This window comes from Mesoplodon bidens (assembly GCF_964165515.1).
Source record: "Mesoplodon bidens genome assembly, chromosome: 11".
NCBI classification, from domain to species: Eukaryota; Metazoa; Chordata; class Mammalia; order Artiodactyla; family Ziphiidae; genus Mesoplodon; species Mesoplodon bidens.
Window position 1 is genome coordinate 100,209,311 of NC_138167.1, and position 72,089 is coordinate 100,281,399.

General features: G+C 40.0%; 2 protein-coding genes across 2 annotated transcripts; one reads left to right on the plus strand and one right to left on the minus strand.

Moving 5' to 3' along the window:
* Window positions 1-20,407: 20,407 nt before the first annotated feature.
* On the plus strand, window positions 20,408-40,322 carry KRR1 (KRR1 small subunit processome component homolog). Its single transcript, XM_081248294.1, has 10 exons — window positions 20,408-20,509; window positions 30,220-30,392; window positions 31,776-31,910; window positions 32,105-32,230; window positions 32,318-32,401; window positions 33,716-33,772; window positions 35,444-35,614; window positions 37,682-37,759; window positions 37,867-37,960; window positions 39,458-40,322. The coding sequence occupies exons 1-10, from the start codon at window positions 20,431-20,433 to the stop codon at window positions 39,595-39,597; spliced, it is 1,137 nt and encodes a 378-aa protein (XP_081104420.1). The 5' UTR covers window positions 20,408-20,430; the 3' UTR covers window positions 39,598-40,322.
* Window positions 40,323-40,474: 152 nt separating this feature from the next.
* On the minus strand, window positions 40,475-58,271 carry GLIPR1 (GLI pathogenesis related 1). The gene is made up of 6 exons (XM_081248295.1): window positions 57,977-58,271; window positions 56,927-57,172; window positions 48,304-48,416; window positions 43,706-43,791; window positions 40,814-40,840; window positions 40,475-40,714 (listed from the first exon to the last, which is right to left on the minus strand). Exons 1-6 carry the CDS (start codon window positions 58,148-58,150, stop codon window positions 40,560-40,562), a joined length of 801 nt encoding a protein of 266 aa, XP_081104421.1. The 5' UTR covers window positions 58,151-58,271; the 3' UTR covers window positions 40,475-40,559.
* Window positions 58,272-72,089: the final 13,818 nt, after the last annotated feature.

Genomic DNA, 72,089 nt, shown 5'->3' on the forward strand with positions numbered 1-72,089 from the left:
GCCTGTATGTGGAATTTTGATTTATGACAGAGGAGGCATTGCAAAGCCACAGGAAAGGATAGTGTAATCAGTAGTCTTAGGACAAATGGTTTTCCATTTGGAAATAATACAATTTGATTCCCACTTTACATCACACAGAAAAATCAATTCAAGGTGAATTAAGACCAAAATGTAAAAATAAAACCCTGAAAGCTATAGGAGAAAAAAATGAGAATATTTTATAATCATATTATATGGAGAGAAAATTTTTAAACAAGACACAAAAATTGCAAATCATAAAGGAAGAGTGTTACAAATTAGATTGTATTAAAATTTAAATGTCTGTTCATCAAAGGATGCCACAAAAAAGTGAAAAGAAAAGCTGTATACTGGGAGAAGTTGTTTGCAACGCAATGTAATACTATTTTGTGACTATCTGATTGGTAAAATGTTGATGAGGATGCATATTGAGAAAAAAAGCATACTGTAAATATGTTCAGTACAATACTTATGTTCATTAAAATTGCACTAAACAGTACTGTATGATATTATGGGTGTATTTATATGTTATAAAAGTGTAAAGATATGCATGGAGAAGACACTTGCTAACCTTAGGACAGTGATAATCATTGGGCCTGAAGGATTAGGAATTCCGAAAACCAATATGACAAAATGTTATTCTAGGTAGTGGCTAGTAGGTGACAGTTTTATTTTTTTCTGTACTTTTCTGTGTGTCTAAAATATTTCATAATTAAAATCTAAACAGACATTGACTTTTAAATGAAATATATTTATACACATGTATGCATATATTTGATTAATCAGAGGAGGTTTAAAACTGTGTGATATTTCTATTCAACATTATATTGGATTTTTTTAAAGAAAGCATGGAAAAAATTATTCTTATAAAAGAGTCTTATGCCTTATTCTGGACATATTACATACATTACCCAAGAGTTAAAGCTATATTTGGTAAAGAGCTTTGATCAGTAGAAGAATGAGCAAACCACGTTTTCAGCCTGGGTGCACGTCTGTGTCCCTGTGTAATGCTGTCTCTGAAGATGATGAGGGTATGGAAAATGGTCAGAATGGAATTGAAAATTGGAGGTAGATAAGTCTAGTCTCCTAATAAATTGAATTACTGAAAATGTCAAAGGACACATACAACTTATTGATATTAGCAAATTCAGCGTAAAGCAGAGAGTTATGAATGGCTGAGTTGGATTTATGTTTGGGGAGTTTTCAGTTTACATTCTCCTTTTAAATGAGGATGCAGACGAGGGCATGAAGAACAGGGCTATTTCAGTATTTTTGTCTCTCTCGGTCACACCCTGCTGCTTCTTGTTTGGCAGTGAGGCTCCAGCCTTGCATGCTTGCTAAAGAGATGTTTGGCTGCTAAGCAAGCACTGATGGGCTTTTCCTATTCACTCCCCATAAGCCAGATTTAGGAATTCTTTCTTTGGGGGTGGCTGAACTGCCTCAAAGGTGCTGGTGGCAAAGCTGATTAAAGACGTGATCTGGCTGAATACAAATTATGGCTGCAAGGTGCTCCGCCATTTGGCCCAAGACGCTCAAGCTCTGCCAGATCCCCTTCTCTGCAGCCCTTGTCTCTCTCCTATCACCTGGCAAAGAAAGCCACAAGCCCCTCTGGATTCCCCTACCAACCACCCCCCAATCTGTGTTTACTTCTGGGATAGCCCTTGCCACTTGGAACATAGCATGTGACTTTGGAATTCTATGTTTATGATTTGGAGCTCCTTTAGGGCCAGTACTACATCTTAAAAAATATGCAGGTGACTTGCTCATTGCAGACCTAGGTTGTTTGAGGGCAAATATATCTGTTGAATGGATACAATAAAAAAGAAATTGTAGGATCATATATAAAAAAAATGTCTTTGTCTATTCCAATTTAGTGGTCCAGGAACACACACACACACACGCGCGCGCGTGTGTGTGTATGTCTGAACATATTTTTGAACCTGCTTTCTTTTTATATTAATGTCTCTGTTACATCTTCCCTAAATTGATATAGTATTCTATATTACTTTTTAAAAATATTCTAAATTGTGACAAAGTTTTGTTATTTCAGGGTGAATGTGAGTTTTGGAATTAGCTAAGAGCCACATAGAGTTCATTGGAATCAAAACATAGCAAAACCATCACATGGGATCTCCCTGATCTGCCAAAATTCTATTTAAAATACACGAGTTTCTCCCTAGCCTTGGAGATAAATGTTTATGAAGAATATCCACTCCAATTGAAGACTGCTTCACTCTGGACCCCTTTACATGAAAGAGAAATTAACTATCTAGTTTAAGCTGTGACTATTTGGGGTTAATTTAAAACTTGTAACCAAACAAAATTAATGCAATGAAAAATGTATATAGAGTACCTAAGAATATGTCCTATGTCAACAAAGTGGCAGACATCAACTTTTTATCTAACCTTAAGTTCAGAAAATTGTAATTCAGTATCTTCAGGAATTTCTTTATTCTTCCTGTTCTGTAGTGACAGAATCTGAAATCATTTTATTGTCTCTTTGCAAAAGTTTCTGGCTAACCCCTGCATACCTAGGGTAATCAGGGTCAACAGTTGAACTCACTCCTCTTAGTTTATATTTTCATCTACAATTTTAGATTGTGTTCATGAACAATGAATACCAACAAGTATAGCCTAAAATTTCATAGAAGGCCTGTGGCTAACCAAATAATTTTTCATGATTTTTGTTTAATTTTACCTTCAAGAGTTTCTGTTTAGGTTATTCTTATCTAAAGTATTAATCTATTGTTAATTAGGTGCCTAGGTTCTATGTGTGGTGTCAGCAGAAACCCAAAAATAGCTTACTGAGAGTCGATGAAATTTGTTTCTTGTTTTGTGTTTCTGTTCTTCCCTGCATGAGAACATTAGATTTTAATGAATAATTCAGTGGCTTAAAGTTAATTCCCACACCACTGCTATCCCACTTGAACAAACCAAACAATGCTAATAAATAAATAACAAAGAGAACCCAGGCAATTTGAGGTCTTTTCATAATGCTAATAATACTGTAGCTGAAAACAAGTTCTGGGAACTCAGAAATGAGTACACAGAGACATTGCAGGCTTGATGCTTTAATGATAGCTCTTGTATTTGGCCCTTCAAAAATGTAATGTGATAAAAAGTTGCCCATGGGAATTCCTCTTACCTTCTTTCCTAGCATTCATTCAGTTGATTATTTAACAGATGTTTGTTACATGCCTACTATGTGCCAGACACTATGTTTGACACTGGACCAAAATATTTTTTGCCTCCAAGGAGTTCCAATGACTTCAACAAGTGTAGTGGGCTTATATTTCATCTATTAAAAATATAACTGATGACCACATAAAGACTGATATACCTTAAACACACACAAAGAAATTTTATATCAACTAAAATGAAATATAAACAAACCTTCAAAGTAAAGCTTCTATCCTGACAATTATAATAATAGATAACACTTGGAAATTTACCTGCATACAATATGGCTTTGCAAGTTTGTGCTGCTATAACAAACTACCATAGACTGGGTGGCTCAGAAACAACAGGAATTTATTTATTGACGTTCTGGAAGCTGGAAGACCAAGAACAGGATGCCAACATGGGTGAGGTTCTGGTGAGGACCCTCTTCTAGGCTGCAGATGGCCATCTTCTTGTTGTATCCTCATTTGATGGAAAGAGGGTTGAGAGAGCTCTCTGGGGTCCCTTTTATGAGGGCACTAATCCTACTCCTGAGGGCTTCACCCTAATGACCCAATTACCTCCCAAAGACCCACCTCCTAATACCATCACATTTAGGAGTGGGATTTCAACATATGAATTTTGGAGGGACACAAACATTCAGTTCACTGCACAATGTATACAATCTTAGGAGGTAATTGCTGTTATTACTCTTTTATCCAAATGAGGAAACTGAGCATTGCTGAAGTTCCATTACTTGTCCACAATCACACCACCAGTAAGAATTTAAGCAAGGATTTGAGCCAGGTAGTCTGACTCTAGAGCCTAGAGTGGAGATATTAATATTTTCAAAACACATTTTGTATAATAAGGCACAAGGAACTGCTCATATTCCTCAAATGTTTAAAGACCTGAGAAATGTCTTCTCCAGAGTGGAAACTTGTATTTAATATGTCCCATAATATGCAACTTGTGGCAGCCTTGCATTTTTAAAAACACATATTTCAAGCTCAGACTCTTCCTCAAAATGGGGCACAACACCTCACCATTGAATTCAGCATGGTCACCACTCTGAGCTTCTCAAAATTGAAAGTATTTTTATCTTCTTGTTGAGATAGGTTGGTGCTGGTAGCTTTGTTTCCATTCAGTTCAAATATTCCAATGTTTATGGATTAAAATCTCATACTTAAAAGATAAAGTGCTATGAAAGAACCAAGATGATTTTACACCGCCCAAACACATGCAAGCATGTTCTGATCAATTTCAGGCTCTTGCTAAGTACACCAGGCCACTCTGAAGTTTCTATATATGACCCTTCTGTATATAATCAGCATTATTAGTAGATGTTGGTAAGTTAGGATGATATTAATCTCTGAGAAACAGAACCCAAAAGACATTTAAAACATCAGGTTTAGTGTAGACTGTCCAAGGCTGAGGCAGCGTCTCTAAATGTCAGCAAAGAACTAAATTTGTTCTCTTTCTGCTCCATCAACCTTAGTGATGACTTTCATCTTCATGGTTTCATGATGGCTGCTATACTTCCAGCCATCACAGGCATGTTTCGAGCAGGAAAAATAGGGGAAAGTAAAGCAACAAGAAGCCCTCAGTCCCCAGGGACTTCCGTCTACATCGCATAAGCCAGAATTGAGCTACATAGCTACTCTTAGGTGAGAGAAAGGTTGAGAGTTGAACATTTTTGTTTTCTAGCCTCAACAGTGGAGAAAACAAGAGAGAAGGGTTGGAAAAGGTATTGGAAGAGCCGATGGTGTTGACTACAGAAGTCATTTGCATGTTTACCTCAGAAACTATGGAGAGCGTAGGGATGTTTCTTTGCCTCTGTTTGTGTGTATGACTCATCACATATTTTGGTAAATGAAAGGTTTAAGACGATAATTTGGGTTCTTGCTAATCCATTTGGTTACTTCAGGGAGAAAATGATAGGGTGCAACCTTTTGAGGTGGCACCTTTGGGGCATGTGACAACTCACTATGAACCAGAAGAGAGTAGTGTCCCCACCCAGCTTGGTACATGCAAAGAAAAGGGGTCCTTTGGGAAACAGAAAGTAAAACCGTATGGGGTACCACAGGGACCTTATTCCCGGGACATTTCCACAGGAGGTTGTTGAGTATCTCAGGATTCTGAACTGGAGCTTCACAGCCGCCACACTAGGGATGACCAAAGACATAACTATTGTCTGTCCTTAGTCCCCAAGAAGTTCTCAAATTATCCTTTAAGAGAAAGACCTTGAGTATGCCATTGGGACTGAAGAGATTTGAATAGAATTCTAGCACCTTTTCACTGGAAGGAACCTTTAGAATTCATTTAGTCCAAGCCCTCTTACTTTCATCTGAGGAAACTGATTGAATCCCATGAAATTATTTGCACCAGGATACCCAGACGAGGGTAACTTTGGTGTCCTTTTCTACTCTACCCGTTGGAAGAAGTGGGAACACTTCCACAGCGTATATGCAACACTTAACTGCAAACATCTGTTTAGCACCCTTCACCTCTACACTGTAAACTCTCGTGCAGGCACAGACTATGTCCATCTTATTAAATGCAGTATTTTTCTAGGGGCTGGTACAACTTTGGGGATAAAGTAAATACTTGATGTATTTTTATGGAGTCAGTAAATGGAAGACTAGATGGTCTGAAGGGGCTAAGCAACACCTGATAGAGGTTGAAATCATTTTTTTCCCAAACACCAGTATTTTCAAGGACATTGTGATTCAGATCATCAGCAGAAATTGGGTAAAGAGCCAATACAGCGTTAGACTAGGGAAGATTTTTCTACCTATTCCATTCCTGACCTTCCTCATCACCCACTTTCCCAGGACTGAGGAGCATTTAAGTACCCCCTGTTTGTGAATCTGTGAGTGAAGGGAAATAGAGAGATCTTCAGTAAAATGTTCCATTCTCTGAGAAGGTACTAGTTACCTGACAATGACACAGACCCAGGAATTCTGGGTAAAAATTGAGCCAAACATATACTTTTAAGTGCAGAGTTAAAGAGATTATAATAATGTCTGTCATGGTAAATCCTAAGGGATCGTCATTGATCTGTCTGGTGTGAACGCATAACCAGTTCACGAACTCTTCTAGCTTATACCCTGTATCCAGCTGGAGCCCAGTGACAAAAACCTCATTTTATTTTTGCCATATTCTTGGGGTCTGTTGTTTATCTTATGTTTTTAACGGCTTGCTTTTGGAAGATGGCGAAGTGTTTTTAAGGTTACAGAGGTAATCGTTCTAATTTCATCCCAAACAGAGATGCCATCTAGAATACTGAGAGCCAGAGAAAACTCTCAGAGTGCAGATTGCTTAGTCAGCAAGGCACGCGAGTCGTTGGAAATCTTTCAGTCATTTGTTACCCAAGTAAGAATGCGTTATAGGAAGACAAATCACTTGTTGCGATCTCTCTTTTTTTTAGCTTACATTTATTTAAAATTTTTATTTTATATTGGAGTATAGTTGATTAACAGTGTGTTAGTTTCAGATGTACAGCATAGTGATTCAGTTATACATATACATGTGTCTATTTTTCTTCAGATTCTTTTCCCATTTAGGTTATTACAGAATATTGGGCAGAGTTCCTTTGCTATACAGTAGGTCCTTATTGGTTATTTATTTATTTATTTATTTATTGGCCACGCCATGTGGCTTGCAGGATCTTAGTTCCTTGACCAGGGATTGAACCTGTGCCCTCAGCAGTGGGCAGTGAAAGCATGGAGTCCTAACCACTGGACCGCCAGGGAATTCCCTGTTTACCTATTTTAAATATAGCAGTGTGTATATGTCAATCCCCAAATCCCAATCTATCCCTGCCCCCGACCCTTCCCCCCTGGTAACCGTAAGTTCATTCTCTAAGGCTGTGAGTCTATTTCTATTTTGTAAATAAGTTCATTTATATCATTTTCTTTTTAGATTCCACATATAAGCAATATCATGGGATGTTTGTCTTTGTCTGACTTACTTCACTTAGTATGATAATCTCCAGGTCCATCCATGTTGCTGCAAATGGCATTATTTCATTCTTTTTTAATGGCTGAGTAATATTCCACTTTATATATATATATATATATATATATATATATATATGTATGTGTGTGTGTATATATATATATATATATATATATATATATATATATATACCACATCTTATTTATCCACTCATCTGTCGCTGGACATTTAGGTTGCTTCCATGTCTTGGCTATTGTAAATAGCGCTGCTATGAACATTGGGGTGCATGTATCCTTTTGAACCATGTTTTTCTCTGGATATATACCCAGGAGTGGGATTGCTGAATCATATGGTAGCTCTGTTTTTAGTTTTTTATCTCTAAATCTATTTACAAACCTTTATGTTCATGCAGGATGAAGCACCATGGAATTAGCAATCATACAGATTTTGAAAGATCAGAATGCTTATTTCAGTAATTCCTGAGAACAGATAAGTCTTTCCCTAGTAGTTAGAGAAGAAAAGGTTTGAATCTTCTTAAAAGCTATAGTTTCTACCACTTAAAGAGATTATGCTATAAATTGAATATCATCATTTTGTTTCCTGTTAAGTTACACTCTAAAACAAGTGGCTTTTAATGTTAAGCTGATTATCCTAGTCATAATTTTTTCTCATTATCATTCATTTTAAAATACTGGTGAATCTCAGCTCTTGTATGTTCTCACCTTGCCAAATAAAGCTTATTATTTAAAAATTATAATAATCACCTCATTTGAATTTTTCAAATTTTGTATCAATAATTCCATTTTCACTTATTCCACAAATATGAGATAAACAAAAAAGTGACAAAAACTATTTATTTGTGTCATTTTTTCTCTTTAGGTAATAGCCTTTAATTGAAGACACATTTTTCCAAAATATCTACCTGGGTGTCTTTTTGGCAAGGATATACTGCTTATCCCACTAACATCATGGGACTTTACAATGAGTTTCCTATGAACAGACATTTCAAGATTAGCTCTTCTGGTGTTAGACTATAGTTTGTAAAAGGAGTCAAGTTTGCTGCTTTGTTTTTCTGTCCTTCCAACTCTTTTGCCTTAGCAAACTTTGATTACTACATGGTCGATTTAAAGCTTAATATTATTGTTTCCAAAATAGTGACTTGATAAATTATAATAGATACTCATATATTGCAAGTAATAGCGGCCAAATAAGAAATTTATCTTAGGTGAAATCAGAGTTTGAAAAGTCACCATTTAAAAAAAAAACTCAAATTGAATTCTAGCAATAGTGATCCTTCTAGTCCATTTGGGCTGCCATAACAATATACCATAGACCTAATGGTTCATAACAACAGTAATTGATTTCTCACAGTTGCAGACGTTGGGAGATTCAAGATCAAGGCGCTTGCAGATTCAGTGTATGGCGAGAGCCGGCTTTTTTGGTTCAAAGACAGATGTCTTTTTGCTGTGTCCTCACATGGCAGAAGGGGACAGGGGAGCTTTCTCTGGCCTCTTTTCGAAGAGCACTAATCCCATCCACCTGGTTAGACCTAATCACCTCCCAAAGGCCTCACCTCTAATACCATCAACTTGGGGGTTAGGATTCAACGTATAAATTTGGGGGGTGGGGAACAGAAACATTCAGATCATAGCAGTGATCTCCACTTTTCCCAGATTTTATCTAAAGGCAAATACCCTCTTTGGGGAGTAACTACATTTAATTAGCTTCAACCACATGTAACCTCTGCATTAACTGCATTATGTATGTATTATATGTATGTGAGTAGTTAATTTTTATTACAACCAATCATGTGAAATATTATGTTTCCTACTTTACAATTGAGAAAAATGAAATATAGAAAAATTAAGTAACTCAACCAAAGTCACACAGCTAGTACGTTGCAGAGCTAGGATTCAAATGCAAATACTAGTCTCTTTATCCAATATCTGCTCATTCAGCAAATATTTATAAAGCATGTGCTATGGGAGGGATATTGTGTGCAAGGCTGAAGAAGCAAAGAAAGTCAGTCAGAATCACTGCTTTCGAAGGAGTCACTGCTAATTTTACAAGAATAAGGACGTGCCTGAGAGCAGACTGACAGGATAGCAGAGAGACCCGTGTTGTGTCTGAAGGAAGAGTGGGTTTTCCACTTGGATTCTCTCATGAAAAATACCCTTCCTTTCGAAGAAAGTCAGTAAGTTGAGCCTTCCAGAAATTTAGGACTATCAAGTATCTAGCTCCTTGTTTCTTTCCCAATTCAAACTTATTTTCTGTGAGCACAGAAGTGGCCATGGCTCAGATTGTGTTAAGAGACCCGCCCTGGGCTTCACAGCACCTATTCCTTCAATGTTAGTACATCCCACCTTCACCTCCCGCAGAGTAATAAGGTAGCAGACAAAAACCTTCCTTATCAGATCTAGTTCAGTGTTAGCAAAGCTACAGACGTGAAGTCTAAACGGGGAAGGCCCGGGCTTCCCTGGTGGCGCAGTGGTTGAGAGCCCGCCTGCCGATGCCGGGGACGCGGGTTCGTGCCCCGGTCCGGGAGGATCCCACATGCCGCGGAGCGGCTGGGCTTGCGCGTCCGGAGCCTGTGTGCCGCAACGGGAGAGGCCACAACGGTGAGAGGCCCGCGTACCGCAAAAAAAAAAAAAAAAAAAAAAAAGGGAAGGTCCTAAATTGTGAGTGTGTACCCACACCAAGAAACTGCTAATTAGCTGCAGAGAATTAAAGTGTATTACGAGCCTGGGGGGAGCTCCTTCTTTATTTCTGTTTATTGCAGATACGTGAGGAAGTGACCCTTGGAAAGGGTATGATAAGGCTATCACATTACCCCCTCAGGCGCATATCAGTGGCTGCAGTAACCCTATTTCGGAGTTGTTGTTTGTCTTCTCCAGTTAGGGTGTCAGCACTGTATGTGTCTCATTCAGCACTATGTACTCCATGCCCAGAACTGTACCACATATACAGCAGACGATAAATTTATTCAACAAATATTTATGGAGTGAATGAATGCAGAAAGGAATAAATGCTCTATTATAACAGAACTTTTATGAGGCTAAAAACTATCCTCTAAAAAGGAATTACTCCCCTCCATTTTACCCAACTGAAACTTTTCTCATTTCATTTCTCTGAAGGAATATTCTATTTCCTTTAGCAAAGAGCGTGTCAAGAGGTACATAACTCTAGTTTAAATGGTGATAGGTGTTTCAAATATCTATCGCCAGGTAACAAACATCCTGAAAACAAAATGGCTTCCCAGTACCAAATATGTATTTTTCTAAATTAATTAATTAATTAATTAATTTTTGGCTATGTTGGGTCTTCGTTTCTGTGGTTCTCAACCACTGCGCCACCAGGGAAGCCCTGTATATGTATATATATGTATGTATGTATATATATATATATTTTAGGTCCCTCTCAGCTTTATTTATTTATTTAAATTTATTTATTTATTTATTTATTTATTGGCTGCGTTGGGTCTTTGTTGCTGTGCGCGGGCTTTCTCTAGTTGCGGCGAGCAGGGGCTACTCTTTGTTGTGGTGTGCAGGCTTCTCACTGCGGTGGCTTCTCTTGGTTGTGGAGCACAGGCTCTAGGCACGCGGGCTGCAGTACTTGTGGCGCACTGGCTTAGTTGCTCCGCGGCATGTGGGATCTTCCTGAACCAGGGCTCGAACCCGTGTCCCCTGCATTGGCAGGCGGGTTCTTAACCACTGCGCCACCAGGGAAGTCCCTATTTATTTATTTTGAAATTTTATTTATTTATTTTTGGCTGCATTGGGTCTTGTTGTTGCGTGCGGGCTTTCTCTAGTTGTGGTGAGCGGGGGGCTACTCTTTGTTGCGGTCCACGGGCTTCTCATTACGGTGGCTTCTCTTGTTGCAGAGCACGGGCTCTAGGTGCGTGGGCTTCGGTAGTTGTGGCACACAGGCTCAGTAGCTGTGGCTCACGGGCTCTAGAGTGCAGGCTCAGTAGTTGTGGCACACAGGCTTAGTTGTTCCACGGCATGTGGGATCTTCCCAGACCAGGGATCGAACTCGTGTTCCCTGCATTGGCAAGCAGATTCTTAACCACTGCGCCACCAGGGAAGTCCCCAAATATGTATTAATTCTCCTGTTTCTGCAGTCTGGGCTAGAGAGTTCTTTGGCTTCACATGGTGTCTACTGGAGCTGAAATGTTTAAGATTGCTTCTTCACTCCTCATGTGCATAAAGTCAGATGTGATGTCTAGAACATCTGAGAGCTGGTTGGCACGTCTCTGTCTCTGTCTCTCCACTTGGCTAGCTTGGGCTTCCTCCTAGTGACTCCTTGCACTGCAGCTCTCTTCCAAGACGGAGGAAGCAGAAGCTGCCAGCCTCCTGAAGGCTTGACCTGGAATAAGCAGTCATAGCCAGAGCAACCTACTGGTCTAAGTCAGTCCAGATTCAAGGGGAGGAGAAATAGGCTCAATCTCTTGGTGTGACATGCATATACGAGGAGTGGTGTGCATAAACAAGGAGAGAAGGCATCAATGGTGGCTCTCCTTGGAGACTATATATCACAGTAATAAGGTGGTTCTTCCAGGGTTGCCTGCATGCCTGCCTGCCTTGGGACTGTTGTGACTGTGCACCAGTATGTGCCAGGCAGGGATGGTGATCAAAGCAGTGTGTGGGTTGGGCAGATATTGCACTCTTTTTGTTCCTAACTTGATGCAGTCAACACGTTGACAGTGCTGTATTGCTTTGGTGTGGTGACAGCTCCAGCCAGGTCACTGCTGCCAGACACCTGCCCATATGTCCTAAAATATGACTGATGACCATTATAATGATTCATCAGCTTTATTAAACACCTGTCTTCAGCAAAATCAAATGAGATTCGTAAAGACTTCCTCATTAATCATCACAGCATCCCTGCTGAAAGTCTGAAGGAGGTGGATGTATTCTCATTTTGGAAATGAAGGGGGTGCAACAGAATGAAGCTCCAGGAAGGTTAACGAAGATCACACAGCTGGTCAGATAGAAAGAAGGGAAGAGGCAAGGGGGGAGAGAGAGAGAGAGAGAGAGAAAGAGTGTGTCCTCGGGGAAACAATGAAGGAGAGTCATCAAAATTGTTCTTTTCTTTCCTCTTTAATGCTATATGGCAACCACCTAAGTATCTTAACGTACTAAAAGATTTCCAGAAGCAACAAACTTCTGGTATAATCAAAGATTGAGTTGTCCCCTCACCCCTGCAAAATTATTGTAGTGAGATTTAACTTGTACCAGATTCAAATTTGTTTTCCTTCTTTCTAGCTATATATTCTTGGAAAATACTGTCCCTCATGCATTGATAAGTATAAGTTTCAAAGCTTTGTTGTGCAGATTAAATGAGAAGACGTATAGTACGTAAGGTCTGGTAAGTGGCTCATAATAGGCACCCAATTATACATTTTTTGGTCTTAGGAATATTAATAGGTTAAATGAAATACAGAGGATGTTAAAAAGCCTTCTCTCTCTATTCTGTACCTAGCGATTAAAAAAAAAACAGAATTGATGAACAGTTACCTGGTCTACGTGTTATTATATGCAGCTGAGTTTGTACATTTAGACCTAAGTCTGTGTGACCTCGAACCAGTCAGTTTATATCTCTGGGCATTAGAATCCTCATCTGTGACATCACAGACTGGACCAGATGATCTGTAAGGTTTTTTCCTGTGTCTCTGACATCTGTAGTTCCGTGGAAAGAGAAAAAGCCTTTCAACTCTTTCCTCAAGCCATCACTTGTGACTATTTTGCCCTCTAGTGGTAAGAATCAGAATTATTCCTCCTGAGAAAAAGTTTCACGTCTGCACTCCATCAAAATGTGGTGTTTTGATGAATGCTTACTTGCTTCAATATCGTTCTAGTTGTGTCATGTAAAAATCCAACCCCCCACCAAATTAGCAGCTGGAAACAATATTTATATGGTTTCTTTGAGGGTCAGGAATTCGTGAGCAGCTTAGCTGGGTGCTTCTGGCTCAGGGTCTCTCAGGAGGCTGCAGACACTGGAGAGCTTGCCTACACTACAAGATGTGCTTCCAGTGCCTTTCAGGAGGCTGATGGCTGGAGGCATCAGCTCCTTACCATGTGGGTCTGTCCACGAGGCTGCTGAAGATACAGCAGCTGGCTTTCCCAGGGGGAGCACGAGAGAGAGAGAGAGAGAGAGAGAGAGAGAGAGAGAGAGAGAGAGAGAAAGCCAGAAGCTGCAATGTCTTTTACAGATTAATTTCAAATGTAACATACCATGGGTGAATGTACTAGAATTACATAGCTTCAACATAAGTAAATCTCAAAACAAACTATTCCACTAAAAAAGCAAGTTGTACAAATACATACAGCATTTATATGTTTAGAACTTTGTATATGTATAGTAAATACTTTATATACCTATAAATAATATAAAATACTTATATGATTATATAATTAAATATAAATTTATTAATGTATAATATATAAATGTCATATATAAAATACTTAGTCTACTTTATCTTGATTAAAAATTGTGTGTGTGTGTATGTGTATGTGTAGTAGCAGTAGTAGCCATAGAAACAAAACTAGTCATGGAAGCGATAAACACCAAACTCAGCATAGTGGTCACCTCTGGTGGAAAGGGGGAGGAATGGGATTAGGGAAGTGTACACACAGGGGCCTCAACTGGCAATATTTGATGTCTTAAGTTTAATTATGACTACAAAGCATCTGTTGTATTAGTCTATCTGCTTTTTTTAAGTCTGAAATAGTTTCTTAAAAAATCAAATTATATAGTTATTGCTTCTAGAAGATAGAGAAATAGGACTGTGGAGAGTGACTTCATTTTGCATTTATGTAAGATTTTATTGTATAAACATTTATGTAAATCTGGAGCAAAAATGACAAAATACTAACATTTATTAATTATAGGTAGAGGGGTCTTGGATGACAACTGCATTGTTCCTTGCATTTTCCTTTTTTATTCTTTTTTTCAAAATTAAAAGAAAAAAATATAGTCATTTACCATAGGGAAATATGCTACATGGGAGAATAATCCTTTTGAAGAAGTTTACACCAAGTCACCACAACTTCAGGAGATCACCCTTTCAGTATCACCACATGTACCTGGAGAAATATTAATCAACTTATTAGACCAATCAATGCATTTTTAAAACCTCACAGCAAATATAGAGAATTATTATCCTCCTCCCCCAATAAAATTTTAGCAAATAATTCCTCCATCTATATTGTGACTAAGTCTAAGTCATTTTCTTTAAGTGTGTGGCTTATTTTAATGAAATGGTGACATGAGAATGAGGGAAGATGATGGATAAAGCCTGACATTTTATTAATCCCTTGGTAACTTGCTCTCCATATGGTAGTACACATTGTGTGTTTGCCCCTCTGGCCAGCATCCATTCCCCTTCCTTTAGCAGCAGCTCTCAATGTCCCCTTAGCGATCATTCCTTCCTGTTCCCAGCCCACATGGCTTATGATCCACTGCTGGCTGCAGCATGTGATCTGGGACTGGTAACTGAGAGTCTTCCTGGGACTTTTTATGGAACTCTTAGAAAGAAAGAAACTCCTCTTTGGTTAAGAATTTAATCCTGGAGCTGCTGGTAGCCATTTTTTGCGTCAGAATAAAGATAACAGAGAGGAAGCAGAACCAAAAGATAAGGGAGGGAAGGAGGGAGGGAGGGAGGGAGGGAGGGAGGGAGAGAGAGGTCTCAAGATCATGATTGAGAAAAAGCATGAATGTCTCCATGACATTGTTGAAGTCCTAGATCCAGTTTCCAGGTATGTAGGGCAATAAATCCTCTTTTTCACTTGTTACTTTGAGTTTCTATGACCTGCAGTCAAAGGAAACTTGCACATACCTATAGGCAAGTACTAAAGCATCCTAAAATTCTAACTGTAGAAGGTATGTGCCTACTTAAGGTAAAGGAGCCCCTCCAACCCCCTGCTTCTCCTGGGGAGCTCTAAGAGCAGGGAACTGGAGAGCTCATAAGATCTGATCCAGGCTTCTGAGACACTCCTCCCATGCTGCTTTAAGGCAAGGGTCCTTAGCCCAATAACCTGATCCTCTGGGGGTTCTATGAAGAATATGTGAACATCCCATCAAATTGTGGGTGAAATGTTATGTGTACCCAAATATATGTGCTTTCTGGGGAAAGGGTTTATAGATTTCATCACATTAGTAAAGGGACTGGTAAACCAAAAGAGGTTATATCTCTGATAGATGATCAAAGGCAAAATATAGTGTTAAAGTCTGAGTTTCCATGACTCTAAGTGTGTCAGGTAGCTAGACTTTTTAATTAGAGAATTTGAAACAATGAAGAAGCAATGTCACCATCTTATGAACACCATGAAATTACTTGTTTAAATAAAAACCCATTAAATGTTTAAAATACTTCATCTAAAAGTTCATTTCATTGTGGGCCATCTGTGGTTTCCACTATCTGAAGGATGAAAGAGGCATATAGATTTAACAAATGACTAGAAAGTGCATCCTAGAAAAGTTCAAATATCCCCCCAGTGTCATGTAAACAAATAAAAGATTGTTGTTTGCTTGTTCTATCTGCATAGAATAATAATTCTCAGCAGCATCAATACATTCACATGCCACTGATTAGATCTTGAATATTCATGCATGCATTAAAAAGCCTTCTGTTGCTTTGGTGGAACCTCATATCATGAAATGTGTTCCAGCTTTCCTTTAGGGAGAAGAATATTATAACTGAACATTAAATCAAAAGCTGTTGCTTATCAACAAGAACAATCTGGAAGAGAAAGAAGGAAGATTGCCCTGGAAACAGTTGGAGAGGCTAGATTAGATTCCCAGTGAAATATTGATGTTTTGTGGGGCTGGGGCCTGGAGAGACTAATACTCAAGCAGTAATGAGTGGTTTAGACCCCAATCATCTACTGTATGTACAAGTCCCATTGTTCATTTGGGTAATAAGACAACAGAATTCCAGAAGGACGGGGCAGAGTTGAGGGAAGTGGAGCAGGATTGTCTACCGAGGATCCCAGCATAATAATGAACAGCCATCTGGAAACTCTGGCTTTTGATACCAGGCAAACTCTGCCCTAGGTAGGTAAAAAGAGTGGAAAATAACTTGGTTTCCATTGTGTGCCTGATTAGGAGAGTAAAACCCTAACTGGCCCTTTGAGGGAGAATCATAGAAGTTAAGAACACCTGTAGACCTGAGTGTTTCAACCTTAGCCTTATTGACATTTGGGGGTTGTGTAATTGTTGTCAGGGCTGCAAATTCTTGGACCTGATGAACTATAAACTTGGAGTGGGGTCACCCCTCCATGTAATTCTGATGTTGGCTAAGGTTTGAGAAACAGTAATCTAACTCAACTCCTTCATTTCACAACTGAAGAAACAGAGGTTGAGTGAGTGCCTACTCAAGATCCAACAGCTAGTTAGCAGCCCAGGCAGTACACCACAACTCCTTATGCAGACAGTTTGCTAAGCAAGCCCTTGCAGGAAGAGGTGGAAATCCTGCAGCTATTTCCCAGCACCCTGACACATGAAACATTCTGCTGCACAGCAGAAAACATTCCAAGACTGGATGAATATGTTTCTCTAACTTGGTCTCTCTCCTGGATTCCCAGGTTTCCTAGGTTTTCATGCAGAATACTTCACTTTTATTGACATTACTTTTTAAAAGATAAGGTAATAACATGATTAGTTTACAGCTGGGCTGCTTTATTGTGTTTTTTCTTTTCAACTGTTATCATGAGGTCCCTTTTTAATATGCAATCACTTGGAGTTAGAAGAGGCCTTATTTTACAGCCACAGTTATTAAATTACTGTTATTCATGTTGATTGAAGATTTTAAACCTGTCTGTGAGGTTGTCTGGAATAGAAAGCAGCTTATCCGTGTTAGAAAATAAAAATGTGTCAAAGCTTTGTATTTGAGAAACCCTCTCTTGATGGCTTATTTTTTAAAAATTAGCAAAAAAATACCCCACAATAGATTACTGTGAAAAAATATTTTTATCTCTGATAAGTGAGTATAGAAATGTTAAATGGAAAACAAATCACACTTATTTGCCTACTTTTTTTTGCTTTTTAAAGTAAGAAATAAATGCACACCCCTGACATTAAGCCATACATCCTGACTTCTCTGCCCATTACCCTCTGGGTTAATTTTGTGGGAATTAAGGTCTCTAATTCCAAAGGAGAATTGTGAGGCCAATTTGCTTTTCATGGGAAAATGAATAAGCAGGGTAAGAACTGGTGAAAGGTATCATCTATAGGAGGATGGCTGCACGTGGGTCTAGGTTGCTTAACAGGCCAAGGAGGGGAGAAGTCAAAACCAAAACGGGTCTGCCTGCCAGAGAGACCGTCCGAGCCTGATTTGTGCCAAGAAACCCTAGAGACAGCGATTTTGCTTTCCCCTTTTAGTGTTGTTTGTGCAATTTCTGGAAATAACCTTGCAGATCTGAGTACATATTTATATTCAGATTTCCAAGGAAGTTAAAATAAAATGATGTAAATTGTGACTGATTTACATTGGACTGCTATTTAAATTGCCATCCTTTGAAATGTCTCTATATGGAGAGGTAACGTAGTCAACATTTTGGTGACCGTTTTTTCATAGACTTCCTTATGAGCACACAGGAGCACACACACATATGGACAGTTTTACATAAATAGAAACATATGCCTGCTGTTTTACCATGGACGTCTAGTTTTTTTAGTCTTTTTGCCTAGTTCCTTTTTCTTTTCTAATCATCTTCATCCTTAAGGTAGCCTTGAAAGCTTAATGAGTATCCTTGCAAATCTTTGTTCATTGTATAATCACATACACACATATAATTATTATTATGTGCAGAACATAGAACAGAACCAAGTATTTAAAACAGTGTCTGCAGCATTATAGATGCTCAATAAATATTTGTTAAATGAATGAATGGTTTGCTTCATAAAAGTGGGATAATTATATACATGTATATATAATTATTATAATTATTCTTTCTATATATATATATAATTATCCCATCTTTCTGTATTTGGCTTTTATCCCTCAATTCCTCTAGGTAATCTCTCCATATAGATTAATTAATTCTTATGAATGGCTGCATAATATCTCACAGTTATGAAGGCAACACCAATTTATTTAACTATATCCCTAATTGATAGTCAAGATGATTTTACTTTTTTGCCACAGTAAAGAAATAATAGCTAACACCTACTGAGTGTGAACCACATGCAAAGCATTTTTTTGTAAGCACTTTACGTGTATAAAGTCACTGAATTAAGGTTATTCTCTCCATTGCAGGAAACTGAACAGGAGTGGATAAGAAACTTGCCCAAGGCTGTATAGCTAGTAGATGGCAAACTAGTCAGTATGGCTCCAAAGTACCTTTCACAGAACTAGTTCTATACAAGGCAGTAATCAACACCATTGTACATACATCCTAATGGAATGGTGCTTTATTTCTAGTTGACAGTTTCCGAGGAGTGGAATTACTGTGGAACATTACCTGTATACTTTATATTGATAGTTGCTTTGCAAAAAGGCAGTAACAGTTTACCTTTCTACCAACAGTATATGAGAGTCCTCTTTCCTTCAGCAGATTATCATTTTAAAAATATTATATATATATATATATGTTTTTTTTACCAATGTAGTGGGTGAGAAGTGATATTTTATTGTTATGTCTCTGTGCTTTTCTGACAGTGTGGTAGAGTGTCATGTTCATCAGCCGTTTGGATTTGCTCTACTATAAATTGCTATATTTGTCAGGGTTCTCCAGAGACACAGAATATATAATTACTTAGGTGATTATGGAGGCATGAACAGTCCAAAATGTGGGCTTTTGGCAGGGTGGGCCAGCAGGGTGGAGACCCAGGGGAGTCGATACTGCAGCTTAAGTCCAAAAGCTATGAGGCAGAAAACCGAGCCCTCCTGCCAACATATTTGCAACAACTAATCCTTTTGGTATAGTAGCCTTTCTGGAGCTATTAAAGGTCAGACTGCTTGGACCTGAAGTCTAGCTCTCCACTTACTAGTGACTGAGTTCCTTAAAATAAGGATACCAAAAACTTGCCTCATAGGGTTTCTGGGAACACTGAAGCTGTTGCTTCTCACTTTATCACTTTCACCTGCTGTTATTTGTTCTATTTTAGGTTTTTGTCCTTTAAAAAAATTTTTTTTTAATTTTATCAAATTGCTAAGAATATAGGGATGAAATCACTGCCTGTCATTTAGAAGACACACAGGATAAAAGCAAAGCCCTTTACATAATTATGTCTTGTGATTTTCTGTCCCTAAGTAATTGTCTATTTTACTCATGTATCTTATAAAAGAAAATCTTTTATAGAAGATACAAGAGGGTGATTTTCAGATAAAAGCGCCCCATTTCACTAATGCAAGAAATTCAACCTATCAAACACTTTCCCTATTTGTGCTGCAGAAAAATTTAAAAACGGCAAGCAATAAGACCATTCTACAAAAGAAGTCTTACCTTTATCGTGTGTAAGAACTTTTAGGTTCCGAGAAGTATAAAGATTTGTAGTAGAGATGAACCTCACATCTTGACGTCAGCTATATATGCAGTGTTGGGTTACACAGGAGTTAGTCATTTGGGGAAATGTTAGGCTAGGTGAAAAACTTCAGAAGGGTCGCTTAGTTACTACACCTCTGGCTTACAAAGAGAAATGCCACGATCCTAGAAAGTAACCATCAGAAGCAATGACTTTGAAAGCTTACTTTCCAAAAAAAAAAAAAAAAAATCAACCTGAGAGAGGTTTTAACTTTGTTTTCGTTTTAGGGATTAGAAATAATGTAAATAAAGTGCCCGGCACAAAGTAGTCTCACAATAAATGGTAGCTATTACCGTCGCTTCTTGCCGTCATGGACCGTATATTCTCATATCTGTACCCCTTCCCAACGCCTAGCACATATGGTCGATCATATAAATATTTATCGAATGAGTGAACGAGTGACATCAGTAAGAGTCAGGTTGCACTCTGGCTAAATGCGTTCCGCGTTAGACCCTGAGGCCATGAGAAGACGATAGATAAAACCGTCTCCGGCTCACCCGCCCCCCCCACCAGTGCTAAACTACAATTCCCAGCATGCTGTGAAACTCCGTAGTTTCAGTGCGTCCGGGAAGAGAAGTCTCCGTCTCGCCATTGGCTCCGCGGGAGAAGCGTAGTAGTTTATGCAAATACGAGGGCTCTAGCATACGCACGCACGGAGACTGCGCAGATCTCGTCTGAGTTCTGCGGAACTCATTTTGAGCGCGGGGATTTTAGCCGGTAGGATTTAAGGAAGGGTTCACTTCCGGTAGCACCGGAAGCAGTTTGAAGATGGCGTCCTCCAAGCAGGACGGGCAAGCTACAGCGTCTAGGAAAAGTGAATTTCGTAGCCAGAAGCCGGAGAGCCGAGGTGAGGTTGTTTGAAAACCAAAGACTGGGGTTTGGGGGTTTTGAGTTGGGTTTTTTCTCCTTTCGCTGGCTGGGAACGTGTAACGCCGCCTTGAAGTTAAGTACCTGTAATTGCTGAAGGTTGGGGTTGTTGGCCGGACTCGCAGGGTGGGCCAGCAGGGTGGAGACCCAGGGGAGTCGATACTGCAGCTCAAGTCCACCTGTATGGTGCCGGCCGCGTGTTCCTAACTAATCGCTTTTGCTGGAAGCCCCCAAAGTAGGGGTCTTGCTGGATGCGTCTTCTGTAAAAGGATGAGGAAGGCCCTTCGGGACCTTAAACTCGCGGCGGTGTCTGGAAATCGTTGGCAGAGTGAGGGATGGGATGAGGTGGGAGTAGGAGGTCGTTATGCATATGAGTGAACGAGTGATAGAGTGATAATGAAGGACTGAGACGGACATAGTGATAGGAGATACCAGGGGTGTCTTTAGCGCTAGTTTGTCATCCAGTGAAGAAATTTTGGAACGTTTATTATTGTTCGTGTTTATCGGGTATTAGCCAACACAATTCCTGTTCTTTCAACTGCGTTAATTGCTCTCTTGCTTTGCAATCTTGTTTTATCCATTAACTTCTGTATGATTGACAGAAAGGCCGGAGAAATAGCCCGGGGCCTGCTCAGCCAGACTTATTGGAAGTGTTAAAAACCTTGAACTCTCATTCTGTAGGCATAAGGGAGATATTAAACGTGATTCGTTGTTGTTTTAATTAAGTGTATGGCAGAGAGGACAGTATATATGCAGCTTAAAGAATAAAACCAACAGGTGAAAAGGAGCACTCAGACCATTATGTAGAATAGAGCATTACCATACCCCCAAAGCCCACTACGTGCCCTAAAGTAACCATTCTGAATCGTGTTGATTATTCTGTTTCCTTTCTTCATGATCTTTACCACCTATGCACAAAATGTTTTAATTTCGTCAGTTTTTGAATTTTATATGAATGAGAAAGGATTGTAGATATTCTGTGTCTTGCTTCTTAGGCTAAACTTTGTTGTTATTATTCAGTCAGGGCAATACTTGTAGCTGGTGGTTTATTCTTTTTCCTACTGTATGATGTTCCCTTGTATGAATACAGGCTAATTTATGTTTTCATTTTCTTTTTCTATCACACCCCCATCCCCACCCCCCCCGCCACTTTCCCCCATTGGTGTCCATATGTTTGTTCTCTACATCTGTGTCTCAATTTCTGCCCTGCAAAGCAGTTAATCTGTACCATTTTTCTAGGTTCCACATATATACGTTAATATACGATATTTATTTTTCTCTTTCTGACTTACTTCACTCTGTATGATAGTCTCTAGATGCATCCACGTCTCAACAAATGACCCAATTTCATTCCTTTTTATGGCTGAGTAATATTCCATTGTATATATGTACTACATCTTCTTTATCCATTCGTCTGTTGATGGGCATTTTGGCTGCTTCCATGACCTGGCTATTGTAAATAGTGCTGCAATGAACATTGGGTGCATGTGTCTTTTTTTTTTTTTACATTCTATTTTTATACTAAATATATTATAATATACAATTATAAACCCACTTTAAATCCACAAAAGCAATACAATTTAAACAACAACGTTTACAGTCTCTTTTTTTTCTTCTTCAAACAGAAAGTCACAAAAATTATAGTCATCCTCATCAGTTCACTCAGTCCCATGTAATTAATTTTTTTTCATCTTGATCTTTTGTTAGCACTTTTATGAATTCATCAGTTTTCCATTAGAGTTCTGAAAATGCTTATTCCTTCAGTTCAGCAGTATAGTCAGTTACCAGAAACCTGTAATTGTCAGAGTCTTTTCCATGAATTCCTTGAAGATGAAACCCTCTTATAGGAACATTTTTGCAGAAGCATCAGAGTACACCCAGAACTGTCTGTAGATGACAAAAGACTTAAAAAATGACCACAGTTAAAGATTTGATGAAAGTTCATAATAATGCAATTGACAGGGAAATTTAGTTATTTCTGAGATATACATTTTAAAATGATAACTAGAATTATGACCTATAACATTATACCAGAACATGTAAGATTTTTAGGAATTTCATGTAATGTCTGAAACATTTATATTAACACATTTCCATACAAATAACCCAAAGTAAGTTTAGTATTCGTTTTTTTCATTTTTGAATTTTATTTTATTTATTTTTTTATACAGCAGGTTCTTATTAGTAATCAGTTTTATACACATCTATACATGTCAATCCCAGTTGCCCAATTCATCACACTAACATCCCCAACCCCCGCGGCTTTCCCCCCTTGGTGTCCATACGTTTGTTCTCTACATCTGTGTCTCAACTTCTGCCCTGCAAACCGGTTCATCTGTACCATTTTTCTAGGTTCCACATACATGCGTTAATATACAATATTTGTTTTTCTCTTTCTGACTTACTTCACTCTGTATGACAGTCTCTAGATCCATCCACGTCTCAACAAATGACCCAATTTCATTCCTTTTTATGGCTGAGTAATATTCCATTGAATATATGTACCACAACTTCTTTATCCATTTGTCGATGGGCATTTAGGTTGCTTCCATGACCTGGCTATTGTAAATAGTGCTGCAGTGAACATTGGGGTGCATGTGTCTTTTTGAATTATGGTTTTCTCTGGGTATATGCCCAGTAGTGGGATTGCTGGATCATAGGGTAATTCTATTTTTAGTTTTTTAAGGAACCTCCATACTATTCTCCATAGTGACTGTATCAATTTACATTCCCACCAACAGTGCAAGAGGGTTCTCTTTTCTCCACACCCTCTCCAGCATTTGTTGTTTGTAGATTTTCTGATGATGCCCATTCTAACTGGTGTGAGGTGATACCTCATTGTAGTTTTGATTTGCATTTCTCTAATAATTAGTGATGTTGAGCAGCCTTTCATGTGCTTCTTGGCCATCTGTATGTCTTCTTTGCAGAAAGGTCTATTTAGGTCTTCTGCCCATTTTTGGATTGGGTTGTTTGTTTCTTTAATATTGAGCTGCATGAGCTCTTTATATATTTTGGAGATTAATCCTTTGTCCGTTGATTCGTTTGTAAATATTTACTCCCATTCTGGGGGTTGTCTTTTCATCTTGTTTATGGTTTCCTTTGCTGTGCAAAAGCTTTGAAGTTTCATTAGGTCCCATTTATTTTTGTTTTTATTTCCATTACTCTAGGAGGTGGATCAAAAAAGATCTTGCTGTGATTTATGTCAAAGAGTGTTCTTTCTATGTTTTCCTCTAAGAGTTTTATAGTGTCCGGTCTTACATTTAGGTCTCTAATCCATTTTGAGTTTACTTTTGTGTATGGTGTTAGGGAGTGTTCTAATTTCCTTCTTTTACATGTAGCTGTCCAGTTTTCCCAGCACCACTTATTGAAGAGTCTGTCTTTTCTCCATTATATATCCTTGCCTCCTTTGTCATAGATTAGTTGACCATAGGTGTGTGGGTTTAACTCTGAGCTTTCTATCTTGTTCCATTGATCTATGTTTCTGTTTTTGTGCCAGTACTGTATTATCTTGATTACTGTAGCTTTGTGGTATAGTCTGAAGTCAGGGAGTCTGATTCCTCCAGCTCCGTTTTTTTCCCTCAAGACTGCTTTGGCTATTCGGGATCTTTTGTGTCTCCATTACAAATTTTAAGATTTTTTGTTCTAGTTCCATAAAAAATGCCATTGGCAATTTGACAGGGATTGCATTGAATCTGTAGATTGCTTTGGGTACTATAGTCATTTTCACAATATTGATTCTTCCAATCCAAGAACATGGTATATCTCTCCATCTGTTGGTATCATCTTTAATTTCTTTCATCAGTGTCTTATAGTTTTCTGCATACAGGTCTTTTGTCTCCCTAGGTAGGTTTATTCCTAGGTATTTTGTTCTTTTTGTTGCAGTGGTAAATGGGAGGGTTTTTTTAATTTCTCTTTCATATTTTCCATCATTAGTGTATAGGAATGCAAGAGATTTCTGTGCATTAATTTTCTGTTTGAATAAAAAAATATCCCACAAGGACTCAGAGGCAAAAAATATACAAATCAATTTTCACTGCAAAGTAAAGGACCTGTTACAGTGGAGGATTACTGGACTGAATGTCAATATTATGACATAGTATGAGTGTGTTTCGTGTTTGGTAATTGCAGTCATTGTTGCTTTTGTTGTGGTCATCCATTTACAATGCTTGGTGTCAGTTTATTTTTCTCTTGTAAAAGTAAAATACAGAATGTGTGTGAAAAAAAAAGAATATGTACAGGTGGCAAACACATGAATAGATGTTTGCCATCATTAGCTATTAGGGAAATGCAAATGTAAGCTTCAAAGAGATATCATTGCATACCTATTGAAATGACTAAAATTACAAAAAAAATGACAACAGCAAATGCTGGAGAATATGTGGAGAAACTGGATCATTCATACATTGCTAATAGGACCTTAACAATGATACAACCACTCTGGGAAAGCGTCTGGCAAATTCTTATAAAACTAAATGTGCAATTACCATATGACCCAGCAATTGCATTCTTGGACATTTATCCCAGACAGATGAAACTTATATTTCACACAGCAACCTGTATGTGATGTGAATGTTCACAGAAGCTTTACTTGTAATAGCCTAGAACTAGAAACAACCCAAATGTCCTTCAGTGGGTAAATTGTTAAACAAACTGGTTCATCCATATCATGGAATATTACTCAGCAATAAAAAGGAACAAGCTATTGGTACTTGCAACAACTTGGATGTATCTTCAGAAAATTATGCAGACTGAGAAAAGCCAATCCCCAAAGACTATATATTATATGATTCCATTTATATAACATTTCTGAAATGCCAAAATTATACAGATGAAGAACAGATTAGTGGTTGCCAGGTGTTAGGAACGAGGGTAGTTGAAGGAGATAGATGTAGTTATAAAGGGGCAGCACAAGAGATGCTTGCGACAATGAAACTGCTTTTTGTCATGACTGTGGTGGTGATTACATGCATGAAACTAGTGATATCTGAATAATATCAAAGGATTGTGTCAATGTCAATATCCTGTACTATAGTTATGTGAGATTTTACCATTGGGGAGAACAGGGTGAACAATACAGGACTCCTCTGTATTTCTTAACTTCATGTGAATCTACAATGATCTTAAATGAAAATTTAATTTAAAAAGTAAACGGGGTCGAAATAAAAAATAAAACAAGAAAAAAAATTTTGTATCCTGCAACTTTACCAAATTCATTGATTAACTCTAGTAGTTTTCTGGTGGCATTTTTAGGATTCTTTATGTATAGTATCATGTCATCTGCAAACAGTGACAGTTTTCCTACTTCTTTTCCAATTTGTATTCCTTTTATTTCTTTTTCTTTTCTGATTACTGTGGCTAGGACTTCCAAAACTATGTTGAATAACAGTGGTGAGAGTGGACATCCTTGTCTTATTCCTGATCTTAGAGGAAATGCTTTCAGTTTTTCACCATTGAGAATGATGTTTGCTGTGGGTTTGTTGTATATGGCCTTTATTATGTTGAGGTAGGTTCCCTCTGTGCCCACTCTCTGGAGAGTTTTTATCATAAATGGGTTTTGAATTTTGTCAAAAGCTTTTTCTGCATCTATTGAGGTGATCCTATAGTTTTTATTCTTCAGTTTGTTAATATGGTGTATCACATTGATTGAGTTGCGTGTATTGAAGAATCCTTGCATCCCTGGGATAAATCCCACTTGATCATGGTGTATGATCCTTTCAATGTGTTGTTGGATTCTGTTTGCTAGTATTTGGTTGAGGATTTTTGCATCTATATTCATTACTGATATTGGTCTGTAATTTTCTTTTTTTGTAGTATCTTTGTCTGGTTTTGGTATCAGGGTGATGGTGGCCTCATAGAATGAGTCTGGGACTGTTCCTTCCTCTGCAATTTTTTGGAAGAGTTTGAGAAGGATGAGTGTTAGCTCTTCTCTAAATGTGTGATAGAATTCACCTGTGATGAAGCCATTTGGTCCTGGACTTCTGTTTGTTGGAAGATTTTTAATCACAGTTTCAATTTCATTACTTGTGATTGGTCTGTTTATATTTTCTATTTCTTCCTGGTTCAGTCTTGGAAGGTTATACCTTTCTAAGAATTTGTCCATTTCTTACAGATTGTCCATTTTATTGGCATAGAGTTGCTTGTAGTAGTCTCTTAGGATGCCTTGTATTTCTGTGGTGTCTGTTGTAACTTCTCCTTTTTCCTTTCTAATTTTGTTGATTTGAGTCCTCTCTCTCTTTTTCTTGATGAATCTGGCTAATGGTTTATCAATTTTGTTTATTTTTTCAAAGAACCAGTTTTTAGTTTTATTGATCTTGGCTATTGTTTTCTTTGTTTCTATTTCATTTATTTCTGCTGTGATCTTTATGATTTCTTAACTTCTGCTAACTTTGGGTTTTGTTTGTTCTTCTTTCTCTAGTTCCTTTAGGTGTAACGTTAGATTGTTTGAGATTTTTCTTGTTTCTTGAGGTAGGCTTGTATAGCTATAAACTTCCCTCTTAGAACTGCTTTTGCTACATCCCATAGGTTTTGGATCGTCGTGTTTTCATTGTCATTTGTCTCTAGGTATTTTTTGATTTCCTCTTTGATTTCTTCAGTGATCTCTTGGTTATTTAGTAATGTATTGTTTTGCCTCCATGTGTTTGTGTTTTTTACAGTTTTTTCCCTGTAATTCATTTCTAATCTCATAGCGTTGTGGTCAGAAAAGATGCTTGATATGATTTCAATTTTCTTAAATTTACTGAGGCTTGATTTGTGACCCAAGATGTGATCTATCCTGGAGAATGTTCCATGCTCACTTGAGAAGAAAGTGTAATCTGCTGTTTTTGGATGGAATGTCCTATAAATATCAATTAAATCTATCTGGTCTATTGTGTCATTTAAAGCTTCTCTTTGTTTATTTTCATTTTTGATGGTCTGTCCATTGGTGTAAGTGAGGTGTTCAAGTCCCCCAATCTCATTGTGTTACTGTCGATTTCCTCTTTTATAGCTGTTAGCAGTTGCCTTATGTATTGCGGTGCTCCTATGTTGGGTGCATATATATTTATAAATGTTATATCTTCTTCTTGGATTCATTCTCCGATCGTTATGTAGTGTCCTTCCTTGCCTCTTGTAACATTCTTTATTTTAAGGTCTATTTTATCTGATATGAGTATTGCTACTCCAGCTTTGTTTTGATTTCCATTTGTATGCGATATCTTTTTCCATCCCCTCACTTTCAGTCTGTATGTGTCCCTAGGTCTGAAGTGGGTCTTTTGTAGACATATATATGGGTAGGCATATATATGGGTCTTGTTTTTGTATCCATTTAGCAAGCCTTTGTCTTTTGGTTGGAGCATTTAATCCATTCATGTTTGAGGTAATTATCGATATGTATGTTCCTATGACCATTTTTTTAATTGTTTCTGGTTCGTTTTTGTAGGTCCTTTTCTTCTCTTGTGTTTCCCACTTGGAGAAGTTCCTTTAGCATTTGTTGTAGAGCTGGTTTGGTGGTGCTGAATTCTCTTAGCTTTTCCTTTTCTGTAAAGCTTTTGATTTCTCTGTCGAATCTGAATGAGATCCCTGCTGGGTAGAGTAATCTTGGTTGTAGGTTCTTTCCTTTCATCACTTTAAGTATATCATGCCACTCCCTTCGGGCTTGTAGAGTTCCTGCTGAGAAATCAGCTGTTAACCTTATGGGAGTTCCCTTATATGTTATTTGTTGTTTTTCGCTTGCTGCTTTCAATAGTTTTTCTTTGTCTTTAATTTTTGCCAATTTGATTACTGTGTCTTGCCGTGTTTCTCCTTGGGTTTATCCTCTATGGGACTCACTGCACTTCCTGGACTTGGGTGTCTATTTCATTTCCTATGTTAGGGAAGTTTTCGACCATAATCTCTTCAAATATTTTCTCTGGTCCTTTCTCTCTCTCTTCTCCTTCTGGGACCCTTATAATGTGAATATCATTGCATTTATTGTTGTCCCAGAGGTCTCTTAGGCTGTCTTCATTTCTTTTCATTCTTTTTTCTTTATTCTGTTCCACAGCAGTGAGTTCCACCGTTCTGTCTTCCAGGTCACTTATCTGTTCTTCTGCCTCAGTTATTCTGCTATTGATTCCTTCTAGTGTATTTTTCATTTCAGTTATTGTATTGTTCATCTCTGTTTGTTTGATCTTTAATTCTTCTAGGTCTTTGTTAAACATTTCTTGCATCTTCTTGATCTTTGCCTCCAATCGTTTTCCGAGGTCCTGGATCATCTTCACTATCATTATTCTGAATTCTTTTTCTGGAAGGTTGCCCATCTCCACTTCATTTAGTTGTTTTTCTGGGGTTTTATCTTGTTCCTTCATCTGGTACATAGCTCTCTGCCTTTTCATCTTGTCTATCTTTCTGTGAATGTGGTTTTTGTTCCACAGGCTGCAGGATTGTAGTTCTTCTTGCTTCTGCTGTCTGCCCTCCGGTGGATGAGGCTATCTCTATATTTTCATTTTAATGTTGCTGGACATATGGATTGTTCCCATTGTTTGTTATTATAAACAATGTGTTATAAACATCTGTGTACATACCTCCTGGTTGACATGTTAGAGAGTTTCTCTGGTTATGTACCTTACATGGGATTGGAATCCTTGAATTGTAGGGTAGGGGATGTGCAAATAATGCTACATCTTCCCAAAGGAGTTGTGCCACTTTACACTCCCACTATCGGTAGATGAGCACTAACACTTGCTGTTATCTGAATTTTTCATTTCTGTCACTTTGTTAAGTGTGAAATCATATCTGATTTTGGTTTTAAATCAGACTTTCCTGATTACTAATGAGGTTACACATCTTTACATGTTTTGGGGCTATTTGTACTTCCTCTATTGTGAAACTCTTGTTGATTTCCTTAGCCATTGGGGTTTTTTTTTCTTTGTTTTTTTAAATTCATAACCATTGAAGTGTTTAAATTGGGTAGGATCTTGGTCAGATATGCATTTTAAGTAATCACTATTGTAGAATTTGAGGGTTTTGGGGGGGATATTGAGAAGTGAACAATAAATAAAGACTAGCTAATTCTCTGTGATTTGAACCAGAAGTAACAAAGTGGATGTGAGTATAAGAAACAGAAAGCAAGTTTACCGGACTGGAGTGGATAACATGAACTGTAAGACCTGCTTCTTAAACTTTAGTATGCATAGGAATCTCCTCATGAGACTGTGAAGAAAGATTCCTGGGCTTCATCCCAGAGATTCACATTTAGTAGGTCTGGATGGAGCCCAAGAACTGCATTTCTAACAAACTCTCAGTTTATGCTGGTGCTTCAGGCCTGTGGATCTTATCTTTGAGTAGTACTGAATTAAAGTACAGCTGTTGGATTTAAGAGGTTCTTAAAATCCAGGACCAGGAGTTTTGGATCTTCAACTCTAAGATAGTGTGGTGCAGTAGAAGTTTGTAAGTATTGACTATGTACCAGGTGTATGCCAATAAGTGTGGATCGAAGAAGAGTCCCTGCCCTTAAGGAACTTTGTCTTCTGAGGCGACTGAAATACATACAATTTTAATACAGTATTTTGGTGATAATGACAGAGACATGTTCTTGGACTGTTGAATAATATAAAAAGCAGGGGAAAAGGAAATGCGAGGAGAGTATTGGGAAGCTTGTGAATGTATGCATACAAGTGTTCAAAAAGGGTCCAAAAGAAGTTATATCTGATGTATAGATTTCTTCCCCCTTTGTAGATGAATCAGAACTCCTCACTGTTCCTGATGGTTGGAAGGAGCCAGCTTTTTCCAAAGAGGACAATCCCAGAGGACTCTTGGAGGAGAGCAGTTTTGCAACTTTGTTTCCAAAATATAGAGAGGCTTACTTGAAAGAGTGCTGGCCATTGGTACAGAAAGCCTTGAGTGAACATGTATGCATATCTTATGTATTTCTTTGAGATTTTGGTTTTGCTTATATCTTTTAAGTAACTGAATGTGTGCTGATGGATTTTTTTTAAAGGTGCTACCATAGCTGGTTAATTTGATTCCTTTGATATTTTAAACAGACTAGCTAAGCTTTATCTTTACAGTTCATTTGTTTTTAGTTTTGTGAATAATAGATTACTTGGAAAAATTCACATGCCTTTAAATATTTAGGGGATTCACAGATGGTCTGAAACTCACTTGTGAACTCCAAATTTCAGAATGTCTACTCTCTACTATAATGGTTGCCATGAACCTGTACAGTTTGAGCTGAGGCATACTCCTGGCATTGTTTAACTTTCATTGTAAATGAAAGATGTGGATGTGACCAACTTTCCTCTGCCGTGCCCCTAGAGCAGTGTGTTTGATTTTATTTTTCAAACTGGATTGAGACCCCTTAGTGAATCAAGAAGTCAATTTAGTGGATACAATGAGCCTTCAGAAAAAAATACATCAATGTGTGGTACAAGTGGTAAGGATAAGTATCATTTAATGAAGCTTTTGGTTCACCTGTGTGTGTGTATACACTAGATTGATAGAAAATGTATTTCTCAGCTGTGGCACTGCTCTAGAGTCATTTGTGTGCATTAGGTATGAGGGTGGTTTAGCAAACTGCAGGCGTGTTTTACAGCTGTCTACATCGGAGATTAGATTCAATTTTGGGTTTTTTTTTGTAAACTCATAGACACCTAACCTTAGGTTTAATTGTTCGTCATTCACTATATTGAAATATTCATTATGCTCACAAGTTAGAAAACAGCATTTTTATTTGCTTTGTTGAAATCTGATTCTTCCATTTGAAAGTTAGTGCGTAGTTTTAATCACTGTAGTAATCATAATCACTGCTTTTATTTTTAAACCTATGATAATTTGTTTTTACTTTGTATTTAGCTAATACAAACCAGCTAGAAAAAAGTTTGAAAGGGAAAGTCCATTCTTACTCTAGGGAGCAGATTAGAGATTAGAGCTGGATCCAGCCAGGGTAGAGAAATTATATAGCTTTACATTTTTACCTTAATTTTTAAATGTAGCCTCATTTTGATTGATATATATTTTTTAAACTAGACATAATCTTTATTCCAATAAGTATAAATTATTCTAAAGCCAATTATAAATGTTTTCAATTGCCTGAGTTTTTTATATCCTTTGAAGTCTAAAAGTAATCAAGCATTATTTACATTAACTTTCTAGTTTCTTCAAGGAGAGAGTTAATGAATTTTGAGATAGCTTAATGGCACAGAGATTATTAATTTGGTTAGGATCGGCTCTGTAATTATCTAAAATTGAATTCATTTTTAGACAACTGCTTGTTTGCTCTTTTTGTATTGTAGCATGTTAATGCAACCCTGGACCTGATTGAGGGCAGCATGACTGTCTGTACAACAAAGAAGACATTTGATCCATATATCATCATTAGGGCCAGAGACCTAATAAAACTGTTAGCAAGGAGTGTTTCATTTGAACAGGTAAATTTAGAATTACAGAGACTTTGCTTTATTTGCACCAGCATTAGAGACAGCATATAACACTGCGTCTCCTCCTGCAACATAAAGTTTTCATTTTTGTGCCTAAATGTCATTTTGTGCTTAAATTTCTTGGCTTGGAGAAGATATGTACTTGTCAAGAATATTGATGGAGTACTTTTTTATTTTCCCAAAAGGCAGTACGAATTCTTCAGGATGATGTTGCATGTGACATCATTAAAATAGGTTCTTTAGTTAGAAATAAAGAAAGATTTGTAAAAAGAAGACAACGGCTTATTGGTCCCAAAGGATCTACGTTGAAGGTACTTTTTATTAGTGAAAAAGTATGTCTTCCTCTTTTGTTAGTTTTTAAGTGTACTGAACTTCAACTTATTGCTCTTTTGATATAGGCGTTGGAACTCTTAACAAACTGTTACATTATGGTACAGGGAAACACGGTTTCAGCCATTGGACCTTTTAGTGGCTTAAAAGAGGTGAGAACTATTCGCTTCAGTTAATTTTCCACAGAGAATAAATGAAATAATATAATAGTTCATTGGATAATATATTGTTTTATATATATATTTTTAGAATATGCTTTGTTTGATTTTCCATTAGTAAATTCTTCATGTATTTTGAGGGAATTCATGTAATTTCCTGGACCTTAACATATTATGGCCAACCTTTGGTAACTGAAGAGAGATCCATTTATGAATTAGGAGGTCTGCACATCATTACTCCCTCCACTCGAATTTTAAGTGGGCATTTAAGGTCTCAGTCTGTAGCAAACATAAGAAACACGAAGTAATTACGTGCTTTTTTTTTTTTTTTTTTTTTGTGGTACGCAGGCCTCTCACTGCTGTGGCCTCTCCCCTTGCGGAGCACAGGCTCCAGACGTGCAGGCTCAGTGGCCATGGCTCACGGGCCCAGCTGCTCTGCGGCATGTGGGATCTTCCCGGACCAGGGCACGAACCCGTGTCCCCTGCATCAGCAGGTGGACTCTCAACCACTGCGCCACCAGGGAAGCCCCTACGTGCACTTTAATGACTAGAGAATTGAACAGATCTTGTTCTTTGCAGTAATGTATTCAGCCAGTAGAGGTCAGGCTCAGAAAACTTCCTTTAAGATATATTTTCTTTGAATGTTAATGTTTTTATGAACATCTTTAGCTTGTCAAATGTTATGAGAAAATCTGTGGAGCAGATACTGTTTCTATTAACTCCTTTTGAGGCTTTTGTTGTCTGTATCTGGCAGTGAGGTCTTACTTGCTTTCCAGGGCCTTTAACCTTAATTCTATTGGACCTCTTTCTCATAAGTTATCTGGTTTTTTCTCATGGGGCAATAATAACTTAAATATTTTGAATATTTCACAGTTTTCTAGAGTCTAAGTATATTATTTAGTTCTTATGACAGATCCTTAAGGTAGTTTTATTTCCATATTACAATGAAAAAGCTGGAATAGGAAAATTAAGTGCCTTTGCCGTATGAAGTGGCAGTCCCACTACTTGAGTGCATGTTTTCTAACTCTAAATCCAGCCTTCTTCCCCCTAAATTTTACAGCTCCAGAGTGTTGTGTTAATTCTGTGTATAGCTTTTTATCAGTAAAGTTGAGAGACTTCACTGTATCCAAGGCAGGTTGACTATTATGAAAGATCTAGAAGCCACTCAGAACAGTTGAAGGGACTACAGTATCCAATTTGGTAGTCATTGCCTGGTTCATAGGCTATTTTGTGATACATTAATCCTCGTCTACCTAGTTCACTAAAATCTTTATACATGACTGATTCATTTTTCTTTGCAAATTTCAGGTTCGAAAAGTAGTCCTAGACACTATGAAGAATATTCATCCAATTTATAACATTAAAGTGAGTGTTCACTATATACTCCTACAAAGTGGTTATCAAATTGTCTTTAGCTACAGAAACCTTTTTGAAAGTAAATCTTTTATGAAAGCCTAATATACAAAACAGATAAAGCAGAGCTATTTTGGGTAAATTGGGATAGAGTTCAGCCCACTCAACTCTATCCCAGTCCTGTAGTTACTTCTTTGGAAGTTTAGGTCTCTGGAGTACAGTTTGAAAGCTATTGAAGGGGACAGTGTAATGTAGTGATTCACTTCCAATACAAATAAAATAAGCTTCATAGGATTTGTAGTAGATGGTACCAATCCAGTTTTCTTAGGGTATGAGCCCACATATTATATTTAAAGATGTGATCTTTTACAGTTCTGCCTTTTTTTTTAATTAATTAATTTATTTTAAAAGATTTTTTTTGGCTGTGTTGGGTCTTTGTTGCGGTACACAGGATCTTTCATTGTAGCACACAGGATCCTTTATTGCAGCACACGGGCTTCTCTGTGGTTGTGGCGTGTGGGTTTTCTATCTAGTGGCACGCCAGCTCCAGGGTGCATGGGCTCTGTAGTTGAGGCGCCCGGGCTTAGTTGCCCAGTGACATATGGGATCTTCCCTGACCAGGGATCGAACCCGTGTCCCCTGCATTGGAAGGTGAATTCTCTACCACTGGATCACCGGGGAAGTCCTGAATTCTGCCTTTTTCTATAAGTAAAGTCTGGAATATTTGAGATTGCATTAAAACCTATTTTGGAATTTAACACTCAAATTATAGGCTCTTCGAGAGAGATCTGTTGTATCCCTGTATGCATAAAGTTCATGATTGTTCTCGGAAATGTAACCATGGTATAATGAGTTGTTTTATGATGGAGATTTGTTAAACAGTCCTTGAATTTAATGAAGTTAAGTTGAAAAGTCACTCTTAGATTGGGGTGAAAAAACGATTTTGAGTTACATTGGGACATTAAAGATAAAGAGAGCTTGTCTTGCATCTGATACCTAGTTTGCATCCTCTGATGTTTCAGTGTCTATAAAATTCAGATGGAGTAGGGGAAGTATGAAAACATTCGTTTTGTTGATCATGAGAAACTTTTTTCTTTCCCTGTGATATTTCAGGTGCTACTGAAAGCTTCCTGCTTGTAGGAAACATCACTAATTAAGAACTCTCCCTGCTATTGTTAGGTTGAATTTTAAAGGTTTTAATGAAATAATGGTTGAAAAATTGAGTCTTATTTTCATTTCAGTTTAACAATTCTAAATTTCTAATGGTTTTCTGATGCTTGGTTAATTATGCATGTTTGAGATTATATATTTTTTCTTTCCGGAATTGGTTTAATCCTACTGAAGAGACTAAGAATTGTTCCTTTTAATTTTATTATTTATAGGAACAATGTTGATAATGTCTTAGGTTGAGAAACATATGACTGCTGAAATTAAAAATGTTTGGGACTTCCCTGGCAGTCCAGTGGTTAAGACTTCGCCTTCCAGTGCAGGGGGTGCAGGTTCGATCCCTGGTCGGGGAGCTAAGCTCTCACATGCCTCACGGCCAAAAAACCAAAAAGCATAAAACAGAAGCAATATTGTAACAAATTCAATAAAGACTTTAAAAATGGTCCACATCAAAAAAAAATCTTAAAGAAAGTTAAATTAAAAGTTTACTTTGTTCATATATTGCCATGGTTGAAGACCTTAATGATTAAACGAGAGTTGGCGAAAGATTCTGAGTTAAGATCACAGAGTTGGGAAAGATTTTTGCCACAGTTCAAGCACAAAAATGTGAATAAACGCAAGGAACCAAAGAAGAAAACTGTTAAGAAGGAGTATACACCATTCCCACCACCACAGCCAGAAAGTCAGGTCAGTATTAAATGTTGAATTTCTTTACATGAGGGGGAAACCATTTTAATCTATTTTTGTCAGAAACTTTGAGGGTATTTTGGGTGGAATTTCTGTGTATGTACGTTTGGATGTGTAGAGATATAAGAAACTGAAGGTAAGTGTGAATAGGCTTATTTTGAACTAATTGTATGGGGGTGGGGAATGGAAGCTTTATACTTTGAGTGTAAACTCTGTCAAGGTGGGTGGTGTCAGTTGTGTATCTGTAGCCACTATAAATGTTCCATGGTGAAAAAAAATTCAACGATTTAGTCCACAATGCTTTCTACTCTGCTTTAGCATCATTCATGTGACCATGTACTATAGGATTGCTCTGGATTTGAAATCTTAAGTCTAATATCTATCCTTTTTTTAAGACATGAATGCCTCTAATTTTGTCAACTCTCCTCTGGCATCATTCCCGTTCTAAAATTTCCTTTTCTCTCTAAAATTTCCTTTTCTCTCTTGCCTATCACTGTTTTCTTTCATACTCCCTTTTCTTCTATCACACCTGCCCAACAAAACTAAAACTTGGATCAGTCCTAAAACTTGACTTCTTTCCTATAACGTGGCTACTGAACATAGCTGAAGAAAGTCATATCTTTGGATTATATCCCTTAAAAATTCACGTTTCCAACCTCAGATAGGTCTTCAGTATTCCCTGGCAGCTCTGTGTCCTCTTAATTCTTTAGCCACCCTCCCACTGCAGTAAAGTAAAGTGCAATGTCATCTACTAGAAGTATTTGAGACTACGAGGCAAGAACTATTTCAACTTCCTCTTATCTCACAATTTTTTTTTCCATCTGCATCAATCCTTTTTTTGCCTGTTCTTTGAATTCTGTCTTCACCTGTCTTCTGAGGTGTCTTGCTTCATTATTCCCTTCCTTGGCTGTATGTTAAAGTCTTCCCTTTTTACAAGTTCTTTGTGCTTAGCGTGTAAACCCCATCTCTTTCTGTGTACTATATCTTGTCTTCCCCACAGCCCGGTGTTTGTAGTTTTCCAGGAAGGTTTGATGAAAGGTTAAAGGTAAAAAAGGAATGATGATCATCATAGGAAAAAACAAACAAACAGTGGAAGTGTTGGATCTTGAGGACTACTTTGGAAAACAAAGAAAGTGAAGCCAGAAGGAAAGTGTTAGTTGGGGGAAAGTGGAGTGATCCAGTTACTAAACCGTGCTTCTGTAACACCCGATGTATTTTGTATAGCCCTGCACTGTAGTTAGTAGTTGTCGTTTTACCTTTTCTTTTCTATGACTGTAAAGCTTCTCGAATCAGCGATGTCTCATTTGACTTATTCTGCCACTTACTTGCTGTGTAATTATGGGCATCATTTATTTAACCCATCCATGCCTCAGTTTCTTTGTACAGAAAATAGGAATAATGATCATACCTGTCTCAAGGAATTGTTAATGAGGATTAAGTGAGTTAGTCATTGTAGAGAGCTTAGTATTAGAGTTTAGTAGAACATTGCCTTAGGTAGACCAATTAATTATATGTTGACTATCCACTTAATGAATTTGCTATTGCTTGCTCTAATTAGTACTTAATTAGTCTCCACATCCTGACAACTCTTGCTTTTCATTTTGTATGCTGCAACCTTTTTTTTAAAAAACAGGCTTTTCTCTCTTCTCCTTTCTTCTGTACCTTTTATAAAGTGCTACTTTGCTCTCTTCACTCTTCTCAGGAACCTTCAGTCGTTTCTAAGTCATTTCCCACCTCCCTTACCTGTCATTCATGTTTCTTCATGCTTCCCCCAAACTGTCTTTCCAGTTTCCTCTCACACTTTTCTGAATCATTGACCTTCCTCCCCACCTCAAGCAGTCTGTTGTGTATTCCATGAACACATCACCTACTCTCCTACCTACATGCTTTTGTGCACATATATTCCCCTCAGCTTAGACGACATTTCCTTCTTTTTATGTTGCTACCTTTATAGAGTAATCATAGTTTTGACCCCACTGTCTTTACCTCAAGGTCATTGTGAAGTTCTTAGGAATTGACTTCTCATCTACATTATTTATGATGTATTGTAAATACTGATTTCAACAGATTGATAAAGAATTGGCTACTGGTGAATACTTTCTGAAGGCAAGTCAAAAGAGGAGACAGAAAATGGAAGCAATAAAGGTAAGCTATGTCTAGCTTACAACACTAATTGCAAAGTTTATAGATACTTGAATTCTTATTTAACTACAAAAGCGTTTTTTAATGTAGTTTTTTTATTAATGATGTAGGCTAAACAAGCAGAAGCTCTTAGTAGGAGGCAAGAGGAAAGAAACAAAGCGTTTATTCCACCTAAAGAAAAACCAGTTGTGAAACCTAAGGAAGGTAATGCTTGTTTTCCAACTCTTGTTATGCTGTAAAAGTCTGTTTGTTAGAGGAAAAGTAAACCCATAGTGGATTTGTCTGAAGCTCTTTGAGTGTTATTCTCTTAGCATTTCATTAATCACAAATCCTAGGGAAAAGCTGTTACTGAGATAATTTATAATTTAGTAGCAGCTAATGCCTATTTAAGAGTATCCCAGATTGACAGTCCCTTCCTGACCTCTGTGCTGAGGAAGGACTCTGTTGTGAAAGATATAAACCAGGGCAGTGAATCTTCTGTAAAAATAAAACAGTAAGATCCCTGAGCTCTGCTATCAATCATGCCCTTTAAAAAGAGCTTATCAAAAGTTGTACTTTCTTTACTTGTGTGATCTGTGGCTTAAAATTTGATTTCTGTACGGTTAGCGTGGATTTCTCATCACTTGGGCTAAAAGACACCAACAAAATAGCAGGACGATCTTTCTTACTCAGGGGCTTTTAAAAAGACAGAAAACACGCTGATGCCTTTTCTTCTCATTCCTAGCCTCATTTTGATCTATCTTCTCCTCTTTCGCATTTTCTTTTCCACTAGTAACATGTGTACTCCTCTGTAAGGTGACTCTCCCAAGTGGTCAGTGGCACAGTGAGGGGAGGGAGGTCACCCAGCAGCCTTGCACATGACCTGCTGGTCAAAGCCACATGTAACAGTACTGGTTTGTTCATTTATATCAGTGTTAACAGCTTTAAAAGTATTGTATTCTATTTAGATCCTTGGTTATATAAAAGTTAAAAATATCATAAGCATTATAATTTCTAGTTTGTACAATCTGTCAGTTATGTACTCTGAAGGTATTCAATAGCTAGTTTAATCTCGGTTTATTACTGCTTAAAGTGTAGCTATTACACTCTAGTGGAGGCTTTAAGTCTGCTCTCAAGTTGCTGGGTTGCTTGATGACATTTTATCTTGTGGTTCTTTTATGTCCTGAGTGCTGTTCTTTAAATAATAAGAAAAAGTTTTATTCTTTTCACTGCTTTTCTGTTTTGTTCACACTTTTTGTGTTAAATACATGGGGTTGGGTTCTGTTAGGAGGACCTCCAGATACTCTCAGCTTATTGTCTTTATTACCAAAATCTTGTTAAATGAAATATTACTAGTCATTAATTGAATATTCAGAAAACTAAGTTTTTTAAGGAATACTCTAAAGTTCCAAAATATGGAAAAGAATAAAAATAATCTTATCACCAACAATTTAAGGGAAAAAATGTAATTTTAATATAGTTGAATCCAGTAATTGGTTCAAATAGTTAAAGTGTAATGCCATTTTCGTGTATATTTTCACTAATGTATTTTTAAAGTACTTTGTTTTCTCCTAGTTAGAAGAAATTTCTAACTTTCCTTTAAGCAAGTGTTTTATATTTTATAACATGATCTTTCAATTGCAACAGTACTCTGAAATTATTCTTATATATGTATTCTTTATTGGTATAATCTAAAGAAATACATGTATTGTTTTTATTTAGCTTCTACTGAAACTAAAATTGATGTGGCCGCCATCAAGGAAAAGGTTAAGAAAGCAAAGAGTAAGAAACTGGGAGCTCTTACAGCTGAAGAAGTTAAGCTTAAAATGGAAGCAGATGAAAAGAAAAAGAAAAAAAAGTAACATACAAAAAACAAAAACAAAAAACCCTGAGCTAGAATTTATTAAGCTATCTCCTTTTGTAAAGGATTTTGAGATACTAGGGCATTAGTTGCCTTATCCGTGAGAAGTAATACTCTGATCACTTTTTTCTGAGTTTGTTTTGTTCTTTATGTAAACAGCAGTTCTTTCTAAATTACTGTATTCTCCATGTTTTTTGAAAAATTTTATACTAGAAGGTGGTATATATGTGTTTATATGCATTGCACCTAATCTATTCCAGGCACGTTTTGTCTAGGCATGGTATTAGGGGTACTTCTTAAGGTTGTTTATGTAAAGATTTTTGCAATGTGGCTACTGTTGTTATCCATCAAATCCAATGTCTGAGGCCATTGGTTAGTCTTTAAATATAATCATGTCCCAGCATTTGGTTTTGAGGAAAATAGATTTTTCAGTGCTCTAATGGCAACAAGTAAACATTTAGGTTTATCCCTTTTTGTAATCTCATTTTACATTTTGTTCCAAGATTAATCCATAATCCAAAAGTGCAAGGCCTTTTAAATTAATTCCCTTAATTACTATTCCAATATGAGTCTGAGGAAATAGTAAACCAGAAAGACATCAAATTTGCAAGAGAACAGGGGAAACCAGATATTTGGAGTTGAAGCAGCATGCAACAGGTTATATAGAAATGCTTTTACTGATGAGGGCCAGGACTCACCTAAATCTAGCTCACTGATTTTACATATTTAGAAGCTAAGGCATACAGGGGATAGGTTACTCACTGAAAGTCACAGCTGTGGCAGCCTGAAAACAATGCTTCTTCATAAAAAGTGGAAAGTAAAGATGAGTTTATCTTCTAATGTTAGGAAATTGATCCATTTCTTCTTTTGAGTAAGGGTTTGCTGCAAATTAGAAATACACCCAATTTTTATTTATTTTTTAAAGCCATGTATGATTGAGGCTTTCCCCCCCCCCGGATTGTATTAGTTCAGAAGAGCTAAATGAGGGTATTTGTGCTTGACCAAACTGATAATTATAACACTCAGTATTAGGATTGGTGGAGTAACAATGAGGAAAAGAGACATGTTTCTGTTACGTGGAAATATTGGCCAGTCTGGAAACACAACAGAGTAGTAACCTGTGAAACAAACATAAAATATCCTCTTAAATGTTATTCCTCATAATGCAGTAACATAGCTCAGATAGATCTTATACAATTTAAGGTTTATATACATACGTGTCACTTTGTCTCGTTGTGGGTTAGCTATAAAATCAGAAGAAAGAAAAAAATTAAAAGAATAGATATTGGTGAGGCTTTGTTATGTTTTCTTTTTAAAAGCCAAGTCTCTTAATTATAACCATTGACTGTTGCAATCAACTTGTTTATATAACCTTTATATGTAAACTTTTTATATACCACTACTATAAATGGAAAATCATTTTACATAATGTAACTGGCAGATAAATGCAATTAAAATAAAACAGAATCAAAAGTAAGTATTAGTAATAATCAGTGTGAGCAATTTATTAAAACATTTTCCTGAAAATAAGTTTCTCCTGAGAAGAATGCTACTATCTACGGTCAGTCAGTAATGAAGAGACAGCGGCCTCTCGTGCGTCCCAGTCTGTCATTAGTATATCAGGGCATTTGGATATCAAGGTCACATTTACTCCTTTCCTTCCACTGAGCTTTATTAAGATGTTGACATTCAGAGCACTGGGAAGAGAATTCCACATCTGCCATAGCCTTACACTTTTTAAATGGTCAGACACCTCTTTTACACTGGTTCTATGCCAGCTGCTGTTGCATTCCTGTGGTGGAATCCATCAAGCAGCTGACCCTCTGGTACTCGTGAGCATCCCTGGTCATCATACCTGTGACTGACTGGGCTTTGTCTGTGGTGAATTGCCACGAAGCTTCTGCTTCTTTAACTTTGCTTGGCAGTTATATCCATGAAATCAAGGTATGATATGCTTGCTAGTTATATTTTTTCTTACATATATATTTTTAAAATGTTAAACATTCAACTTTTGAATGTTGACACAAATGTCATCCATGCACTAGCTAAAATCAGCTTGTGTACCATTGGTGTGCCCAGCACATTTTGCAAAACCATCCTGATTTGGCCTCCATTGGTATTTATTGAACCTACCAGTATCTAGAAGACCACAAAGGGATTTTTTTCCTCCAGTGTTTGCCACAACTTGTCAGAGATGAAATCTGATAGATAAAAGTTTTTATCCTCTAACCCTTACCCCCCTGCAAATTAGCATGCGTTTTCCTTTGTCTCTCTTAAGAGCCCAGGGGCTTTTCATTATTGGACTACAGCCTTAATTTTCTGAATTTTATCCCACAAGGTTAGAGACCATTTCAAGCTAGATCTCTAAGATCAAAAGCTAAAACTCCAGCAGTTTTCTTCTTGTTATCATTGTGCTGGTGGTGGTGTTACTGTCTAGATTTTTATAGAGAATGATCTTTTTTAGGAAATATGCAAATTAGCCATTATTTGCCTTCCAGACTAGGCACTTTGGTTACAAAGTTGAATTAGATAGGCATAATTCCTGCCTGTTTGGAATTCAGAGTCTAGTGGGAAAGACAGCTAACCGGTGGCAACAGTTAAATTACTTTTTACATAATTTAAAATTATTGTCTCAGTTTTCATCACAGATTCTGAAGAAGCATGAGTCTTGTTCATGAGCATAAAAACATATCATCTAAAACTTTGGGCATAAAGAAGACACCAAAATACCAAGAGTAAACTCAAGATCTGAGATTATGGGAAGGATGAATTTGGGGATAATAGACAATATTTATTGAGTGATACTGTATGCCAGGCACTTGTTCTAGATATAATTTTTTTTCATTCATTTCACTAAACCTGTGAAGAGGTACCACCGTCTACATTTCATTAATGAGGAAACAGGTCCAGACACTTGCCCAGCGTCACAGTGGTGGAACTGGAAATTGAACTCAGAAATATTGTTGCTAAAATCTGTGGTTTTAGCTCTTATGTCATACTGCCTAACTTGGAAAAAAAAAAAGACATGCTTTTGTAGTGTTGGAGTAACATGGAAAATTCAGTTAACATATTGGTGCTCTGAGAAGGGATTTGTTGCACTATGGCTACATGTTAGTGAGTTCTCTAAACAAAACTAATTATGAGGGAAAGAATGGTTGAACTGGAGAGAAATGACTGGCTCAGAAAGCCGGTAGAAAAAGCGTCTCTGTAGCTGGAGTAAAAGTGACAACTCAGTGTTTACAAATCAGGAGGAAGGGAAAAGCAGTTGAAAAGAATTCTATAATTTTAAACCCGGAAGGGACCTTAGGAAACGTGTAAGCAATGCAACACTTTGGCCAAACAAAAATTTATGCAATTAAACTCAGTCCACTCTACCCTCCTGCTCCTAGCACCCCGCTCCAGCCCTGCAGCCCTGAGGGGTTCAGTTGGTTACAGATCTGGACACAAAAGTCCTATAGAGGATTTGCACAACTGCAGTAGCTTGATTGAGGTTTTCCTTCACACCATGGCAAAAAGTAAAAAAAAAAAAAAAAAAAAAAACATACTGAGATGGAAAGGAATGTGTCTGGGACAGGAACCATAAATAGACTCTTGGCCAGTTGTGTATTAATATTTCAAAGTTATGTAAAACATCCTTGGAAATGTAGCTTCATTGGCCTCCACTGTTCCTCATTAAATGCTGTCTAACTAGTAAAAAGTGCCATGTTGCAGCTTTATTTCATTTATCTGATTCTGCAGATGAAAATGCAAGTCTTGAGTGCTTGGACAGGTAGTATCACACAATTTAGAATTCTTTTGGTTAACTTTGTTATACAAATTTTTGATCTTGCTGCAATTAGCAAATCTTGGGTCTACAGTTTCCCAGCATCAGAGTCGTTTGTTGTTTTTCTGATTAGCGGTAACTAAAGAATATTATTTGCTTCTTTAAATTTCTCTTGAACCATATATTCATTCCCAGGACAGTAAGCCACTGGTTTGATTGCTACCTGATGCCACTTTCCCTGAAAATAGCTGTTAGGATAAAACAAATGTTTGCATTCTTAGCTCTGTAGAAAGTTACAAGAGTTTTGAACACATTGTATTACTGGTAGATTGCTCCTTTTACTCACCGCAGAGATTGTCCAGACAGTTGTCGTTACTGGGGCAGGCACTGCATGTGGATCCTTTTTTATATGGCCAGGTCGGGTAATTGCCTCTGTGAAGTAGAGGAAAACTGTCCATTAGGAGAGTTTTGGGTTTCTGTCTTTTTTTTTTTTTTTTCAGCTGCAATTTATTATGGTCCTTGGCTAAATCCTAGGATGGAAGTCAGCAGATTCAGAGGGTTGGTAAGAGAAGAGGAGAGGGGGAAGCAGAAATGGAAGCCTGCTAATATTTGCAGAGTTCATTCTAGGTGCCTGTGTTTAGGAACCTATGTCTTAATCATCTCAGTTAATTCTTAAGACAACTCGGGGAGGAAGTTATTTTTATTTCTATTTTACAGATAAGGAAACTAAACCTCTAAAAAATAAAGTAGGGGGCTCCCCTGGTGGCGCAGTGGTTGAGAGTTCGCCTGCCGATGCAGGGGACGCGGGTTCGTGCCCCGGTCCGGGAAGATCCCACATGCTGAGGAGCGGCTGGGCCCGTGAGCCATGGCCGCTGAGCCTGCGCGTCCGGAGCCTGTGCTCCGCAACGGGAGAGGCCACAACAGTGAGAGGCTCGCGTACCACTAAAAATAAAAAAAATAAAGTAACTTGCCAAAAATCACAAGGTACAGATGTCAGAGTCAGAACGAAACCTAGATTTGTCTGATTTCAGAGTAGTACTCCCTCTACTTTCTGGCCTATGTGATCACTGCCATCCAAAAAACTGTCCGTCTTAGAAAAGCTACCATGACCCACATTTTTTTCTCCTCAGTCTAGCAAACCTCCATAGTTTTTATTGGATAGGAGCCATTTGGCTGGGGAAAGAGCTTTCTAAAAGAATATAACAAGAAATATGGGGGAGTTTCTATAATGCAATTTGTTTTCACATAAAAGATGTGATATGAATAATAGATAATTACTGAATACTCTTCGTGTACTAGGCACTGTTCTAGGCATCCTCGAATGAATCAATCTTCACAATAACCCTATGAGGAAGATACTATAATTTTTTTAATCCCCATAGCTAGAGGCTGAGGCACAGAGTGTAAGTAATTGACCAAGATCACAGATTAGAAAATGAAATAATAACCAAACATTTTATGTCCCCATGAATATCTCTGGAGTAGCAATGGTGAAAGGCTGTACATTTATTTCAGTGAGCCTGCCACTGCTCTCATCTTTTTTGGAACTCTGCTTTTGGAAAGGGGTTCTTCACTTTTTCGTGTCCTGTGCCCTCTGGCAGCCTGGTGGAGCATGCGGGCTCTTTCTCAAAATAGTTTAAAAACACCTAAAATAAAGTTCATAGGATTATAAAGGAAACAAATTAAGTTGAAATAGTTATTAACCTGTTAAAAATATTTGTGATCTACTAATATGTACTTCTCTATTAAGTATTAGGTAAGAGCTAGCAGGGAGTCTAATAATTACAGTAATTTCAAGGTAGTGATAAAAAGTATTTTGAGGGGGATGCAGCGACTAGAAAGTGACATGAACGTGTGTGTGATAAAGATACAGGTAGTGCAGTACAGTCATAGCTGCTGCTGAGAATGAGTGGAGTGTTACCTTCATAAAGAAGTGTTACTTTCAGTAGAAGTTAGTGAAAAAGATGTAACTGTTTTCTAATCCAAGTTCATGGATTCCTCTCTCTTAATACTATACATGAGTCTTCAGAGTTGAGACATTACTTTTTATGAACACCTCATTTCCAGCTAAAAAGATATGTTCAAATCTCATTTGGCTCCAAATTAATTTAGGTTGTCTCAAATTTACTCATGCTTATGCTACCCTGTGGAAAATAGTCAAAGGAATATAGTAGAGATTCTGATAATTATAAAAGATATCCAAAAGGGACATTAATCATTGGAGTATCTTTCATTGTTAAAAAGCACAGTACTCATTGAGTAGTTAAATTCTAGAATGTTTTTAATGCAGTCATTTATGCTACTTCATACTTTAATTGTGCATTTCATACTATAAAGACGAGGGGAGAATTGCTACTTCAAAAACAAGCTAAAAACAAGGCAGCTGTGACTTCTAGGGAAATAGAATTCATCTTGGGAGAAACATGCTACTGGAAAGGCCTGACTTTAGATGGGAATGATTAGGACAAAGATACCTACAGTCTCCCAAGGTAACAGAAATAAAAGCAAAAATAAACAGATGAGACCTATCAAACTTACAAGCTTTTGCGCAGCAAAGGAAATCATAGACAAACGAAAAACCAAACTATGGACTAGGAGAAAATATTTGCAAATGATGCAACCGATGAAGGGAAGTTCATACAACTCAATAACAGCAACAACAACAAAAAACCCCCCAAAATGGGCAGAAGATCTAAATTGACATTTCTCCAAAGAACACATGGAGATGGCCAATAGGCCCATGAAAAGCTGCTCAAGATCACTAATGATTAGAGAAATGCAAACCAAAACTACAATGAGGTACCACCTCACACCGGTCAGAATGGCCATCATTAAAAAGTCTACAAATAATAAATGCTGGACAGGGTGTGGAGGAAGGGGAACCCTCCAACAGTGAGGGTTTACATTCCCTCACTGGGAATGTAAATTGGTGCAGCCACTATGGAAAACAGTATGGAGGGTCCTCAAAAAAGTAAAAACAGAGTCGCTATATTATCCAGTGATCCCACTCCTGGGCATATATCTGGACAAAACTATAATTCTAAAAGACACGTGCACCCCAGTGTTCATTGCAGCACCATTTACAATAGCCAGGCCATGGAAACAACCTAAGTGTCCATCTACGATGAATGGATAAAGAAGATGGAAGATGTGGTGTGTGTGTATATATATATATATATATATATATATATGGAATACTTCTCAGCCATAAAAGAATGAAATAATGCCATTTGCAGCAACATGGAGGGACCTAGAGATTATCAAAGTAAGTCAAGTAAGTCAGAAAGAGAAAGGCAAATACCATATACTATCACTTGTATTTGGAATCTAAAATATGACACAAACTTACCTACAAAACAGAAACAGACTCAGAGAGAACAGACTTGTGGTTGCCAAGAGCCCGTGGGGACGTCAGGGAGGGATGGAGTGGGAGTTTGGGATTAGCAGATGCAAACTATTACATACGTGTATATCTGAATCACTTTGCTGTACACCAGAAACTAATAAAAAACTGTAAATCAACTAGACTTCAATAAAATAAAAACACAGAAAGACAAAGGAACCTAAAGTATTCTGCCCAATAAGGAAGTAGGAAGGTTTAGTTTCCTTGGTTGCCTGTCAGGGCCTCAGTTGTCTTATCTGCAAAACAGGGGTAATAGTAGAACTTACAGGCTTTTTATGAAGATTAAATAAGTTTAATATATGAGAAGCACTTAGAACTGTACTTAGTACATAGTAAGCTTTATACAAACGTTATGGCATTGTTTTTAATTATTGTAATCATGTTTAAAACCAGTGCCATGGAAAATGCTCATATGTAATTTTAAGTAAAAAATAGAAAACGTGTATTTTCATCATTTCAGTTTTCTAAGTATGTGTACAATGCATAAGCACACATATATAAGTTTAAAGGAAGTTGGAGGAGAATGTCATATGTCTTCCCATTTTCCAAAGGGAGAAAAATGATGTCTGTTTCAAGAACAAAACTGTCAAAAGTAAATGAAATAAGTTATATGAATTGAGAAATTCAATTCAGAGTGGGTTTTTGTTCTGGTTTGAAAAGTTTTTAATAAGTTAATAAATATAATGGAATATTAATCTTCCCATCTTGTGGTGTTATTACAAAATCCAATTAATCTAGGTCCCTGAAAACATTTTAGTTCTCCTACTCTTATTCTTTTTTTTTTTTTTTTTGCGGTACACGGGCCTCTCACTGTTGTGGCCTCTCCCGTTGCGGAGCACAGGCTCTGGACGCGCAGGCTCAGCGGCCATGGCTCACGGGCCCATCTGCTCCGCGGCATGTGGGATCCTCCCAGACCGGGGCTCGAACCCGTGTCCCCTGCATCGCAGGCGGACTCTCAACCACTGCGCCACCAGGGAAGCCCCTCTCCTACTCTTAAAAATGTGTTCGGGGCTTCCCTGGTGGCGCAGTGGTTGAGAATCTGCCTGCTAATGCAGGGGACACAGGTTCGAGTCCTGGTCTGGGAAGATCCCACATGCCACGGAGCAACTAGGCCCGTGAGCCACAACTACCGAGCCTGCGCGTCTGGAGCCTGTGCTCCGCAACAAGAGAGGCCGCGATAGTGAGAGGCCCGCGCACCGCGATGAAGAGTGGCCCCTGCTTGCCACAACTAGAGAAAGCCCTCACACAGAAACGAAGACCCAACACAGCAAAAATAAATAAATTAAAAATGTGTTCGCGTGTGTGTGTGTTTATGTAGTGTTTATAAAGGTGTGTACACACAGACACACACAAACACAAACACACATACAAAGAAAAAGGTATCAATGTAAATGGAGTAGATCTCTGGGCAGAGAAATTAAGGGTAACGTTAATTTTCTCTTTTACACTTTCTTTATAACCCAGATTTATTTTCTGTAATGAAGGTAAATACTTTTAAAATAGTTTTTTTCCCCCAGAAAGAGGTTAATTTGGGCACTTACGCTGGTCCATAGTTGCATATAAAATGTGCTCCATTGCGAAGACTTTCAAAGCCAGAAACTCGAGAACAAAACTGTACTGCACAGCCAACTTTATAACTATCTGCCCAAACAATCTGAAAGAAAATACGGATTGTTAAGAAGAGAGAGATACTAAAATGAACACTTGAGTATGATTAGGCCTTCGTAAACACAGTGAGGCATATTAACTCTACTTAGGTAAAGCAGTTACCACCAGGGAAGTTTTAGGTAGTCAGAATTTGGTTGGAAGTTGTGTGTGTGTGTGTACAGTGTGTGTGTGTACAAGGTGTGTGTGTGTGAAATGAACAGAAATAATAACTAAGCAAATTTTGACAGCTAGTGCAATGAAGAAATAGGCTAACAGGATAGAGAGTGACTGCTGGGGAGGAAGAGGGCTGCTTTCACTTGGGTGTGCAGGGAAGGCGTCTCGAGTGTGGAGGCGGCGTTTGAGGTGAGGCCTGAATGATGAGGAGGCAGCGCTCAAAACGTGCAGGAGGCCAACTGGTGGAGGAAGAGCATCCGTGCAGAGGGAGCCCTTGGGGCAAAGGCCCTGGCGTGGAGTCTGCGTGCAAGAGTGGCAGAAAGAAGGCAAGCAGTGGGGCTTCCCTGCTGGTGCAGTGGTTAAGGATCCTCCTGCCAATGCAGAAGACCCGGGTTCAAGCCCTGGTCCGGGAAGATCCCACATGCCGTGGAGCAACTAAGCCGGTGCACCACAACTACTGAGCCTGCACGCTAGAGCCTGCGAGCCACAACTATGGAGCCCGTGCACCTAGAGCCCGTGAGCCACAACTACTGAGCCCACGTGCCACAACTACTGAAGCCCGCATGCCTAGAGCCCGTGAGCCACAACTACTGAAGCCCGCATGCCTAGAGCCCGTGCTCCGCAACAAGAGAAGCCACCGCAATGAGAAGCCCATGCACCACAACAAAGAGTAGCTCCCGCTCACTGCAACTGGAGAAAGCCTGCGCACACCAACGAAGACCCAACACAGCCAAAAATAAATAAATAAAGGCAAGCGGAGCTGGGATCCAGGAGTGGGGGAGAAGCACAGGCAATGAGGTCACAGAGAGAGGAGCAGCTCATGGGAATCTTGCAGTGGAGGGAGGGAGAGTCCCTTTTCCAGGTCTTGGGAAGGTCACTTTGGTTGTTAAACCAGATGGACTAAGAACAAGGGTGAAAAGAGGGAGGGAACCGGGGAGAGTGCTTCACTGGTCCTGGAAAGAGCAGATGGTGACTCTCCCTGTGGTGGTGGCAGGGGCTTCCCTAGAATTGACCAGGTCCGTGGTTCAGCTTAGGGGTGAAGCTGAAAGGGTTTGCTTTGGGTTTGAGGGTGGGGTAAGAGCGAAAGAGAAAAATCAGGTCAGTGTTTGGGTCTGAACAACATTTGCTGAGACGGGGAAATGAGGGAAGGAGGAAGTGGGTGGGAACGCAGACAAGGGGTTCAGTTCAGTTCCTGCTACTCTTCAGACGACCGTCTGCAGGTCAGAGGGCAGAGCATGGCTCGAGACACAAACCTGGAAGACGTGGGAATGGATTAGATCTTGTAAGCAAAGGTAATAAACACCTAACTGAGAGCATGGGATAAAGAAAAAAACAGCCAGCAAAACATTGAAACGGAGTGGCTGGTGGCACAGGAGGGAAAGCGAGAACAGGGCCAGCTTCCGGGAGAGGGCGCGCTGTCCCACTGGACCCCGTGAGCGAAGGGCCCGCACTTGGTGTAGTTCAGTGCCGTCAGGCATTCGAGCACTTCCAGGGGCACTTTTCCCATGAGTTTTGAACAAGGGGCTCCACGTTTTCATTTTGCATTAGGCCACACAAAGTACACAGCTCAGCCTAACTGAGACTGTTTGCTGTAATAGAAGGCGGAAGAAAAAAGTATTTAAAGTATTTAAAAAATCTAGTATGTGGGTTTAAGCCAGCAATTAAATGCACTCCTTTTTACAGTTATACGAAATTGAATTTTACATTATTTTTACATATATATATATATATATATATATATATATATATTTAGCAACTTTGTGACTAGTTGTACCAAATACAGGGAGATGAATGAGCTGGAGCCAGCGGGTGCCTTCACAAAATGCAGAGAAAAGCAGTCAAGAAACCGTTAGGCTAGGGTTTTGAGCTCTGTGAAGGGGAGGCGGAGGGCGCGCAGGGGGTTTACAGCAGGGATCCTGCTCTGAGTTAGTGAGGCCGATGCGGAAAGTGAGCTGGTCCGGGAGGCCAGAGAAGATTCCCAGCAGAGGGCACACCTGTGTGAGCCAGCCCCAAGGTGGGAAAGACGCACAGAACTGAGGCAAGGCCGGTGTGTCTGCTGAAAAAGGTCAAATTTACTCAAAAAAAAAAATCAATTAAGGACAGCTCTCTGGGGAGAGAGTGTAGCGTTGGGGAAGGGGATTAGGATGGAGGCAGCTCCTCCGAGGCTCGTGGACGGAGTAGGAGGTGGGGGAGGGCTGGGCAGTGCCGGGGGCGCCAGGACGCTCTGCAATCTGTCCACCTCCTTATGTGACAGCTGGGGAGGACCCGGGGAGGCAGGTGCTGGTCTCCCACAGAGGATCAGCGGTCTCCTTTGGGGAAGGACGGCCCTCCCTGGTTGAGGTGGGGTGTCTCCCTTCCCATCTCACACCCTGGAATCCCCTGCAGGGAACGCCAGGTAACCAAGTAAATCAGGCCTCTATCTCCCCAAGAGCACCTAGTTTTATGGCCATTCATTCTCAGGTTTGATGCTTGTACTTTAATTTCCCAATCATTTTTGTATTTATTTTTAAATTTCTTCATTTCTATTCACTGCACCTCAAAGTGACTTCCTCTGGGGTGCTTTGCTTAAAATGCAGATTTCTGGGCCCACCTCAGTCCTACTGCATGAGAGTCACTGAAATTGTCCTTGAAATCTGTATTTTTTTTAAATTGAGATATAACTGACATACAAAATTATATTAGTTGCAGGTGTACAGTGTAATCAGTGATTCAGTATTTGTATATATTGCAAAATGGTCACCACAATATCTAGTTAACACCTATCACTACACATGGTTACAAGTTTTTTCTTGTGATGAGAACTTTTAAGATATACTCTTAGCAACTTTCAAATACATAATACAGTATTGTTAACTCTAGTCACCATGCTGTACATTACATCCCCAGGACTTATTTATCTTATAACTGGAAGTTTGTACCTTTTGACCACGTTCACCCATTTCACTCATCCCCCACCTCTGGCAACCACCAATCTGTTTTCTAAGAGTTTGTTTTATTTTTTTAAGATTCCACACATAAATGAGATCATACGGTATCTGTCTCTCTGTCTGACTTACTTCACTTAGCATAATACCTGTAGATCTATCCATGCTAATGACAGGATTTCCTTAAGGAAAATGTAGTATATTTATATACACACGCATACACACAGGTACACACACACACATATTGGAACATTATTCAGCCAAAAAGTTTCTCTATTTTAACAAGTTCCTCAGGTGATTCTTATGCATGCTAATGGGCCATGTTGGGAGTACAATCGCCTGAGTCAATCATTTTATATTTTGATCCTTTGGTCTTTGAGCACTTTCGTCCAGTGTTGTATCTCAAGTCTCAAGTGCTCTTAATCTTTGGGTTCCTCCCACACACATTTAATGCTTTATGCTATTTCTTTTATTCTACTTTCTTTTACATTTCTGATCTCTTTTTTCCAAGACAGTGCAAATGTTAGTTACCATTCATCTTGTGTTTTAGTTGGGCTCTCTTTAAATCAGGTTGTAATTAACATAGAGGCCATCCTTTTTAGGTTATGAATTTTGACAAAAGCATGTAGTTGTGCAGCCGCCACCATATTCAATATCTAGAACATTTCCCCCAAAGCTCCCTTGTGCCCCTTTGTGGTCAGCTCCCACCCCCAGCCCCTGGCAATCACTAATCTATTTTCTGTCCTTGTGGTTTCGCTTTTTCCAGAATGTTATATAAATGGAATCAGTTTAAATGTAGCTTTTTCAATCTGGCTTCTTTCACTGAGCGTAAGCATTTGAGATTCACTCACGTTGTTGGATTCATTACTAGTCACTCTCCTTTTCATTGCCAAGTAATATTTATTGCATGGATGTATCAGTTTATTTATCCATTCAAGTTGGCCTCTTTTTAATAGCTTCATGGGCATTCAGGTTCTAGGTTCAACTCTGTGGGCTCTGGGGTTACAAAGACCAAGTTCATATTTCAGCTCAGCCACCCACTGTGTGACCTTGGCCTCAGCTTCCTCGTCTATTAAATGAGGGTAACACCACCTACTCCGCAGGCTTATTTTGACATTTTAAATGGGCTAATAAGAAAGTGATTAGAACAGCTTATGGAACTTAGCAAGCTCTCAGCAGATGTTCATGTTTTATTCTCTTATGACTAATTTTCTTCTGTCTTAAAACTTTTTTTTTAATCAGGCAGATTCCTGTTGCATGTTTTCATTTTTTAATATGGTAAACAAAAATAATTTAAAAAAATTAAGAGCTACTCATTGAGAATTTTCCTAGTGGCCGGATGGTGTTCAGCATGTTACATGCAACATGTTTAACCGCATAACAAATCAATAAATACATGCTGCCCCAATTTTTCCTAGATGAGGGGTGGAACTTAATGCTACATGACCACAAAGTGCCGTGAGGACAGTCCACGCCCTAAGCAAGATGCTTCCAGCATGCTTTCCTTTTTAGCAGAATCAGGAACCTATACCTAACAAAAGCATTGCATCTGGGGAACCCAACCCAGTGGGGGCAGGCATGTCTCTTCCTTCTAGCTAACAACCCCTTTACACCGTCTTCCCCTTTCAATTCTCAGTATGAGTCCATCTGACTCATTATCAGTAATATGCAACAAGTACAAAATCAGCTAGACAAACAGTGAAACATCGCACACTTCCGTTGGTTCTGGGAGGGTGTAAAAATAAAAATTTCAACGGGTGGGGATAAAAAGAAATGAGATCACTAGTGCCATCTAGTGGGCGTTCTTAGCACTATCAAGCCTGAGCTGCTGCCCACCCAGCTATTTTTTTTAGTATTTATTTCGTTATTTGGCTGCACCGGGTCTTAGTTGTGGCACGCGGGATCTTTTAGTCATGGCACGAGGGATCTAGTTTCCTGAGCAGGTTAATTTCCAGCATGAATTTAAAATGGTCCCCTGCATTGGGAGCGTGGAGTCTTAGCCACTGGACCACCAGAGAAGTCCCCCACCCAGCTATTTAAGTCAAACTATTCCCAAACTTTACAAAGATGAACTGTCGGCGACAAAATATCTAACCTAAATAATCTTCCATATTAATACACCAGAATTCTTCCACAATTTAAATCTCTAGTGAAGACATAACTAAAGCGTTGAGTTAACATGTCAAGAAATATCACACTTTCATGAAGTAATAATGCATCTGGGGACTTCCCTGGTGGCGCAGTGGTTAAGAATCCGTCTGCCATGGGCTTCCCCGGTGGCGCAGTGGTTGGGAGTCCGCCTGCCGATGCAGGGGACGCGGGTTCGTGTCCCGGTCCGGGAGGATCCCACATGCCGCGGAGCGGCTGAGCCCGTGAGCCATGGCCGCTGAGCATGCGCATCCGGAGCCTGTGCTCCGCGGCGGGAGGGGCCACAGCAGTGAGAGGCCCGCGTACCGCAAAAACAAAGAAACAAAAAACAACAACAACAGGAAGTCTTCAAGCTGTCAGAGCTTTCTTCCAATTGATGGAAACACAGCTCATGGAAGATAATCCAAACTTTGTTCAATGACTGCTAAATACTACTACTTTACTAGATACGCAACATATATCTGAGTCCCAGCTCTTCCTCTTACTAGCTAACTGACACTGGGATAACACCTTCTTGACCCCTCTGAGCCTGTTTCTTCATCTATGGACAATAGCACCTCCTAGAGGCGTGTGCTGAGAGTTGCAGGAGATCTTACACGTGGAGACCTAAGGACCACAGTCACTGAAGAAGTAGTCGCTGGTGCTGCCCCCTCCCAGACCCGGGGGCCCCTGGACATCCTCTCCACCATTTGAGTGGGGGGTGGACTGCAGTGGTCTCTTAAAGAGAACAGGTTAGGACCCCTCACTTTGGGCTCTGCTACCTGTCTGAAAGGAACTGGATTTTAGGAAATGTTTTCTTATGTCCCAAATATTAGCCACTTTTTCTTTCCCCTAGATGCAAAAGGAAGATTTACAAGTAAGCTCTGTTAATTTGGGGAGGGCCACCTCTGAGATCTCAGGCCTCTATGACATATAATGAAGTTTCCTCCTCTTGTTTTGACTTCCTGGAATGATGGACATGAAGTGTCTTTTAACTTGCAGGGTTTAGGAGACTGTTGTCAATTTAACAGTCTTTGGATCCCTGTGTATTTGGTGGGTTAAGCTGCTTGCCATTCTTCTGAAATGCCAAGTCCATCTGTACACATTGTACATCTTCTACACCTTGTTAATTTTGCCTGGAGTTCTTTTGCCCTTCCTTTCCATTTGACAAACTCTCACTCAGTTTAAGAACCAACGTACATGTCTCCTGCTGTATGGACAAGTCCTGTGTCTCCATACCTCCCTCTGGCCAGGTCAGTTGCTCTCTCCCCATTGCTCCATGGCACCTTGTCAGTTTCTCCGAGCTGCACTAGCTATGCGCTATGATACATCCACTTACACACGTCTCTTCCAAATAAAAGTCACCTCCCAAGGGTCAGGGGCCATTCCCAGCTGTGCCCCTCATTCCCTGCCCCACAAGCCATTTCTCCTCCCTCTCACTTCTCTGCGATCATACTCCCAAGTAAAATCTTAGCACATAAGCTATTATCTCAGGCTCTGTTTTTTTCAGGAGTCTGGACTAAAACGCATGACCTGTACCTTACAAAGTGCCTAGAATAGGGGAGAAGCTTAAACACCGACTGAGTGAGAGTCAGCGCCTTCAGAATGACAATTACTTCTGGAGATTAATACCATGGTGCATAATGGCACCAGATACCACTTGTAGGCACTCTGGATTTAGCTTTCTTGCCCTTTAGGATTTGTGGGAATCCAGTGAAATTTCATTTCTGGTTAAGTTTATTTGTTAATATAAACCAAAATTGATGGCTTATTGGGCAAGTCTAGGGGAGACCTTACTTATATTTCCAAGAAAGGGACCAAGGCTACTGATGATGTCATAGCTCCTCCTTGATTACAATAACCTTAAGATGAAAACTTCACTGAAATCAACCCTTTCCCTCTCATTATAACAATTTCCTATAACTGTGCCAAATGTGTTTCATCTATAACGCCACCAGTGAGGTCAGAATCTTTATAAGGCTGAACTATATTGAGTTTTTCTACCAACATTTTGCTCTTTAAAAACACCTAATATTCCAAGTGAACTGGCTTGTTAGAAATGCTTTTGCCCTCAGACGTCATTTCAACAATTTTTTTCTACATTAAAACCAGTCAGGGCTTCCCTGGTGGCGCAGTGGTTGGGAGTCCGCCTGCCGATGCAGGGGACGCGGGTTCGTGCCCCGGTCCGGGAAGATCCCACATGCCGCGGAGCGGCTGGGCCCGTGAGCCATGGCCGCTGAGCCTGCGCGTCCGGAGCCTGTGCTCCGCGGCGGGAGAGGCCACAACAGTGAGAGGCCCGTGTACCGCAAATAAAACAACAACAACAAAAAAACAGTCAAACATAGGTTCACTACCTTTAGTTATTGGTTTGACAAGGACCGCCAGGAAATAAAATAAAGAAAACGTGGCCAGTATAGGGAGGCAGTATATTAAGAAGATTATAGAAGACTTTTCCTAGGGATTTGTTTCCACCATGTTGCAAATGTGAGTTAGAGTTAGGAAGCCAAAACCAGCTTGAATTAAAAAAAAAAAATCTCATCGAGAAGCTCTGAATGTGGCTATTGAGACTAATACTGTAGATGTGGGTGCAGGGTAGCTACAGGATTATTTGTACAAATTTATATGTTGACCTCTCCACTGGGTCTGGGACTTTTTTTTCCTCTTTATGTGGCACATCATAGATTCTTAGGCCATGTTTGAAAGACTAAGAGGATATGGAAGCATAACTATTATTACCACAGTTTTTTTGTTTTCTTTTGGCCACACTGCGCAGCATGCGGATCTTCCCCGACCAGGGATCGAACCCATGCCCCCCTGCAGTGGAAGCACAGAGTCTTTGCTACTGGACCACCAGGGAAGCCCCCTTCAATTCTTATTGATGCTTCTGTCTGAGAGGCTTATTTCTCCCAGTTTTATAGTCCCAGAACAACTGACTCAAATTTCCTAGAGAACTCGTACCTGGAATAAATCCATTTACTCATAAGGTCCTTTGATTGCTCACAAATGGAACAAAATACCACGGGCAGACAGGTGTGATCAAAATTATTCAAAGGCTGTGCAGATTGGTGGGCCTCACATTTCACCTATGTCCATGTAACTACACTCTTCAAGCACTATCTCCTCTGGTATTGGGGTCTGTTCCATTTATTTATTTTTAAAGTAAGCCTGTAACCCCTACTCTCTCATATTTACAGGGACATTAGCTTACTCTACATTTTTCTTAACACCAGATTCCAGCTTTCTCCTCACCCTTGAAATGACGGCTTCAAGAGAATATAAGGCAGATACTTACCTGAGTATAATGGCCACAGACCTTGTCACATTTCTGAGTCTTGAAGTCATAGTATTGAATTTCGTTGTACCAGTCTGTGACGGCTGAAGACACAGAAAAGAGGTGCAGAGACCCAGTCCAGAGGTTTTCTCCCAGTGAAGTGAAATTTGGGTGCAGCTTGTGGGGTATGTTCAGCTGTATGTTGTGTGCAAACTGACAGTTCCTTGCCCATGCTTTTGCAATTTGGGCTAGTACTGGGTCCCAAGTCTGTAGAAATAAATACGAAACACTAGGAGGGTCAAGAATGGAACCTGTTACCCAACGCTGTAACCGTAGTGAGCAAAGTGGGAATTTGCATGGGAGGTGAGGCGCGATGTCCCGAATGGAGAAGGACCACAAACATGTAGGTCCTCCATATGTGGAGGATCACATTATGGTCTTCAAGTTTTGACTAGGGTTAGTGGGAGACACGATAATCTAGTTTCGAGGAATTTAGAATCAAAGTGAGTGACACAGAACAACATTTCACTGAAGGTCTATTATGTTGCAAAATAACATATGCTGGTTTCACACATTTTCTGTAATTTCATACCTACAATAGCCCCTATCGTAAGAAGCTCAGAAAGGTTAAAAACCAGGCCAAAGCCACAGACCTAGGATTCAAACCCAAGCCTGACTGAATCAAAATCCTAGCCTTTCCCCCAGACGCCTTGCGGCCTCCCTGAGAAAGCCAGTACTCTGCCGGCAACAACAAAAAGTCAACCTAGAGACAAAAAACGAAACCAAAAAAAAACCTCACAAAAATTAACAGGCAAAAAAGAGACATAAATTGCACCTGAGGACATGTGCAAAGGACGTGTCCAAAAAGAGAAGTAACACACACTTGCTTTATAACACGCATTGAGCAGGCAGAGCGAAACTGGGCTCGCTTTGATCGCAGGTGGTGAAGTTAAAGCACACCTTCATCCCCGCGAGAGCACTGGTCAGGATTACCAAGGATTCACCACCAAAATCAATCCACATTCGTTGTTTTTGAGTGACTTCTGCCACAAGCACTCATGTTTTTCTTACCATGTAGAGCATATCACTGGCTTTTGGAGTCACTTCTGATCGGAACTTGTTGTGCATTCGAACACAGTCTTTGATGAAATCTTCATTTTCGATATCTGGCAACGTATTTGCTGCAGAGGAAGGACTGGAGACCACAGAGAGCATCCAGGTTGTCACAGCAAGTGTGACTCGCATGCTCAGACTGTCTGGCGTGGAGACCCGCAGGCTGGAGTCCAGAGGCACTGCAGGTCCCGAGGGTCGGAGAGCCAGCTTTACAAAGCACAGTCGACTTCAGCTTTGAGAAAACGGAAAGCAGAACATGAGTTCATCACAAGTGTAAAGAAAAGGGTTTCTCCATATATGGTTTGCAGCTCGTTTTTTGCCCTTAACCCTGTCTTTTCGGTGGTTCTCAGTGACACAGCACCTATTACAACATGGATTTTTACGAGGCTACATCAGACTTTCTTTAGAGTTGGGGGATGTTTCCAAAGGAAGTTCTGGAATCTCCAGAAATAATAGTCCCAATTTTTACTGAGGTTCTGGTGGTTAAGCAAAAACATCTCTTATTTCAATAAAGGTCTTGCCAAATACTTTTTAAAAACATTTTTTTTGGAGTCACATCAGCACACCGTGGTTAGAATATCTGGTTAACATCATCGCTCGACCTAGAATTCATTCACAATGGTGAATGTGATGGGGTTAAGTCGATTTTGTCCATTCCCCTCCCCCAAATGAAAAAACCAGTTACGTGAGCTTTTGGAGGCAGCTGGCTACTGCTGCCAATGGATTCCTAATTCTGCAGCCTTTGCCAAACCTCTGTGTGCTCTTGTCCTAGATCACAACACAGAGCCTATGTCCTGGCCCTTCAGAGGCATTAATCTCCTTTGAAGCTTTTTTTTTTTTTTTTTTTTTTTTGCAGTACGTGGGCCTCTCACTGTTGTGGCCTCTCCCGTTGTGGAGCACAGGCTCCGGACGCGCAGGCTCAGCGGCCATGGCTCACGGGCCTAGCTGCTCCGCGGCATGTGGGATCTTCCCAGACTGGGGCACGAACCCGTATCCCCTGCATCGGCAGGCGGACTCTCAACCACTGCGCCACCAGGGAAGCCCTCCTTTGAAGCTTTAATATTAGCTTTGTCCACACTCCAAATTCTTGGCTTACCTAATTTTGACAAACCTGTTCATCTATACTGCCATGAAAATAATGGGACTGCTGCAGGCATTCTAGGACAATCTTCTGCTTCTCAAGATACGTCCCTGTAGCGTGTTTCTCATGCCAGTTAGCTCCTGCGGCATTAGCTGTGCCCCATGCCTCTGTGCAGTGGCTGCAGCTGCCGCCTTGATTGACAAAGCCAGTGTGCATGTTAGGCTCCCCTATTCATCTCTATGTTCCCCAGGCTGTGTCAGCTATTCTACAAGCTCAAAGGATACAGCAACTCTCTACACTGTGACAGGCCACTTATGAGCTTTCTCATCATCTTACATCGTTGTAACCTTTTGAATCCAGCTACTTTACTACCCCTCGCTGATGGGGAGCCCCGCTGTATCACACGATTGCCTTGCAGCCGTAGAAATGGTCTCAAAGCCACGAGAGGCTCTCTCAGACACCCCTTTAGGTAACCCAGCCTGACTTCTATTTTGTGATGGCTCCCGTCAATGAAATTTCTTGGGAAACATAACTGGTTATGCTGCAGTTTCCCCTCGTGGGACTCCTGATGCTCATTCCGATGCCACAGGAAAATCAGCCCAAGCTGCCGAGCTCATAGCTCTTACTAGAGCTTGTACCTTAGCAGAAGGGAAAACTGCCGCTATTTACACAGATTCCAGATGTGCTTTTGGAGTCTGTCTTGCTGTTGGCACAATTTGAAGATCCCGTGGCCTCTTAACTTCTGCAGGTAATCTTATTGCTAATGACCGTATAGCAGCTGCCTTATTACAAGATACTCACCTCCTAAAACTGCTGTTGTTTATTGTTCAGCCCATACCAAGGAAATGCTATATCTTTAGGAAATGATCAGGCTGACAGAGTTGCTAAAATCCAGCTCAAAATGGGAACCCTATTTCTTTTTTTTTTTTTTTTTTTGCGGTACGCGGGCCTCTCACTGTTGTGGCCTCTCCCGTTGTGGAGCACAGGCTCTGGACGCGCAGGCTCAGCGGCCATGGCTCACGGGCCCAGCCGCTTCGCGGCATGTGGGATCTTCCCGGACCGGGGCACGAACCCGCGTCCCCTGCATCGGCAGGCGGACTCTCAACCACTGCGCCACCAGGGAAGCCCCACCCTTATTCCTTCTCTACCGAATTTTTAAACTTGCCTTTATTCTTGACTGATTTTATCAACTGTTAAGCAAATGCTCCGCAGTCTGAAAAGAGGCAAATGGGTACAAAAGGGTGCTAAGCAATTACCAGATCGATACATCAGGCCAAATGGACTTCCTATAGCCCCCTTTCCTTTAACCTTTTGGCTTATATCCCATCAAGTGGGATATATGTGCAGATGGGGGAGAATTAAGGAACTACAAGACAATTGGTTTTGCCTTGGCATCCATAAAATTTCTGACCCAAGTATTTCCCTGTGCACTACTTGTAAATCTCCCCAAGTTTCTGGGAAATACCTGGGATACCCCCAAGAAATCCTCCAAGACCCCCATCCCCCTTTGTGGCACTCCAAATGAATTTTATAGGTTTCTCCCCGCTTTAGGCTATTCTCACCGTTTGGCTGTTGTCTACATGTTTCGTGGATGGACTGAATCCCATTGGACTAGACGTGCCTCAACCACAACAGTGGTAAAGACATTAATAACTGAGGTTATTCCTCACTTTGGCATTCCTTTATGGGTTGAATCAGATCAAGGAACTCATTTTACAACATAAAGCACTTGCTTGCAAAAACTCTGGGGTACTCATGACAGTTTCAGACCCCATATCATCCTCAATCCTCAGGGAACGTGGAACATAAAAATCTAGACATAGGGCTTCCCTGGTGGCGCAGTGGTTGAGAGTCCGCCTGCCGATGCAGGGGACACGGGTTCGTGCCCCTATCCCGGAAGATCCCACATGCCGCGCAGCGGCTGGGCCCGCGAGCCATGGCCGTGGAGCCTGTGTGTCCGGAGCCTGCGCTCCGCAACGGGAGAGGCCACAGCAGTGAGAGGCCCGCGTACAGCAAAAAAAAAAAAAAAAAAAAAAAAAAAAAAATCTAGACATAAAAAAACTTTAGGAAAGATCCGTCAAGAAACTGGACTTAAATGGCCAGAAGCTTTGCCCTTGGCCCTTATAAAGATCCAGAATACTCCAACTAGGAGCCATGGACTGACCCCTTCCGAAATGGTCTTTGGATACCCAATGTCCCTTGGTATTTCTCACCCTTCCATTCCTGGGTTAAGTGAAGATTATGGGAGCTTCAGTGAACAACCTGATGATATGAGTAGCTGGATAGAGCAGCAAATGTACGTGAAGGAGGTGAAGGGGCTTGGCTTCCGTCAACTGATAAGCCCGCGCCCGCCGTCCTTTCGAGCAGGAGGTCAAGGGCACATCAAGGTCATTAGAAGAAAACAGGTGTTGTCACCTCCCTGGGAAGGACCTTATGAGGTGCTGCCAACCACCTGCACTGTCGCCAAAAGGAAAAGCCTCCTGGGTCCATGCGAGCCATCCCAACAGAGGCCCAGAACACCCCTCTCAAGACAAATGGGAGGCAGATCCCCCAGGTGACTTTTAAAGATTTCCAGGGCCAATTCCCAGGCCCCAGAAGCAGCCAGCATCCTGAAGCAGACAGCTTTTCCCAAGATCACAGATCAAGAAGCCTCACGTTCACCTATCTCCCTTTCCCCACTTTTAAGACTCCCTACACACACACATTAAAAAACAAAACACTTTTTCTTATTAACAAATCCTTTCTCTGCATTTATTAATCATTGATTAGAAGGCTAACTGGAGAGTGCTTGTCTCCATCTTATTTCTCCTCTAAGTCTCCACTCTGGGCTCGTTTTCAACCTGTGTTTTGTTCTTACTAACCCTCCCTTACCCCCTTATGCTAATTTACCAAACCCTGGCCATGCTAACTCAGCCTGACTGTTGATTATGTCAACATCTGGATAGTGCAAAAGAGCCTGAACTAGTCTTGGTTCCTGCTGACGTGAACGTGGTGGGCTAAGAACGTAAGATGGATGAGCGGCAGGGTATGATATCCATGACAAGAAAATCATCACTCTGCATCTTCTTTTAGTGAGTCATTTGGGCCCCAGAAAATAATCTGTAGAAGCCCAAACACTGTCCCTTACCCAGATAAATAGGAGAAAAAATTTCCCTTTGCATTAAAAGCAAACATGACACGGGACCTTTCTTGGGTGACATACCGGGACAATACTGCAAATCTAATTCTGTGGTTTGATTCCATAAGTGACATCTTTAAACCTCTCAAGGAAATTGCAAATGACTCTAGCACCACCATTTTGGGAACAAATGTCTGCCAAATCACCACATGTTCCGGATGTCTCGGAAGTCACCCTTGTACAATTTAGGATATTGCAGCTGCCCCCATGATTAAGCTGCCCCAAACCACAAACTACATATGGGTGGATCAAAAATCTGGACTTACTTTGGTTAGGTGACAGAAATAAGCTTTACAGCTGCCAAAACCAGACAACAGACCTCCTATATCAGCTATTTTGCAATCTGTTTCACTCTCACATGTCAACAGGAGCGCATGGAGAATGGAGGCGTTTGGACACTACAGCACCACTGGCAAAAGTCATGGAATACCCCAGACCCTGGGAATTACAGCTTCCATTCTAACCTTCTCTGTAAACCTCTAGTCTTTTTATTTTATGTGACAACCAAATGTATAAAGGGTTGCTGACTAAATGGTCAGGACCATGTGGATTTGGATACCAGTCCCCTTCTGTCACCAAATACTCCACCCTAAATGCCAGCCAAATTACAAACATGAGCTCCTTTGTTCATAAAGTTGTGCCACATAAACATGCTTGCCGAGAAATCACAGAGAATCTGCTGCGTATCACAATCCCAATGTCTTTTCAGCACTGAGGGTCTTATTCCCAAGCTTTAAAGATTATGAATCGGAAAAAGCAATCTCTCTCTGCAGTAATGGAAGAAGAGTTCAATACTGCTATGCAAACCCTGAAAATACTCCAATCAGAAGTTAATAGCTTAGGGCTTCCCTGGTGGCACAGTGGTTGAGAGTCTGCCTGCCGGCGCAGGGGACACGGGTTCCGGCCCTGGCCTGGGAGGATCCCACATGCCGCAGAGCAACTGGGCCCGTGAGCCACAGCTACTGAGCCTGCGCATCTGGAGCCCGTGCTCCGCAGCAAGAGAGGCCGCGACGGTGAGAGGCCCACGCACCGCGATGAGGAGTGGCCCCCGCTCACCGCAACTAGAGAAAGCCCTCGCACAGAAACTAAGACCCAACACAGCCAAAAATAAATAAATAAATAGATTAAACACACACACACAAACCAAACTGCTTCAAGACGGGAAATGAAATTTTTAAAAAGGGGGAGGTATTAATATCTAATGGCAACTCTTAAAAAGTAAAGAAACATTATAGAAACCTAAGGTGGAATTATTGTTGCCACTAAGATAAGCTAGAAGGCCGGCTTCAAGAAGGGACTATCACCATAGATAACTATAGTATAATATAAACCAGGTGTGGTAGACAGGAAAGAACCTGGCAAGGCCTGTTTGATCAAAGTCTTCTTTGAGTCCCACTATCTCTAGATGTCCCAGCAAACACTTGTTTACTAAGCGTTAACTCTTTTCATCTTCTTGTGGATTATCTTACTTCCCCTAGAAGTCCCAAACCTCTACCTCCTTCTCCTTGGTCCAGAAGGACATATATACCTCATCTTGCCTTACTATCTTTGTAATTCCTCATGCTTATGTGAATTCCCCATATGTACATATTAAACTTGATTTTCTCCTCTTAATCTGCTTTTTGCCATTTTAATTATATGACCAGCCAAAAAGAATCAAGAGGGGGAGGGGATAACTTTCCCCTCCCCACAGATGCCTGTGTGTCATATACGTGTGTGGAGGGGGTGACAGAATGCCCAGGAGAAAGGGGGCAAAGAGAGAGAGAGAGGACAGTACAAAGAATCCTGGTCTCAATTTCAGATTTCAGTTTAAGCTCTGTTCCTAACTAGCTGTAAAACCTCGGATGAATTATCAAACTCTCTAATCCTCAGCTGCCTGTTTACTGAATGAGACTAAGAGGACCTTTTCTGTTACACCTTCTTCATCAGAGAGGGTTTGGGAGGATCAAATGAACTAGCTAACATATTAATTCAACACAACTAAATTCCTGCTCTGTGTACTCAAGTTAGTAATACAAGATAAAAACATAGTCACTGCCTTCAAGAAGCTCGCAGTGGTAAGAGCTGTGAGCTGGTGGTGACAAAGACAGGGAGAGTTGAAGACCGGGGTAGAGGAGAACAAGGGCTAAGGACTCACAGGTGAGGATGCTTAACCCATTCTGGGAAAAGTAGAGATGGCTTCCTACATATAGCAGTGAGGTCTTCACTGAGCTGGGTTGCTGTTGATCAAATGAAAAAGGGATGGAGAGATGAAGGAAATTTGGGGGATAGGAACTGGATTTCTAGTTGTGAAGTTGGAAACATGATGTCATGGCAAGAATAGAGGAAGAGCCAGTTCACACTGTCTCTCTCTATAAAGATGACTTCAAGTATTGCTTACGCCTGGTAGGAAACATGGTACCTGGTCTCATGGAATTTAGAATCCAAATGGTGCTTTTATGTCAATCAGGAAGAGCTATAAGACTCAGATTAAGGAGGACTTCTGGATTCTGCCAGTGATTTGGATTTTATCACAAAGCTGCTGGGAAGTTATAGGAGAGATTTTTAGCTATAGGGCTATAGGTGGGGTGTAATTTGGTTTTAGAAAACACCAGTGTTTTAGAAAATCAAGAGGTATGGAGAATGGAATGGGGTGGGGGAGGTAGTAATATCTAATGGCAACTCTTAAAAAGTAAAGAAACATTAGAGAAACCTAAGGTGGAATTATTGTTGCCACACACATGCACAAAAAATCACCTCACAAGGTACTCATATATTATAATTTCAATTATGTCCAGGCTGCCTAATTTATACCAGCATTCCTTTCCATTATATTGACCTAGGGTAAGCATCTCCTTGTGTGGGGCTCAGAGGCAACCTTTTGATCAAGGGAGTGACAATCAACAGTTAGACCTTCCTCCAGCTTGAGTTGGTAACCAGGCCTGAAGCCTGCTTTCCATCTTGTTCTGGGTCTCTGAACTAGACTGCCTGGGTTTTGAACACAAGAACAAGAGAGGTGAGAACTTGCAAGCAAGGAAATTCAGTGATGTTTTGTGGTTGCTTCAGCAAACCACATTGTACATGTACAACTCCCAAGAATAAGCAATATTATCTTGGTAATGAAATAAACTAATTACTTTTCTCTAATTTCCAAAAATAAGCAAAATGGAGTCTGTTATTACTGAGACCATTTTTTCCATGATTATGCAGAGCAATTTAGCTCCTCAAAGCTACAACCCTCAAACTTCTTAATTCATACTACATTCCCACAACAAAAGCCCAAAGAAGTCATTTGCTCAGAACAACAGGAACTTTTACCTGTTTCAACAGGCTCACAACTTTGCCAAGTCTTTCCTTTTCTTATCATGGATCTTCACCATGATCTCCTTGAAAGTATGTGTGTGTTAAAAAAGATTTGTTTTCAGGGTTTATCTCTGAATAGTGGCACTTTTTTATTCCTTTCTGTGTTGTTTACATTTTTTGTTTTTTTACAATAAGCATATACTATCTTTTATAATTAGAAAATAAACTGAAATTTTTATTTCAGAGAACCATGGGATCTGTGTAATTGTTAAAAAAAGAAACCACAGGCCCAAAATGGAGTCACTTATGTTGAGCTCATGAAGACTTAATACCTAACCTAATTGCAGTTAGAACCTCCCCCAGAAATGTAGTCTTAATTGCTCAGTCTGGAATTTTCTGGTCAGTGCCAATGAGGTCATCTGCCACATAGCCCCTTTTCCATCAGCCAAAAGAAGATGAGCTTTCCATTTTGTACAGCTCCTCTGAGCTTCTCTCTGTTAGATGGGTTGCTGCCCAATTCTTGGATAAAGCCAGTTAGACCTTCACATTTACTCAGTTGAATTTTTGTTACTTAACAGATTTGGTGGCAGTGACAGTGGGATCCAAAGTTATCTTCTGATGGCATTTAGGGACAAAGAGAAACAGGTGTGGTACCCCCATACAACCTTTGAGTTCACTGTCTTTCCTGTTATTTTTGAGGGCCATTGGTAAGTTCCTTTTGGTTTTAAGCTCCACTCTCTTTGCATGGAGCCCCCCATCTAACTGGCTTTCTGCAATTCCCTATTTGGTTGGAAACTCTGACCTTGGTTTTGTCTCCCAATCCCCAGATTCCATGGTGGTTACTGGCTAGAGTTGACTGGGTCCAACCTAAAAACCAAACTGAGTCTGAGGTTGGACTGGGTCCCACTTGAACTGGACTAAGTCCAGCAAACTCTAGTTGATAATGGGAGAAACTTGAGAGTCACAAAAACCTGCAAAAATGGTTGGGCATGCATTGAGCATTTAAGAACTGTTACAGCACTCACCACTTAACCTGAAAACTCCTATGTTAGGGTAAGTTGGTCACAGAATGGGTTAGATTGACACTCGGTCACCCGCCAACCTCTAGAAAATTTCTGTGCGAGAAGGTACACTGTGAAACATCACACAATTTCCAACTCAGCAGCACATCACTTTTTAGATGTTAGTTTGACGCTGAGAGACCCAAAGGTTTAACTAACTAAATAAATCAAAAATGGGTTCCTTAAAATCCAAAGAGTTAAGTGCACTACCTTATGGCACACCTACCTATTTTATAGGTAAGAACTATTTGTCATGGAAGCTCCAAGAATTTGGCTTGGTAACCATGAGGTTGGGGGTCAAACAGTTTGGCGGCTGGACAGAGATGTGGGTTAATCTCCATTTTCAGCCCAAGTCCTACCAAATTGCTGCCAGCTCTTGGGGAGTTATAACCTAGACTACAATGGCCATGACAGAACATTCAGATTAGACAAGATCATTTAAAAAGTGCACTTGAAAGTAAGGGTTCCCGGGGCTTCACTGGTGGCGCAGTGGTTGAGAATCTGCCTGCTAATGCAGGGGACATGGGTTCGAGCCCTGGTCTGGGAGGATCCCACATGCCGCGGAGCCCGTGAGCCACAACTACTGAGCCTGCGCGTCTGGAGCCTGTGCTCCGCAACAAGAGAGGCCGTGATAGTGAGCGGCCTGTGCACCGCGATGAAGAGTGGCCCCCGCTTGCCACAACTAGAGAAAGCCCTCGCACAGAAACGAAGACCCAACACAGCAAAAATAAATAAATAAAATTAGTAAACTTCTACCCTCAACATCTTCTTTAAAAAAAAAAAAAAAGTAAGGGTTCCCAAATTAAGCAAGCAGAATGGGATACCTATTTTAATTAGTACACAAAGGGCTTCCCTGGTGGCGCAGTGGTTGGGAGTCCGCCTGCCAATGCAGGGGACGTGGGTTCGTGCCCTGGTCCGGGAGGATCCTACATGCCGCGGAGCGGCTGGGCCCGTGAGCCATGGCCGCTGAGCCTGCGTGTCCGGAGCCTGTGCTCTGCAACGGGAGAGGCCACAACAGTGAGAGGCCCACGTACCATAAAAAAATAAAAGAAGAAGCCCACGCACCGCAACAAAGAGTAGCCCGTGCTCCAAGCAACTAGAGAAAGCCTGCGTGCAGCAACGAAGACCCAACGCAGACAAAAATAAATAAAATAAATTTATAAAAAAAAAATTAGTACACAGAGGAATCCAAAAGCCTTCAAAATTCCAAAATAGCTTCATGGGGGAAAAAAAAAGATTGTTGCAGAAGACAAATGAAGATTTAAAGACAGGAGATCATAAGTAAAAGTTCACCAAACCATTAACTTTACAGGTACAACAGCTTCAGGGCCAAGCACCTAAAACACCTGGCCCCCCACAGGGCACATTCCTACGGGCCCATCATTAAAACACTGACCTAGGGACTGTTGTTTTAGTTGTAATCAACTGAGACACTAGAAAAGAGGTTGCCCTTCAAGAGCCTATGATGATTTGTCAACATCAATTCAAATGCCTTCATAATCCACCCCTAAAGGTATGCCCCCTTATAGGCCCCTTCCAGAACTGATGGGACTCCAAGACTCCAAAGGATTCCCTGGGAAAGTGCTATGTTATTTTCTTAAATAGCCAAGGGAAGTTAAAATTAAAATGAATAAGAAACCAGTCTGCAGAGGGGATTCCTGGAAAAACTGGCAGAAGCCAGTTGAAGGGTGAGAATTCTTACCCCAATCTCCTGAATCTCTGTAATGATCAGCTGAGAGAGAAGAGTAAAATTTCACGTTGTCCCTTTCTTTTCCAAATCCAGACCTATTGGTTATTTATGCTTCCTCTCCCAGGGACAACTATTACCTTCTTACTTGTCTAGTTTTGTGTCCTAAGAGCTTGGCTTGGCTTTCTGCCTGCCTGGAACAAGCCAGCTATTGGCTCTTTAGCTATCTATGGGAGTGACTCTAGATCTTGGGAAGGTGGTAACTTGCACACTAAGATGCCTTTTGGGTCCATGGAGTTATTTAATACTGCCAGAAATATTTACTGTCTGTTCCAGCAGAAACCTGGCAAGATATTTGAAAAGATTTAATAACTTTATTATTTTATTTTTTTTAACATCTTTATTGGAGTATAATTGTTTTACAATGTTGTGTTAGTTTCTGTTGTATAACAAAGTGAATCAGCTGTATGCATATGTATATCCCCATATCCCCTCCCTCTTGCGTCTCCCTCCCACCCTCCCTATCCCACCCCTCTAGGTGGTCGAAAAGCACCGAGCTGATCTCCCTGTGCTATGCACTTTCTTCCCACTGGCTACCTATCTTACATTTGATAGAGTATATATGTCAATGTTACTCTCACTTCGGCCCGGCTTACCCTTCCCCCTCCCCGTGGCCTCAAGTCCATTCTCTAGGAGTCTGCCTTTATTCCTCTCCTGCCCCTAAGTTCATCAGAACCATTTTTTTTTTATTCCATATATATGTGTTAGCATACGGTATTTGTTTTTCTCTGAAAGGATTTAATAACTTTATGATCAGAAATTTGGCCGAATTGGAAACTGATATTCAGAGCCTAAAGGGAATTTTTTTAAGCCTCCTCCTCTAAGCTAAAGTGAAACCACATCCCCAGAGAGAAAGAAGAACTATCTAAAACCCTGATAAAAGGATTTTGGGTGGATCAACCTCCGGTGTCATTTAAGTTACAACCCAATTGCTTAAAGACAGTTGCTCTTAATTCCTTATCTCTAAGTTCCTTGTAAAACTAGAAATGCAGTTCTGGAGACAGTTCAAAGTTCACTTATTCCTTTACCAATACCAATCGCAAAACCTCCCCTCTCAGAGGTCTGTAAATATTAGCCTTGGGAAACCAAAGTCCTTCTTGGAGGAACTTGCATTCCTTCCCTGTACTTTGAGATATAAATATTCTATAAACTTAAAGGAAGTAATTCTTGTTAGAAGGAAAACAAAAGGGGGAAAGGTAATTTGAAACTTGGGCAAATAGGAAAATCTTTTAAGTGCTTCTCCACAGATATTATTGAAAGGCTTTAACCAGGTAACCTTAACTTATTCCATCGACCAGAAAAACTTAGATTCAACTTTTATAACTAATGAGCTTTACATGACTGTACCTGTCTCATGGCTGAAATTTTAGAACAAGTCTATAAGGTCTGTGCATCTGTCTGTATGTTCATGTGTGTTTATATAGATAGTAGATGTGAGATATATATCTACCACTGGATGGTATTGCGAAGATTAATTTATAGAAGAGCTCTATCTAATTGGCTTAAAAAGCACTTATATAAATTAAAATAACAGAAACTAAGCTAATGTGATCTAGGATTACGTTGTGTTTATACAGGTATATAAGTGTTCTGGAAATTATGTGAAATTCCTGAAAATCTGATATGTCTTGATATAATATTATCAGTCCTAATGCCAGTTCTTTATCTTTTGGGCTGCATCCCTCAGGCCTGCAAGTCCTGTATTTGCCCAGCCTCAAGATCAAAGAAAGAGCCCGGAGATGTTACCCAGTCCAAGCTTGTACTACTCACCCTTTGGCAGGCTAATAAATCAGACACAAGTTGTTGGGCTTCCCTGGTGGCGCAGTGGTTGAGAGTCCGCCTGCGATGCAGGGGACACGGGTTCGTGCCCCGGTCCGGGAAGATCCCACATGCCACGGAGCGGCTGGGCCCGTGAGCCATGGCCGCTGAGCCTGCGCGTCCGGAGCCTGTGCTCCGCAATGGGAGGGGCCACAACAGTGAGAGGCCCGCATATCGCAAAAAAAAAATGAGACAAGTTGTTAGGACAAGCAATAGTGACTTTATTTGGAAAGCCACCAGACCAAGATGTTGAGCCCGTGTCCCAAAGAACCATCTTGCCTGAGTTAGAATTCAGGCTTCTTTTATACTAAAAGGGGAGGATGTAAAGTCCTGCATTTCCTGGTTCCCATCAGCCTCTGGGGTGGGTGTGTTACTTTCTTCCCTCCTGCTGTCATTCACAGGTGGGCCTGGTCAGGATGTTTTCTGTGAGCTAAACGAAGGTATTTTAGCTGAATGCTCATCACCTGGGAGGCAGGGTTCCCACAGATGGACCCTTATGTTTAACTTAAGCTGACGGGCAACATCCCTTTAGAGACTAACTTGAAATACAAAAGGTTCTTCCCTATTACAGTACCCTACGGTCAATATCCCTTCCACAGGCTTGTGGGGAAAGGGATGAAGACTTCCCTGGCTTTCTGCTGAATGGAGGTGATGAATATTCCTTAGAATCTTTAGTCAGGCCTCTTTTATCTACAACTATTTGAACCTGATGAAACCCCTTAGCACTTTGTTGTCTAATTTGTAATTGAACTTGGAGTTTTTGTTCCGGTTCCCAATATATACTAAATTCCTGTGCTATTTATTTGGACATAAATAGGTAGGGTGACTCTTCTCCAGCTACAATGAAACTACCATCTACCTCAGCTGGATAGGCAGACCTGTTGGGGGCAAACTCATGAAGAGGTTAGTATACTGCCCACAGCTTTAATGTAATTGGCAATTGCTGGGTCTCTTAGAGCATTTATAGATTCTCTCGCCTGGGCAGACACCTGGAAATGGCCTACCATACAATATTTCAAAGGGGCTTAATTTAAACCTGCTTCTGGGTGCCACCGATCTGTATCAGGGCAACTGGCAAGACCTTATCCTAGGTTAAATTAGTCTCGACATATTTTAGAGATGTTCCTTTTTAATGTATGACTCACTTTCTTGGTTTTTCCTGTTGATTGTGGTCTGCAGGATGAGGGTAGTGTTTTTTTGTTTTTGTTTTTTTTTGCTGTACGCGGGCCTCTCACTGCTGTGGCCTCTCTCATTGCAGAGCACAGGCTCCAGACGCGCAGGCTCAGTGGCCATGGCTCACGGGCCTAGCCGCTCCGCGGCACGTGGGATCTTCCCGGACCAGGGCACGAACCCATGTCCCCTGCATCGGCAGGCGGACTCTCAACCACTGCGCCACCAGGGATGAAAGTAGTTTTAATGCCTTAACCCAAATCCAGGGATAATTTCCCTTAGGAGGGCTTTAACCACTTCAGAGACTTCTGTCCAGGTGGGATATGCTTCCACCCATCCTGAAAAAGTATCCATAAACACTAGCAGGTTATCAGGAATTTCCTGCAGTTCAGGGTATTTGAGTAAAGTCTATTTTCCAGTCCTCGGTGTGGCAGGTTCCTCTGTTTTGAGTCCCCATCCAGGGAGGTCTAAGGGCAGTCTTTTTATTATTTTTAGACTGTGATGTCAAGCTGTTCTGGTGGAAAGCTTCAGGGTGAGGTCCATCAGAAAGTTAATCAGCTCATTCCCCACTGTCAATTTTTTTTTTTTTTTTTATAAATTTATTTACTTATTTATTTCTGGCCGCATTGGGCCTTTGTTGCTGCATGTGGGCTTTCTCTAGTTACGGTGAGCGGGGGCCACTCTTCGTTGTGGTGTGCGGGCTTCTCATTGCGGTGGCTTCTCTTGTTGTGGAG

What these genes read in the sequence shown, in the direction of transcription:
- KRR1 (XM_081248294.1), top strand. Translation starts at nt 20,431, where the DNA reads ATGGCGTCCTCCAAGCAGGACGGGCAAGCTACAGCGTCTAGGAAAAGT. An exon ending in CCAGAAGCCGGAGAGCCGAG is followed by an intron (nt 20,510 to 30,219) that starts GTGAGGTTGTTT and finishes CCCCCTTTGTAG; the next exon opens with ATGAATCAGAACTCCTCACT. An exon ending in CCAAAGGATCTACGTTGAAG is followed by an intron (nt 32,231 to 32,317) that starts GTACTTTTTATT and finishes CTTTTGATATAG; the next exon opens with GCGTTGGAACTCTTAACAAA.
- GLIPR1 (XM_081248295.1), bottom strand. Translation starts at nt 58,150, where the DNA reads ATGCGAGTCACACTTGCTGTGACAACCTGGATGCTCTCTGTGGTCTCC. An exon ending in TCTGTGGCCATTATACTCAG is followed by an intron (nt 48,417 to 56,926) that starts GTAAGTATCTGC and finishes ATTTTCTTTCAG; the next exon opens with ATTGTTTGGGCAGATAGTTA. An exon ending in CTGTCTGGACAATCTCTGCG is followed by an intron (nt 40,841 to 43,705) that starts GTGAGTAAAAGG and finishes CTGATTTTATAG; the next exon opens with CTAACCCACAACGAGACAAA.